The following is a 52,714-nucleotide window of genomic DNA, read 5'->3' as shown; positions in this document are numbered from 1 at the left end:
TATATATATTTAAATATCACAATCTTCAATCTTCAACTTTTCTTATTAAATTCATTTTTCTAATTTAATTTAATTTAATTCTTTCTTAATCAAAATTATACATATATTTTTTTTTAAAAAATCTCATATATTAACAAAACATGTTATTAAAAATATATTAAACAAATTAAAAGAGTAATAATAATAATAATTTATATATATATATATATATATATATATATATATATATATATATATATATATATATATATTTATTTAATATCTCAATCTTCAAATTTTCTTATTAATTCATCTTTTCTAATTTAATTTAATTATTTCTTAACCAAAATTATATACATCTTTTTCTAATTTTCTGTTTAAAAAAACACATATATTAACCAAATATGTTATTAAAAAATACATTAAACAAATAAAAAAAATAATAGTAATTGAAAGAAGTTGAAACGTACTCTAAAAATAATAATAACAATAAATTTGCAATTCAAAATTATCCATTAAGTTTTTAAATTTAATTTGTAATCGAACCAATTCTTGTTTTTTTCCTTTTACCATAAACATGAATTTCTTTTTATTCAATTATCAATGTGTGTGGCTTCAAGTGTTATTATTATTATTTTTTTTAGTAATTTTAACTTATCTCAATTATTATTATTACTCTTTTAATTTGTTTAATATATTTTTAATAACATGTTTTGTTAATATATGAGATTTTTTTAAAAAAATTGAAAATTGGAAAAAAAATATATGTATAATTTTGATTAAGAAAGAATTAAATTAAATTAGAAAAATGAATTTAATAAGAAAAATTGAAGATTGAAGATTGTGATATTTAAATATATATAAAGAAAAAAATAAAAAAAATAAATTAATTTAATAAAGAAAGATATTTTTAGAATTTGAATGTATAATATATATATTATATTATATGTGAGTATGTATATATAAATAATGAGAAAAAGTGAAGTGTGTGGGACCCACGTATATAAATAATGAGAAAATTAAAAAATGTGGGGCCCAATGTAATATAAATATAAAAATAAGGAAAAAATAGAGTATGTGGGGTCCACTGCATGGAAGTCGTGTACCCGTACACGACTTCACCTCAAAACACCTATTTTTGAAAATAGTTTTGCATCTACCCTATTTTTGAAATATGTTTCAAATTTTACATTATTTTTTAAAAAAAATCCCAAAATGTGGAATTTGTATGAATAGCTTAATATGAATTTTGTTTAAATAAAAAAATTACCTAAAAGGAAAAAGGAAAAATGTGAGAATGTTAAGATTTTTGTATTTGAGAGGTTGTAATTAATATAAAATTTCAAGCTACTAATATAGTGTTTGGATTACATTTTTAAGTGTTTAATTTAGACAATGAGTTATTTTGAAAAAAAACTAAACTATTTAGAAGTCACTCAAAATAATTTTTAGGTGTATTTTAAACAACTTTTAGGAAAATGAGTTTAAACAAAAATGAGTCTTTGAAAAGCATTTTTTTATGTTAATCCAAACTGATCCTAAATCCTCAAACTAAGTGAAGACAAATTGTAGAAAATACAGTGAATAATACTCATTTTATAGTAACAAAAACGATATTGCAAAACAACTAAAATTCTACAAGTTTTTGAAACCAATGATAATGAAGCTAAAGTAAATTATAGAGTGATTTTTTTTAGAAATAAATAAATAAAGACATTTCATATTTTATATTACTATTAGATTTAATGATAATTAATAACTAAAAATTATTTTTATTAATTAGCAATATTTCACTTGATTTAATAAATGACAAAACTATCTATCAAATGAATTTTAAACATGGTTATAAAAGAAGGGTAAAATAGGAAGAAAAAGTTGCACCATCCACGAGCTTTTATATATAGTATAGATAATAATTGATAGTGAAAATATTTATAAATATATATAAAAAAATTACTGTATAGTAAGAGTGAGAATGATAGACAAACTCAATCGACTAACCAAATCGAACTCGATCAATTGAAAAACAGGAAGGACCAAACCGAAATTGGTCAATCGAAAAACAAGAAGATTCAGTCACAGTTGGTTTCGAAAAGTTTCAAATCGAGAATTTTTCAAAAATTATTTTTAAATGTTAAACTGATGCGACTAATCGACAAGAATCGACCGACCTTTACTTATCGATGCCAAGGTTGGTTTGACACCTTACAAAGCCGACTATGGTTGATTTTGGGTCGGTTTTGTAAAGAAAAAATAGATGACCAATGAATACCCCTAAGTGATGGAGAATAACAGACATCCATTAGTATCTATTGACAACATGATGTTGATAGTTTGTTATATTTATAAATATTTTTTGTTTATTTTGTCGAAAATAATCCTAATAATAAAAAATATATATATATACCAACTCTAGCTCTAAATGGGTAAAATGTTGTTTTAAATTATAGTAGTTTCATCTTGGGTTGATCACATTCGAAGAAATTGAAAATGGTTTCACTACAAGAAATAGGGTGTTCTTCGGCGCAGTCCAACGTCGACCAAAACCATAAATAACGTCGAAAAAGTTTCTCCGACGTCGACGTCAACAGGTACGTCGAAAAAAGCACGTCAGAGATACTTTCTCTGATGTAGATGACGTCGACAACGGGAAAATGTTCGTCGGCACACGCGGAAAGGCATCCCGACGTGACGTCGCGGAAGGGTTTCCCCAACGTCACATTGCGAAGGGCTTCCCCGATGTGACAAATGTGCATCGTGGAAGGCTTTAAATATTTTTTGTTTAATTAATTATTTTATTTTATTTCTTTTATCTTTATTGTTTTAGTTAATTTACCTAAACCCGGGCGTGACAAAATTTGTAGTAAATTATGAAAATAAAAATATTTTAATTAATTACAAATAATATACATGAAATATGTTCAATGCAAAAATAATTACATAATTTAATATAATTACATTAACAAAAAAGAAAACCGAAAGCTAATGCTCTAGTCCTCTAGTTACGGACGCCAAACCTAATGACATAAAAGTAGAGTTAGAATATCACATATGCAAAATTAAACAAATTAAATATTGAAAAGTACGCACCCCAAGTGATCACGTCCCTTTCTGTACCTGACTCATCTCCTCGATCTTCTTCATCTCCTCCATTTGTCGTGCATGGTCCGCCATTTGTCAATCTCGCTCCTCCTTCCTCAGGCGTTGTTCTACAATCATGCAGTTAACGCATTCAAGGCTCACATTTAGTTCGCTAACCCCTGTCATTTGTGCTTGGTGGGGTCATGCATATTAGAAGAAGAAGATGAAGCGACATTCATTCTAGACTTGGACTTTGGGCCCCAACCAAGACTTTTTTAGTAGCTCGTCGTCTATCCAAAACTATCTCGCATATCTCGTCCTCAGTTAGTGGTTGAGAACCCTTTGGGACGAGCACAAACTGAAGTTCCACCATTTGATTCTGCACAATAGAGTTGCCGCCACGTGCCCGAGACGACGCAAAGCGGCCAACGTCCTCAAAAGAGTTAGTTTTAAAAGAAAATAGGAGTCGCCACCAATCTTTTTTACGGTGTGATTGGACACCGAAATAAAGTAAACAATTAAAAAAATGGTCCGCGAAAAACAAAGTTGAGTTCGGGAGTCATTTGTGTGTGGGGGAAAGTATTAGCACCTCACAGCACCCATTTAGAAAAAACAGTGGCCAAATTTTAAATCTTGAATTGATTTTTTTTATTTATTTTAAAACTAATGTCTTATTTCACTCCTAATTACTTCAATATTTGAAGCAATTGTCTCATAAAATAAGTGAAATAATATTCCATTAATTAGACTATATATCGAAGGAAACTTCTCACCATAAGAAAACGAGAAATTATTACAAATTCTCAAAATCTATCATAGACTAGTCTTGAAATAATTTAAAAAAACATCGATTAAATTCATTTTTTCTTATGATCACATCTTGGACTTCCAAAGATGTGATCCCCACCTTAAGAATTCTAGAAAATCGAACTCCCAAATTTCCTTGATTCCATCGTAGAATTTTATTTAAAGAAAATGGTTAAGTTATTAAAAAAGATTCATTTACGAAACTTTTTGAAATTATAGATTAAATTTTGAAAGTTTAAAAACATACAAAAAAAAATTATAACATTATAGATAAAATTTGCTAAATGATTAACAAATAGTTTTTTTTTTTAAAAAAAACAAAGAGACTTTTAAATTGGAATAATTTTAAAACATTGAAAAATTAAAATACAAAAAAAAAATTACATTTTAAATGTATATAACAATAATTATTATAATAATAACCTGAATAAGTAAAAGAAAGAAAAACATAATCAAGTAAATAAAATAAAGATAGAAAAAAAAAGTAGTGATACAAATAAATAAATATAAAGTAATAATAATAAGATAATTAATAAAGAATAAATAGTAATATAAAAAGAATATCAACAACAAAACCCTGATAAATATAAATATGAGTACAATAACAATAATAATAATATATATATATATATATATATATATATATATATATATATATATATATATAATAATGACATAATTCTCTATTGATTTTTCATTTTCTTCACATTTTTCAAGAGAAGAAAATGAAGATCAAGAGTGAAAAAAGAAGTTATACATTTTTTTTCCCTATTCTTGAGGAAGAAGAAAAAGACTAACGTTTTTTTAAAAATAAAAATAAAAATAAAAGTAAAAGAAAGCCAAAAAAAATTTTAAAAAAATCTTATACAATTTTTTCTTTCTCTCTATCTTTAGAGAAAAAAAGATAAAAAAAAAAAATCAAATCTCAAAGAAAATTACTCCCCGATGAGGTGCGGATCCTTGGAAGTAAAACTCTAGCACATGCAACCTCTAACAAAGTATATTTCAACACAAGATTTGATTCGGTAAAAAGAAATAAAAAAATACCTAAACAAAAAAAAAGTAAAGATACTAACGTAATCAAATGAATAAATAAAAATACCTTTTGCATAAGCTTTTCTTCCAATTGGCAGACATTCTCACAACAAAATTTCTCTCTAAAAATTTCTTTTTGTAAGAACTTTTTCTTTCCCCAAAGAATTCTTTGTTTAAGAAATTAACCTCCCTTTTTTCCAAATGACAACAATCCCTATTTATAGACACAGTGTACCAAAAATTAGAAAAGAATAATAATAATAAAATCAGAATTTGATATTATATTAATAAATTAAATTTCATTTTCCTAAAATAAATAAATTAAATTCAATGAGATATCTTGAGATTTTGTAAAAAATTAATTAATAAACTAAATGGATATTAAAAGATTTTTTTTTGTTAAAATTTGATTTTTCTCTTTTTTCCTAAAATAATAAAAGTGATATTATAAGATTTTATTTAAAACAAATTCATTTCTTTTTTCCTAAAATAGTATAAATGTGATATTAAAATATTTTGGAAGGATAAATTGATTTATTTTTATTTCATAAAATGATCAAAATGAAATATTATAAGATATTATGATATTACTAATTTTTTTATCTTTTTAAAATAAATAAATAATTTAGCAATTATTAACAATATTAGTATTTTAAAAAAGATATATGTGTAGGATAAAAATAGGTGGCTACATAAGCTTGTAAGTTTGAGAGATGATCAAACTTAAAAACATAATTGAAAGTATAGCAAAACATAAAGTTTTCTTAAACTTACAAAAGCGACCTCTAGTGTTGGTGAAACGAACTCGCCAGTACTAGTAGCGTGCGTTTCTCTGATAACTTGATACGGTTCACCGAATGATCGTGTAATTTCAGTGAGCTCTGTTTGTATTTGAAGGAACGACTTTATATCATTCTTGTGGTTGTAAGATTGTTATGTCCTAACACTCTTTGCACATATTTGATTGCTTCTACATTCCAAAAATGGCGATGATCAAAACGTATACTTTCAAACAAATTAAATAAATAAATGTTAATTGATTTCAACGTAAAATTATATAAATCACCTAAAATGATCGAGTGATGTAGTGGTCACAGAGAAAGTTTCAATCTTATACCTGATTGGTCAATCTTAGGGGCGAGTTTGCCCATACATGTTTAAGGTCGCTAAACTTCTTAAAATATCGATGGTTACTTGCCCTGAATTCCTTCCACACAGTGAACATTTGTTGTTCAACAATCCAATTAAGTGTTAGATCGTTTAGATCGAATATGAAAAATTGCTACAAAAGAAATAGGTTTCAAGTTAGTATAGCTTTTATAAGTAATTGAAACATATGTAAGTGTTTATGAATTTACAGAGTTATCGCTAGGCCGCCCTTGATGACCTCATTGCACTCTTGTGCTACATCTTTCCACTTTAGGGCTTGAATAGGAAACAATGTCAACACACCGATTGTGCAACTAAAACGAGGGACGTGTGTCGAGACAGGTCTGTCCTCTCCAGAGGAGATTGAAATGGGATTCTCCCATTTTCGCTGTATGTACTGCTCGACATCTATATTTTGAGAATGTTGTCGTACTCTCCTCGTAGTAGAAGTGGGAGCCGGTTGAGAGGGGTCTACTAAAAATGCTCGTTATTAGAACAATAAGCATAACTAAAGACAGTTGAGAGGAATTGTACTGAAAAATGCTTGTTATTACGAACCTGAAGTGTCGCCCACTGAAGACGAACCATTCACGTTATCTAACACGTCTAAATTAAGGAAATAGTCTTCCTCATGCGCTTTGCTAGGAAAGTTAGACATAATTTCTACCAACATAAAAATCAGCAAACGTTAAACAAATGTGAGTATCGCAACGTAATTAATGTATAGAAAAATGACTAAATGTGTATACGTCAAAAAAACATTGTTATTCATCTCGCTTGACCCGCTTTTAAATATATATATAGCAAAATATCACTTCTAAATACTTTTAGAGATAGACTATAAAATCTTTGTTAAATTTATAAATGTCCAAAGAAATTTGGACATTGAAGATTATTTTTTAATTTAAAGTTTAAAACATAAGAATATTGTAAAAGTGTAAAATATGATATATTTGTTTTTAAATTGAAGGGAGTGGATGAGAGGAGATCTAACATCAAATCCTAACCTCTAGGAATTGATGGCATATTAGCTATAAAAATCATTACCAATTATTATATCAAAGTTTCCTCTCCATTCAAAAAAGATTTAGCTGTCTAAAAAATACCAAATTCAGTCCATAAAAACATCACATCCTCCAATAATAATAATAACATAAAAAAAAAGTCTCTCCAATTGATTCTAAACTTTTACCATTAAAATATTAAACAAATAATGCTGTCAATTTACATTTTAATTTAGGTTTATTACAATTTATACGTTATTTTATTATATTTTGCCTGAATAAAGATGGTAGGAGACTTCGTAACCTTTTCTATTGATAGTACCTTTAAACATTGATAAATGAATCGATCCGAACTTTCAATTAGTATTCTCTTTTAAATCTTCGTTACATCAATTTTAATAGTTTATTTTATCAATTCGAAATTTACATTCATATAAAGTTGGATACATGAATGTTTGTCGAATAGAATCTTATAAGAAAAAAATGTTAAACGATCTTGCTTAGAACTTGAATTTAATTCATTATAATTTTTATTTAATATTTTTTAAACTATTCTAAAAGTAATGTAAACTATTAAAGTAAGCAGATCAATTATTAGGTGGGTTTTAATCGGTATAATCTCTAAATCTAGAGTATAAATTGATATTATTTCAATTAAATTATTAGGTAAGACAATTTACCTAAATAAGAATTTATTAAATGGACCCAAAATTATTTGTTCTTCATTATCCAAAGATTTAGATGAAATTATTCAAATGTTGAATTACAGATATCTATAACATATTGCTTTCAAATGTCACATCTACCAAATTATTGTACAATCAATTTAGTAAATAGCATATTAGCCAAATTATTGATTTCAAAAACAAGAAAACAGATCTTTTTAAACCATTAGTTTCCAAAATTGTTTTGAATTTCAAAAACAGTTTTTATAAATAACAATAGAGAAATATCTTAATGAAACAACTGTATTAATTTTTCATTTGGTTCACAATAAACAGGTTCAATTACTAACACATAACGCATCCAACCACGTTCAAATCCATACACATGCACACACATACAATTTATCTTAAAAGCGATACATACTTTCTTTTTGTAATATAAAAAAATCATAAACAACTTAGTATAAAAGAAAATTTAGTTCTTAAACTATATAGTCGATAACAATTTAATTCGTGTACTACTAATGTTTAGCAATGTGGATCATTGACATAATCCAAAATTTTGATATATTTTACCAATACTAATTTTTATTATTATTTTTAAATCTAAAATATTTTTAGACCAGTATAAAATAATAAATATAGAGTAAAAGTACTTCTAACAAAATATACATATGGATTAAAAGTAGTCAGTCACGTGTTCTATTTTTTGAAATCTATTATGAAATATGAACCAAATACAACTTTTTTTAATTTTCAAAAGAGCCAAAAACATGGGGGGAAAAAAACGCAGATGGAGTTTAACTTTTACACGACAGAAAATAAAAACCAACCATAAAGTGAAACAAAGAGATGATTATCCAGTAAAAATCTAAAAAATCAACCCAATATTTTTTCTATGATTAAAAATCTAACTTGGAAACACCAAAAAAAAAAAAAAAAAGAAAAACCCAAAAAGATGAACAAAAAAATAGGAAGATAAAGTTGGATAAATGTGTAGGTCAAATTGGAAATTGACTCTATGGCGTAAAATGATAAAATGGTGAAATGGTGAAATGGTGAAATGGTAAAATAAAAAGGGCAATTAATTAGCAGAGAAGCAATCAAAGTTGGACACGTGATGAGTAATTAAGAGTAAACAAACAGCCTAAAGCTTCTAATTCTCAACTGAGACCCACACTAATTTTGTTTTAAACTTTCAGCCCACTTGCTCATTTAGATAAGAATTCCATAGTTATCCATATAATATCATTATATATAAAAATCCACTATTTTTTTAAAGTTATTTTTAAAAGAGATATTTTTAAAAATGATAAAAGAAATTAAAATATTTAAAAGCTATAACAAATCTTGGATTCTATCAATGGTAGAAATTGATAGACTTATATCAGTGTCTATCAATGTCTATTATTGATAGAATCTGAAATTTTTTGTTATATGTTATAAATATTTTGTTAAATTTGTTATTTTTAACAATTTCTCATTTTAAAATGGATTGAGCCAAAGTTGTTCCTCTAAAATACAAAAACCAACAAAAAAAAAAAAGTATTTGAATGAAGTTGTATAAACAATTTGAAAACTAGATCTCTAAGTTGTCAAAACATGATTATTGATATTTATCTTATAAGATTTCTATAGCAATTTTGATACAGAAACTTTTGACATTTTGATCTAGTTAACTAACTAATGGTTTATAATTTATTTTTTTAATGTTTCATATGGTTTAACTTAGTATATCAGTTAATTTTAATAAAAATTACATTTTGTAGTATAGACGACGCATATTTATCATATTTTTTTAAGTGTTTGAGTGTAAGTTGTTAACTTTAAAATTTTCAAATTTAATTAAATTGAAAAGTTGTCGTTTATAGAATTAAAGGGTATGACATGTGTGATAAAATATGATTAAAGAATAAGATAAAAGTTTGTCATAGAATGAAGTACGATTAACGACAATAAAAAGATAGATATAACCTATAATGTGCATATATAAACAAATATATATAAGATTTACTGTGCATATTATTTTAAAAGTGATTGCATATTATTTTAAAAGTGATCTTCGAAATCGAAGACAAGTATCATCTTACTAATCACCATTAGCCAAATGGTAACAAACATTGGTAACTTATTAAATTAGGTCTACAGCAATTAAATAATTTATTTTGAAATTACATATAATTTATTTTAAAAGTACAATGGCAAAGCCATTATTTCAAAAGTTACAACAACCACAAACTCTCATCTAATTGATGGATTGATTGATGTTATTTGGTGTGCAAATATATATATATTGCTTTATTTATTTGTCACTTAAGAGTTCATATTTGTTATTACATAATTAATTAAAAAGTTGGTTTTGATTAGGAAAGAAAGCATGAGGCCATGTTTATTTTGAGTGCTAAAGAGAACAAATCAATTAATGGCCATGTGGAAAGAAAAGGAAAGGAAAAGCATTATGTTATGTAATTGTAAGAAATTAAATGAAAAACAAAAACAACAACAAATTAAATTATCAAGAAAAAGGCAATATAAATCAATTAAATTAAACTAAGATGTGTGTAATAATATAGTAAAAGAAGGGACAAAATTAAATTAGGGTTAAAGAATGGACCACCTAAATGCATTATTTATTATTATGATATGACCACAGAAGGATGGACAGATATAAGGTTTGAAGCAATTATGCTTTATTTATATTTGGAAATGTAAATCTTAATATAGTTCCCACAATGGAGTGGGGCCTTTTTTTTTTTATTATTATTATTATTAGAAAAAATATTGTTATTATTATCCCTTTTTTTTTTTTTTTTTAATTTTCAAGATATAGAAAATCATTCAACACATTACATGTTAAATAAAGTACTTTGTTGTTAATATTTTTTTTTTTTCTAATGTTAAATAGAGTAAGACATGATAAAAACATCATTCATAATTATATTCAAATGCTTTACTTTAAAGGCCTTTTTTTCTTCAAATTATATTGTTTTAGTTTTTTTTTAATATTAAAATGTAACCTTTAATAAAGGACTCAATTTGAACAAAGAAACATTGATGAAATAAACCAACTATTCAAAATATGGTTTAGTTAATAAAGTTATTTTTGTTTAATTTTACACTTTTAAGAAAATATTTTATCAAACTTATAACTATTACATGTACAATGATTCAACGAGTATGAGAATAATGTTTCTCATAACATTCTTTAGAAAAAGTAAAAAGATCATGGCCAAGAAAAAGTGGAGGCTACATATTTTGTTGTTATTTAGTAACCATTTGATTCTAGAGTTCTTAGTTTTTTAAAATTAGTCTATATACACTTTTTTTACTTCTAAATTTCATACTTTAACTATCTACTTTCTCAACACAGTATTTTCAAAAACCAAATCATGTTTTGAAAACTTAAAAAAGTAAATTTTGTTTTTAAAATTACTTAAGATTTAACATTTTTCCTTAAGATATATATAGAACATTGTAGAGAATTATTGAAAAAAGTGCTAAACTTTTTAAAATAAAAAATGAAGAACCAAATGATTATCAAAGTGAAATTCATCATTGTCACATTCAAAAGAGATGCTTTGGTCAATAATAAAACTGTATATGTGTGTGTATATAACATTGTGTTTGGGTTATTTTGAAAGGTTTTATCACTTTGTACAAAAGATTTAAAAAAAAAAATCCATGATACTTGTTCATCAACTTCTACTTTTGTGGTCTAACATATCATAGTATTGAGTACACACTTCCACTCGGTAAAGCTTTGCCTATATGAATTATGAGTGTGTTTATCTAATTATTTAGAGAAGAAAAAAGTGGGGGGAAATCAATGGGGTCAACTAGTTAGTTAGCAATCCCTTTTAAAAAGAAACTAAGACACTTCAAATATGATCATGAGTAAAAAAGAAAAGTTGTCAAAATTTTAAGTCTCTAATTCTCTCTCTTTCTAGCTTATAAGGCCAAAGAAGAAGAGAAAAAAAATACATCAAAATAAGTTTATTGTTTATAAATATAGCATAATTTTATGGTTTATGGAACGTTTGTTAGTGATATTACAAACATTTGTTAGTAATAGATGTCCATTAAAACTCCTACTTTTCCAAAAAAAAAAAAAAAAAAAAACCCTATTAATGTCCACCACTACTAAATGATATTTTGTTGTATTTTAAATATTTTTAATAATTTTACTATATAAAAATAGTTACTATAAAAATTAGATTACCCACTTTAACTAAACATTGATGGGAGAGTGTTATAAGAAGGGAATTTTTTTATTGAAGTAGTCAAAAACCCACTTTGATGATTGATGATCGATGATTCCTTCCCACTATAAAAATAACTTTTATTTTTAGCTCTCTTTATTCCACCCCAAATGAGGAAGCCTTCTATATTTTTACAAGACATTTCAAAGACTAGAGAATGCTAGTGCTTGTTCTTTTTTATTTATTTTATTTTTTTCAAATGGGGTATCAAAATTTAAAAATTAAAATTAAAAAAAGAAGAAGAAGAAAAAGGGCTATCCCATCCCATCCCCTAAAACAAACTCATCATTAGTACAAAACAAAAGCGCTTTTAAATACTTCTCCCCTTTTGTTTCAAAATCAAACCAACAAAAAGAAACCCAATATTACACAACCATCATGAAAAAGAGTCTTCTTCTAAATATTAGTGGAGAATCTTTCAAATTTTTATTCTTAAGTACATAGTTCTTTTTCATAAGGGTAAACTCTAACACCATTATTGAGTTGTTAAAAATACTAAATATTTTTCTCTCTCAAATATGATTGAGGATTGAAGTAACTCTTTTCTAATGGAATTCAAAGGGTGACCTTTTAGTTTAGATATTAATGTATTTTGTATTTCTTTCCACCCAAATCTTATAACAAGTCCCACATCCCAAATAAATCGATTACCATGGATGTTTGATATAAAATATGTTCTCGTAAAGAAAAAATTTAAATGTTGGAATTTTCAACCTTAGATCTTGTTTTTTAAAATATTTTAAAGTAAAGTCTTTTTGTTTTTCTTTATAAAAAAAATTATAGATCTATTATAAATTAAAAATTTGTATTTTATATACCTACCTATTAATTTTTTAAAATTTAGAAATGGTTAGTGAACTAATATAAAGGAGAGAAATTTTTCAAAAAACTTAAAAACTAAAGTTGTGAATTGTGATTTAGGCATTTTTCAAAATTAAAATATACTAATTTGGTTTATGAATGAATAGAATGTAGAGTTTTGAAATATGATGATTATAAGAAAGGGTGTTGATTATTCTGTTCTGACTCATTGTGCCTTTTCCTCAACTCATTTCATCTTCTTCTACTTCCTGAAGTTCTGAGTAATTTTGTGTGCATGCCAAAACATTTATGATTAATTTTTTGGACAATGACTTTTTATCAAAGGAATGATTTGCCGTATCCTCCTTCCTAGAACCCCCTAATACCCAAATACTACTAGTCCCCCCCCGCCCCCTCTCTTACCAAATATCTTATTTTTATTTACTTCAAACACAAAACCCATCTCTGTTTTATCATTTAACTGTGTTCCATTAATCATAGGCCTTACACAAACCCACATCCTTTCTTTTCCATAACTCTCAACTTTGCCCACTACCTGTTCGACGAAATTCCTCAAAGAAATATTTCAGTCAAGAGCTGGTTCAAAAAACTCTGTGAGCAATTGGATCTCAGTGTTCCAACTTCATTACAACAAGTGCTTTTGGTGAATTTGACAAGTGATTAATGGGTCATGGAGCAGAGAAAAAGCAGGGAGTGGAATGAGTAGAATGAATGATAGACCGTACGAAAGAAAAAAGTGGGGATGTGTTAAGTTTGAAGATGGAAGAAAGGGGAATTAATTAAGTATTTTGGTTTTTGTGTGTTTTAGGGGTTGGGTGGGTGTGTTTGTAGGGCCAAACTATGAACAGGAGAGGGTGGTGAGAAAAGAAAAAAGGGCTTGTGTGCTTGTGAATTATGATATTAAAATTTTAAATTTTAAAAGTGATTTTGGGGATGGGGATTTGAAGAGAGTTGTTGTAGGGTCAGAGCCGCAAGCAATCATAGTTTATGTGTTGGATGGCTGCGGCTCAGAGGCGTTTCTCTGTTCTGTTCTGTGTCTAATGCTAGTGGGGAAGAGAAGAAGATTAAAAAAAATATACTAATAATAATAAATTAAATTAAAATTAATAATAATTTTAATAATAGTTTTCATAAACTTATAGGCTGATTTTTAGTTTCTTTAAATACAACTTAACTAAACGCAATTGACCGCGCAGCAATTGCTTAACTTTGAAAATAAAGTGAAAAAGAAGAAAATGTCAGAGAAGAAGGAAAAACTAAAATAAAATGAAACCAGAGTAAACGCCATATCTTATTTGGATGGTTTATTTCGAATAATATAAATATATTTAAATAATATATACATGAGTCGTAAATAAATTAGTATAAGTCAAGTTTGTAATGAGTTTCTAAGTGTAAAGTACATTCAGCAAAGTTGATTTTGCTAAATATTTCAAATTGGTGTTGTTTGAAAGAAGGGATTGTGAATTCAATTTCTTGTTTGAATTAAGGAGTTTGTAAACTAACAACTAAAAAGCACCATTTATATGTTTTAGGTATGGAAGTTTATAGTTAGTTTTTTTACTTTGAACATTTTTTTTCTACAGAAATGATGGAATGATTGAAACGAAAGTTTGATGGTGTAATTGTAGTAATAGTGAGAATTGATATGAAAGTTGAAGTTAAATTAGAGAGTAAAAAGACAGTGAAAGGACAATTTGTGGGAGATAAAAGAATGGCGTGCTGGGTGGTTGGATGTGAGTGATGGGGCAATGGATGGATATTAGTATTGCTAGTTGGCTTTGCCCTTTGCTTTGTTTTCTCTTCTTTTCTTTTTATTTGTCCCTTTAAATTAATGGAAGGAAAATGTAAGGTTCAACATTGAAGTGAAAGAAAAATAAAGAATGTCGGTGTGTGTTAGTTGGTATGTTATGTGAGGTTATATATCATAGTGAGTTGAGTGGTGTGAAATGATAGTGTTATTAAAAAATTTAAAATATCTTAACAAATATTATAATTAAATTCAGGTATGTAATAATATTTTTAAAAATTATATATATAACAAATTTTATCAAAATTTACAGATCAAGTAAGCTATGGAGTTGGTTAAATATGTAATTTTTTAAAAATATTTATATACATAATTAAATCTATTATGATTATCTAAGTAAAAGATCATAAGATTGTGGGGTTTTTTTTTGGCCTCTATGTCTGCAAAAAAATCAAATCTCACAAATCCCAACAACAGTTCTTTTGTTTTTCTACTTTAACCCTAAAGCCCAAAATGTCAGATAACTTTTATTGTTTTTAGTTAATTAATTTTTTTTTTCTTTTGTCATTTAAGCGGCGGCCGGATTAGGCTGCGCCGCTGCCATCCGCCACACAAAGCGTAGCCCACCGCCCTCTTCTCCAATCATCATTACTATTACGCTCTTCTCTCCAAAGGTGATTTGTTCGTAAATGCTTTTGTGGATAAAGTGAAAATTTAGTTATAAAATGTTAATACAGGATAAAATAGTTAAAATGATTTAAATTTTGTATTACAACTTTAAAATTTTAATTACTTATATAAATATCAACCATTAAATTCTTAAACTTTTATAATAGTAGAAATTGTGACTAATTTATGTGTTCAATTTTCATCATCATTGTAAATTTAAATTTAAGAGTTCAATTTTTTAACCACTATAGATGCAATTAAAATTACATTTGAAAATAAATTTTTAATAATCTTTCTAGTTTAAATTATAATTTTCATCTTTCATTTGAATTTTTAGGTGATTTTAATTCTCTGGAAAATTTCAAAGTATTGAATTTTTTATAATTATTTTTATCTTCTATTTAAGTTTAATTTTAAAACATATCATATAAGTTAAAGCTTAAAGCTTAGTAGACATAAAATTACACAATCGAACTTAAAGTCTTGTTACGTATTTTCCTTTTTTCGTAGATATATTAAACATATGAAATAAAAAAGTTATGATGCCTAAATTTGTAATTTCATTATATAAATATAGTCACATATTTTTCTATTTAAAAAAGAATCTCATTTAAAATATTTTTTTGAAAACTTTTATTTGAATTTTTTGTTTCCACGAGTTGATTCGTTTTCAATTATGGATCTTAGGATTGAGCCTACTATGAGCCTAATTAGTAGTATTTCAAACGTGAAAGAGAAGCTTTCACCAATCGTATCGTGGTCTCCTCGAGTGAATAAATAAAAGGGATAGTTGCAAATTTAGCAATTAGATTCAAAATAATTAAGAATATAGCAATATTTTAAAAAGTTTACAAATATAACAAAATTTGTCAAATTCTACCAATGATAAAGTCTATCACCGATAGACTATATTGTAAATATTGGTATATCAATAATAGATCATACAAGTCTATCAACGATACAACTCTTTCAACGATAGTTTTGCTATATTTGTAAAAAATTTTAAATGTTGTTATATTTTTAATTATTACTTTTTAAATGGTCATCAATTACAACTACCTTAAATAAAAAAGTGATTTTCATTCAACAAAATAAGCTTAAACCACACTTCAATTATGTTTCTTTAAAAAAAAAAAAGAAAAAAAAAAGAGGGATTGTTTGAAACTTTGACATTGTTGTAAAAAAAAAAAAGACTATTTTTCTCTCGTTAGAATAATAGATGAGAAATGATATGATTGAAAGTATATGCAAGATTATTTTCAATGTGATTAATGTATATGGCAGCTAACAGATAAAAAATGATATGCCAATGATATTAGTGTGTTTTCAATTTAAATCAGTATAAAGTTAAATTGACTTAAACATTATGATATTTATGCACTAATGTCATGTATATTATTCAATTCAAACCGAGTACTTTCAAGAAAAATCTAAAATTATAATAAAAACTTAACTCCAAAGTTTGAAGAATATTTGGTATAATTTGAGTTTAGAAAATCTTATAAAGAATGTGGCAAGGCATGCTCGAATAATTATGAAATAATTGAATAAATCAACTGGGAGATGAGTGCAGCATAGCATGTTTTCAAAAGTTGGACAATTCTCTTGTCCAATTCTGCATTATTCAATTCAGCAAAATCAATAGAATATTTCTAAAGTAGTTAACACATCCACAAGCTTACCATAATATAATCTTCTAATTTGATACAATATTATTGAATCAAACCAAAATTGGCGTGTTATGTTCTGAGTCCTTCAAAGATTTTGTAATCATTTTTCCTGATCATTGATGTCCATTAACCGTAATAGATTCTATGAGTTTTTTTATAAAAAAAAAATACAAATTCCAACTCTAAGAAACACACAAACCCATTTCTAAATGAAGCATTTTCCCGTTTATAATGAAGAACAATCTCATTCAGTCACCTATCAGGTATTACATCTACAACAGTTTTTCATTCAGTATAAAAGAAAATTTTGTAGTTATGGAAAAATGTTAACCAAGGGCCTATCGTATCCTTTGCTCTTCTCAAAGACAACTATGAGACCCAGAAAATCTATTTTTTGTAAGTCCCAACACACATGTAAAGCTATGTATTCAGTGTAAAAAGAAAAGGCATTTACCTGTTGGTCTGTGTGTGTATGGTTTGTAACTTCTGAAGGTATCTACTATTATGAACATATGAGACCACACAAGTCGTTTATCCGCGATTGGGAGATATCAGAGAAAGGGTATACCTTGAAGTTGCCAGTAGTCAAGCATGTCAATGTCAGTTCTTGATCGCTTACCATCGCCTGCATTCAAATGCAGTTCCGTTTGAGATATGGAGATTCGAAGCATATGAATCTGGCAATGCAGCTAGCAGATTGCATAAGATTTAGTGGAAATGCTAAGTCTGATTCAACATGTTTGTTTTTGTTTTCATTCTAGCTTCTATGCTCTCAAAATGAAGAATAATGTATAGTCTAGGTTATTTTTCTACTAAGAAATGTAAAGAGTGATTAATACTTCTTACCTTGCTGATCTTAATGGAAAACTTACGATATATAATAAGCTAGGTAAGTGGTCACTGTGGTTTAATTTATAATTCATGACATGAATGACATCTAATGTAGAGCATACTTCCACAACTAGAACATTTATTGGTGGTTGGTTGCTTTCTTCTCAGATGATTTGCAATTAGAATAGCTGAGGGCGTGGTTATCAAATCTTCTCTGTTTTATATCAGTTTTCAAGTGTAGTCTAAAAACAGAGATTAAATATGATATGAAATGATGCATACCGCACAAGAAAATGCCACATCCTTGCAGTGCCATTTCATGAATGGAACACAGTCGATATAGCGACACCATATGCAATACTGGTTCAAGTCAAATTCAAAAGCAACTCCAATTAGAGATCCGCAGAATCTGCAAATGTAGAAAGCTACACGTTAGATTAGATATCAGGTCAGGTCAGGTCAAAATGACAAGAAAAATTAACATCCCCATCCCCCAGAGTCACAAAACTGGTCTCAGAGAACTCACAAAAGAGCGAAGAGAAAAAGAGATGTGCATCTCAGGATCGGTTTATCCAGCTTCTGTTTCATTTCCAAATTGAAATAATTCTTGAAACCATAACTCAAAGAGTATCCTTTAGTTTGAGCCTTCTCTTGTCTATCCTGCAGAGTGAACAAAATAATGAAACCGAGAAGTACTCCTGCCACCAAGCCTCCAACATTCGCAAAATTGTCTATGTAAGGTAGCAGGCCAAGTCCGAAATTGATAGCGAAGACAGCAAGAACTGATCCCAGAGCTAAAAACTGCGATAAAATAAAGTATAAAATAAGTAACTCTACAATCAGGTTACCTAGAAAGTATAAAGATCAGAACAGGATACAGTTTGAGTGATATACTCTATCAGTGTAAAGTTTCCAGTTCCTTATTATCCCAGAAATCATAGCTCCAAGTAAACCAAATAGAGCTCCAGATGAACCAACCGATGGGCTGTTTTGAGCAAAAAGTGCAGCCACCAAGGTGCCAGTATAAGCAGAGAGTAGATAGATAATCCCAGTCCTTACTGGTCAAAACAAGAAAGAGGAAAAGCCTAAAAACATTGTCCAAGTCCAACAGCTTCCAACTTCAGAAAACATGAAAAACACAAGAAGGCTCACCTGGTCCATACTCAAGTTCTAATTGAATCCCTACAAAGATAACGCTGCCAAGATTAATCACAAGGTGAATGAGTCCAGCATGCATACAAGGAAATGTAAACAGACGCCAAATTTGTCGATATTCGGTCAAGCTCTTTCGCTGAAGACCTCCCATTTTCTCTAACCTGTAGCAGGATACGGAAAATATAAATGTAGCTTACCAGTAAACAAACTTAAACAAATTGCTGTTATAAATCAAAGCTTTTCCACTTAATTTGTTATCACATCAAACACTTCGTCTCAGAACAAAGCAGTTTTTGGTTTATAGAAAGCATCAATTCAGTAAACTGTGAAGGTAACTTCTTCCAGGTATGGATTTAGCAATTCTTCTCGTTGAGATTGGTTACAAACGTTGATTGAATTGCTTATGTCTTAAATTTCAACATTGTAACCATTAAATTGGACATTTCTCAAGAAATTCAAATTTAAATAGCCTACTTCCGTGAGGACAAAAACTAGCAGTCCTACAATAATTATTGAAGAGTCCAGAATAAACAAAAACAACTATGAATCCTTTTCAAGCATCATAAAAGCAGACATCGAACGAAGAACTGCATTAGTATATTCCGAGACTAAACGTCAGAAACATTGATCTTCAGGAGGAAAGAATGAAGCACAGAAACGTTATTCTCTTCTCGATTATTCATATCAGCAAATCGACAGTAAAAGAATGTAATTATAGCATTAGCAATATATCAAATCCGAAAGCTAGGTCAATATTCGTTTACTTTCGTTCTGATTAACTCAAACTCCGGTGAAAAAGAAATGTAAAGATTAGAAAAACAAGCTCACGTGGAAGCGGAAGGGCCAAGAAGAGGATTCTCTGCAAGTGGCTGAAACGACATCCTTCCGAGCACTCCAAACGCGCAATCTTGATGAGAATTAGACCAGCAGTCATTAACTAACATCATGGCAATGAACGCCACAATATGGAGAAGCACGAAGACGGAGACAACACAGGTATCACCTCTTGGCCTCCGAGAGCTCGATTTGAAGAACGGAATCTTTAATTCGTCCAAGTTTTCTGAAATCTCAGTGGAGAAAGGCAGGAGGGGAGGAGGTGGTGGTGGTGGTGGTGGTGGCGGCGGCGGTAGCGGGGGCTTACTTGGTATGTGCATCTTGAAATCAGAAGCTCCCGACGCCATTTTCGAGCGTGTGGAATTGAGTTGCTAGAGAGCAACTTTGAGGAGTGTAGAATAGAGGGGAAATTTTAGGGTTACATTTAGAGTTGAAGGAGATTTGTTGGAGAAGAGAAGAGAAGAGGGAGATAAACAGTTGAGAATGGCGGGAAATCTGTTTTGCTCAAACTACTCTCTACTCTCAACCCACAAACTTCAGGTTCACATATTTTGTTGTTTTCTTTATTGCTCTTCCCCTCTACGTTTGAATTCCTACTCAATTTTTTCAAAAAATATAAAAATGTTTACATTTTAATTTTAAGAACTTGAGTTTGATTTTTGAGAGTATTAGTAGAATCAAGATATCAAAACACAGAAGTTTTTGCACAAACACAAATTTTCAAATCCAAAAAATAAAATAAACTAAAAGTAATAGTACTTATATACTATAGTTTGAGGAAAAACTATAGCAATCATTTTGTTCAAACTGAAGGTACTTTTAATTTAACAAAGTATTTGTTTGATTTTCCATTGGTTTGTAGTTCCTTTGTTAACGAACAAGATTTTGATTCACAAGTATGTTGCAAAAATCTTAGATGGAAAGGAAGATAATAAAGTTGGGGTCATCTGGAAAGGAAACTAACACTCAGATGCTACATTCTAACATCATCTCACATAAGAAAGTTTTTGTTGACATTATGAATCATTATATGTGTGACAGAGTTCTCACTTACCATGTTTGGTGTTTATATCTTTGTTTGTTTTCTAATGACATTGATATATGGTGCTTTAGTTTTTAGAGTAAACGATTAAATTGCAATAACTAATTACAAGCAATGTGGAATTTGTGAGAGAAGTTTACAAAGGAATTGAATTATATCTTCTGATTTATGAAATGTTTATCCTTTAGGAATATATATATTGATTATCGTTTCGGTATGAAATGAATAGTTGCAAATATAGTAATTAGATTCAAAATAATTAAGTAAATAACAATATTTAAAAAAAAAAATTGCAAATGCAACAAAATTTGATAAACTATAAAAAAGTTTATACACGATAGAAGTCTATCACAAGTAGACTTTGCTATATTTACATTAAAAAAAGAGTTGGTAAATGCATAATTATCAAAAAAAAAAAAAAAAAAAACTAATGGCTTTATGCAGCTTACCATACAGAGATGTGATATCTAAGAAACTCTCATGAAATTTGATGTAAGAAGATCAAATTAGAAACAGTGTCCTCGGAAAGGGAAAAGATACATGAGATAGGGGATTTACTTCAAGGCTCGTCAAAACATAACTTAAGGGATGTTCGGCCCACCAATTTTGTATGTTGGTGGTTAAACAACTCAAGCTTCAATAGGAGAAACTCTATCTTTTTCTCTTTCTTTATTTTACGCCTATCCAGGAACTCCACACCCCAACCACAACTTTTCTAACTTCAATAAATTAACTTTAAATTTCATAATTCAAGTGAGTGACTCAAAGACTCAAATTTTTCTAGGTTTCTTCCAAAAGGTAAGGCATCTATGTGGTTATTGTAGTGCTTTCTTCAGAGAACTGAAGTTTTTCATTATATTTGTTTCTTTTATTTATTTTAATTAGGAGCAGTTTCGAATATTAAAATAGAAAAATAATAAATATTTATAAAATATAGTAAAACTCATTTGGCTCATTTTTTCTCTCTATATTTTTGTAAATAATTTTATTTTTTTCGTTAATAACAATAGATAGGATTTTTTTAATAATAATGTAAAATTTGAAACATATATCAAAAATAGGGTGGATGCAAAACTATTTTTAAAAATAGGTGATTTGAGGTGAAGTGTGTACCGGGTACACCACTTCCATTCAGTGGACTCCACATATTCTATTTTTTTCTTATTTTTATATTTATACTACATTGGGCCCCACATTTTTTATTTTCTCATTATTTATATACGTAGGTCCCACACACTTCACTTTTTCTCATTATTTATATATACATACTCACATATAATATAATATATATATTATATATTCAAATTCTAAAAATATCTTTCTTTATTAAATTATTTTATTTTTTATTTTTTCTTTATATATATTTAAATATCACAATCTTCAATCTTCAATTTTTCTTATTAAATTCATTTTTCTACTTTAATTTAAATTTTTCTTAATCAAAATTACAAATATCTTCTTTTCCAATTTTTAATTTTTTTAAAAAACTCATATATTAACAAATATGTTATTAAAAATATATTAAACAAATAAAAATAGAAATAATAATAATAATTTTTATTTATATATATATATATTTATTTAATATCTCAATCTTCAATTTTTCTTATTAATTCATCTTTTCTAATTTAATTTAATTATTTCTTAACCAAAATTATATATATCTTTTTCTAATTTTCTGTTTAAAAAAACACATATATTAACCAAATATGTTATTAAAAAATACATTAAACAAATAAAAATAATAATAGTAATTGAAAGAAGTTGAAAAGTACTTTAAAAATAACAATAACAATAAATTTGCAATTGAAAATTATCCGTTAAATTTTTAAATTTAATTTGTAATCGAACCAATTCTTGTTTTTTTCCTTTTGCCATAAACATGAATTTCTTTTTATTCAATTATCAATGTGTGTGGCTTCAAGTATTATTATTATTATTTTTTTAGTAATTTTAACTTATCTCAATTATTATTATTACTTTTTTAATTTTTTTAATATATTTTTAATAACATGTTTTGTTAATATATGAGATTTTTTAAAAAATTGAAAATTAGAAAAAAAAAATATATGTATAATTTTGATTAAGAAAGAATTAAATTAAATTAGAAAAATGAATTTAATAATAAAAATTGAAGATTGAAGATTGTTATATTTAAATATATATAAAGAAAAAATAAAAAAATAAATTAATTTAATAAAAAAAGATATTTTTAGAATTTGAATGTATAATATATATATTATATTATATGTGAGTATGTATATATAAATAATCAGAAAAAATGAAGTGTGTGGGACCCACGTATATAAATAATGAGAAAATAAAAAAATGACAACTTCACCTCAAATCACCTATTTTTAAAAATAGTTTTGCATCTACCCTATTTTTTATATATGTTTCAAATTTTACATTATTTTTAAAAAAAATCTCAATATATATATATATATATATATAATTATCATAATGGAATAGTTTGCACAAACAACAAAAATAGAGAAGAGAGAAGGCATCATGGCTAGCAAGACCAAGCTTTCATAAATTATATCCTCAATAAGTTTGTGTAGGAAAGAAAATAGATTGCTATTGACTTGCTGGTAAAGAAAAAAAATGGTTTATGACTCAACTCTTGAAATGGTAAGAATCAAAAACCTAGTTGAAAAAGAAAGTTTGGGAGAGACATTTACATCATGGTGCTGTAAGAAGACGATGAATCCATTTTTTTGAGATGAACCAAAAATGGTGTGAATGATCAGTGTTCATCTACTACAGCAGCAGCTGCAGGTTGTTGCTCGCCGTCGACTGTGCGAGAGCTCTTCCTACCGGGACCCTTTGAAACCTTTACTCTTGCTGGTCTTAGAAGTCGTTCACCGAGCAGAAACCCGCGTCTTAATTCTTGAATAATGATCCCTTCCTTTATCTCCTGCGACTCCTCTCGTGCTACAGCTTCATGTAACTGCAACCAAAGAAAAAAATCCCCCCACCCATCAGACATTATCAATTTCAAATTAATGATACACTTAACATGAATCAGTTGCAAAGAACTTCGAGTGAAAACAGTAAGAAAATAAACATTCATTCTATTCTAATCCATCTGGTAATAGTAAGAAAAATAAGCAAGCATGAGATAATGAATCAAACAGAAAAGTTTTTACATTGAAATGAAGGTAATTTTAGTCATAAGATTGAACTTACTGAGGGATCAAATGGTCTTCCTACTGTGGCAACGGCCGAGACACGCCAGCTCCTCAACGTCTCCACAAATTGCTTGTATATTCCCTGGTAACTTATGTCAATCTTCTTCTCCTTGTCAGTTTGAGGAACAATTTGTTGTCTAGCTTTATCAAAATGGTCAATCATTGGTAATAGGCTCTCAAGAACCTCCTTTTGAGCATTATTCTTCACAGTATGTTGTTCTTTTTCTGATCTTTTCCTAAAATTATCAAAGTCAGCTTGTAAGCGTATATATTTCTCTTTTCCAGACGTCATCTCCGTCGATATATTCATCAATTTCCGGGACAACTCATCTTTCTCCCTCCCAATTATTTTTATTCTTGCCTCGACTTCAGAAACAGTCTTTTGATCTCCATCGAGAAAAGCTTCTCGGTACACCTCGATGAGGGTCTGCAAACCAGATCCATCAAACTTATATCCATCTTTTTCCATAGCTTTTCCATCATCCTCTTCGTTGTTTACCTTTGTTCATTGGAGGAACCAACAACTACATTGAATAAGCATATAAAGAAAAAGATAAAGTAGCTAACTTAAGCAACTAGTAATGAAACAAATATCTAAAAAGGGATCCTTAGGTATATTGTAAAACCTAAAATGATGAAACTAAACACATTGAAAATTTTCAATTCAGTCAGAGTGCTAACAAATTGAAACATATAGTTGTTGTAACTTCTAACCCTGATGAGAAAATTCATCCAAAAACTTCCTCAAACTATCTCCATGACTTTCTTGATTCAATATCACAGAGACAGAAAACCCAAGTTCCAGAAAATGGATTTAAGAATCCGTCTCAAACATTAATTCAAAAACAGCAAAACATCCACAATAAAAAAGACAAAAATAACAATAAAACGGAGGGAGGGAAATGAAGGAGAGCAAAAACTTCATCGATAAATGATAAAAACAAGAACTCTAAGCAACCACAGCAACAGATAAATGGAGAGATTAACGTACATTGGCAACAGAATTATGAGCAGAAAGACAGGATGCGAAAGGACGTGTAAGTGGAGAAGAAGAGGAGGTGGGGGAGAAACTAAATAATGGGTCATAGAGACGAGAGCGATGGCGAGGATTATGAAGAAGAGGAAGAGGTTGGTGAAAAGAGGATGAGGAATCTAGGGTTTTAGAGGAAGAAGAAAGGAATGGAGAAGAAGGACGAGGAGAAAAGAGAGTGTAATTGGAGAGAGCAAAAGCTGCCATTGATAAGAATTACAAATTGGAATTGAGCAAACGAATTGGAACTCTTCTTCTTCGTCTACCTTCTTTGAGTTTCTGGTAATTTCGTTTTAGTGAAGCCCTAGGTCTCTGAGTTCCGACCCGACCCGACTTTGTTTCTTTTGGAAGAAATTAGTCGAGGCAAAAATAAGTATACGTATAATTTCAAATATTAAAATTGATATTTTTGTACCGCTAAAGTTTAAAGAAAATTGTAAAAAATATAACATTTGACCACATATTTAACCTTCTAATAAATTTTATCGATTGTGAATAACCTATCATTTTTTTTAAACCTCTAAATTTAATTTTATAACTATTAAAAATAAAAAATAAAGTTAACAATTTGTAGAATATCTTCAAATTTTGGGCCTTTTTCTAAAAATATAATTAGAGTATTCTGACTCTGTTGTTCATGAGCAAAATAATAAGAAGAGAAAAACTATATTTTCTTACTTCCAAAGTATGTGCTTTTAGTTCCTTAGTTTTAAAAATAGACATTTTCAGTTCTAAGTTTATAACAACATACACATTTAGTGGATTATCAAATTTTCAAAATGTATCTTTTTAGTGTTTTTGTTTTGAAAAATAAGTTTATAAGGTCTCAAAGTATGTTATTTTTTTAAAAATAAATGTATCTTTTTAGTGTTTCTATTTTGAAAAATAAATCTACAAGGTGTTCAACATTTATGTTATTTTTTAAAAATGTTTAAAAATAAATTTAGTGAGAATATAATTTTTAACAATTATTTTTTAATTTAAAATCTCATATAATTATTTAAAATGAAAGTATAAAATTATTTAAGAAGTATTCTAATCTATTTTTAAAAATGTAAGAACTAAGAAGATAGTTTTTGAATAACTAAATGAGTATTTTTATAAACATAAAAACTAAAGAGGTTTACTTTTAAAACTTATGGACTAAACTGACATATTTATGACTAAAATTGTAACTTTGTCTAATAATAATTTTGATTTTTACACTTAAAATTTTAAATAGATCTAATGGATAACAATTTGATTTTTAGCATTCTATTTTTAAATTTTATGATATTTTCCCCTCCTAAAGGTATGAAATGAGGGCAAGGAATAAGAACTCCAACCATGTAAACATCTTAATTTGTCAATTCTACCAATTCATTCTTTGTATGAAAATTTTGTTTTTTTCAAGTATGATTAGTTAAGGTTGATTTGAATATTTAGCCATTTGATTGATTACTATAAAGAAAAATTGAATCGAATGACAAAAACATTTACGAAAAAAACATATCTTTTTTATATATTGTGAATATGACAAATATAACAAGTAATTTGTGATATCATACTGCTATCAAAGGGTTATCGACTTTTAAATTTATTACTTTTGCAATTTAAAAAATGTAGTAACATCCTATTATCATAATTCTTTTTTGCTACACATATAAAATCAACATATCATAAAGATTTTTAATATATAAAATTTTGTCCATATAAAAATCTTAATTAAGAGATATTTAGAGAAATCCCCCGTCAATTTTGAAGGCAAGTAAATTTTTTTCACATTTCATCCCAACACAATGAGAGAAATCACCTTCAACTAATTTGTTCATATATATGATCTCAAGTTTTATATTTTTCATATACCTACGTAATGTACTATAATTTTTCATTATATATTATATAATTTTTCACATACCCTAAGTTGTTGATCAAAAACTCCATAATATTCTATATATTTTACGCTAAAAAAATTTCAAAGCATGAACTATATATTTTTCCTATACTCTGAATATTTTCCAAAGTATGAACTACATATATATATATATATTCGAACGAAAAAATTTGAAGGAGATAAACGGAATAAGAAAGAATAGACGAAGAGAAAGATCGGCAGAGTAAAGAATTTTTTAACAAAATCACCAAAAAAAAATAATTATAGGTTAATTTTAATTATAATATTACCATAATATAATTAATCACATATCATATTTACATAGTATGTCTAATAAATGCAAATCTTGGTTCACTTTTCTTATTTCACTTTTCTATTTTTTTAATTATATTATTAATAAAGATTGGTAGTTCGATCTTTTGAGCAGTACATTTATGTAAAATTGAAGCTCGTCAAAACACTTATAAAAAAAATTAACATTAGATTAAACTTGTAGTAAGGTACCTTAGTTAAAACCTCTTATTTTAAACCTTCTGCCCATCTCAACTTACCTAAAATCATTAGACATTAATTTTCTTTTTAATGTAATGCATTTAAGTGGGGATAATTAGAAGAACAGTTAGGCCACGTTTACGGTTTACATACTCCTAATAACAATCTTATTCAATTGTTATGGAAGTTAGTTCGTAATGTATTTTTCTTTGTGCTGTTAACTAGAAATTAGATGCAAGTGAGATTTTCAAAACAAAAAACAAAATCAGAATCCTATGATGGTCACATAATCGTTTCTTTGCTTACCTTCAAATATTGTGTATAATTTTAAAAAATTATAATCGAATTGGAAAATATTGTAGGCTACCGTATATCTAAATGTCTTGATGGTGAGTATTGTGGTAGCTATTTCTGAGTTTCAATATCACAATTATTGAAAATAACACTTTAGTTCATGTTAGTTTTTGTGCCTTCAAAATTATCATTTTGATCCATCTAAAAAAAATTTCCATCTAGTTTTTGTACATTTTAAAAGTGACCATTTGAATCCCAATTTTATTTTGGCCTCATATTGACGTAAACTACCAATGTGAACTCAACTTATTAATACTGGCATAGTCTTTCATCCTAAAAGCAAAAAGTTCAGAAAAAGTACAACAAATAACTATTACATAACAAAGACTTCATTTAGTAACTATTGTACATTAAAAATTAATCTTATAAATATCAATTCCATCCTTTTTTAAAAAAAAATTTGTTTAGCTACTTCAGAAAAAAAATTCGAAAACTGTTTTCCAAATGTAGGTAACGTATTAATTACTTAAAAACAAATAGGGTTTAGAATTTATCTTTGGAAAATGATAGAATTCAAATGTTTTCTCAAACACATTTAAGACGGTCATATTATTCTAAAAACCAACATCAGCATACCATAGCATAGCATTAATAATAAAGACAAATGTACCTCAATGATGTCATATTCAAACAAGAAAAGAAAAAGAGTCCAAAAGGGATACATGACATTTTTCAACAATGTAACAAACTATTTCATCACCAACTCACATAAATTTAAATCCTACATCTTTTACTCTATTTTTAGAGTAAAAAACACACCATCCCATTAAAACCACATTTTTCATAAACATAAAAAATGAATTAAAAAAAAATACACACACGCAATCAAAATCAAGAACAAATCATGTCTCAAAGTTCTGAAGTTTCAACCATCCAATTCCACACTAGAAAAAACATTAAAACGGTTCAACAATATCCAAAGCAGTGTCATGTCAACATGAAAAAAGCAAACAAGAACGTCAATAAAAATTCAAAGAGTTTAAACTTTTTTGAGGTCAGACTAAACAAACTACCATAAGATAAAAGTAAAACAATCAGTAACGGATGATCATACTGTAGTCAGCTTCCTGCCTAGCTCAAGTACCTGCATACAGCAAGAGAACCAAAAACAACAGTCAACGGTCTTCAACACAAATTGTCTTCTCATGCAGATCAAACATGATATAAATTTTACAAAGACTTGGATTATTATATTAACCAGAAAAATCCAAACGGGGCAAGATCCTCCTTGATCTCAGAAAGAACGGAGACGAGATTACAAGTAACTAAGAGTTCAACTAGTGTATGTGAGAAATGGGGGAATGGTGGTTACAAAGAAAAAAGTGATTAACCCTTCTTCAGAGGGCACTACTAAAAATTGCCTAAACATTCATCATATTCAAACCTCTTCTTTTTTGTATATTATTAGAAGAAATATCCTTCTCTAAGTAATTTGACTGGATAAAAATAACTATAATCAGTCACTCATAGACTTTGGCATCCATTTGACGCATTATCATCGCAGTAAGTAACAAAGAATGAAGTTTGAGAACACAATTATATAACTTAACTTATCCATGAAGTACCTTCTAAACTTATCCACATTTCATTATCAACATGCCAAAGTATAAAGGATAGGAAGACATACGTACCTGTACAGCTGCTTCTACGCAAGACAAAGATGTAACTACTATTTACTAAAAGAAAACATTTGACTCCCGAGGCTCCCATTCTAGCACACAACAAGAAGAATTGTACTGATCAAAGATCAATTGACCGTTTACGCTTCTTGTCACCATCATCACTGTCAGCACCATTGTCAAGTTCATTTTCGGCAGGAGGACTCGTATAGATGATTTGACCAAACAATTGAAATGAATTTACTCCAGCTTTAGTTGAGTTGCAGCTCTGGTTCTCAGCTGTTCCTGTGGCAAAGGAAAGAACACTAGCCTGACTATCAGGCGATAAGGTATCCGATTGCACACTACCAATATGGAGATCAGTGGACACCGTTTGTGTATTTGGAGCTGTGTTCAGCTTCAACATGGAATTTTCATCAGATGTTGGTGGAGAAATTTCATTATGTGGATTGGATGACCCAGATTCACGGAAAAAGATTTGCCTGGCTCCCTGCATGCCAGCAGGAAAAGAGTTAAAATTCATCAATGATCGATTGAATTGCCCCATTGTTGAATCACCGAATCTCATCATAGGTGAAAACAGATCAGCTTCAGCATTCACCATCCCAGATTTCTGGGGAATTCTATATTTCTTTGCTGAGTGAAGAGGAGGGGGTATGGGAGGAGAGGGCGAAGCAAGTTCAACTTCCCAAGGGCTCACAAACTTAGCACTCTGCAGAGCATCAGTTTCTTCCCATGTAACCTAAGGAAAAAAGAAATTACATGAAAAAAACAAAAATAATGATAATAAATAGTGATAAAGAACTTCTAAGAACCGCATGAAATGTAAATCCCTAACTGACATAAGGGAAAAGAGACACCCCCCATTTTAAGCAACACCCAGATTCATTAGATTAAATCAACAGCTCCCAAAATTCATGTTTCGCACTTACAAAAAAGACGTCCTATTTGAATTCTCCTATGTTGGCTTGTTATCTGGTATGTTTATATAACAAAAGTACTCAAGTGTCATCCAACTAAATCAATTGTTTAAGAACTGTCTCAACCACCAAAGCCGTAATATATAACCCAACAGAGCTACACATTTACTTACAAGCACATTTTATCAGATCAACCAACCTGATAAGTGATAACACACCTAGCAACCAAACCCCACATTATCCAACACCAAATAATCCAGACAGACACTATACACGATGCATGTTCAACAATGAGAGGGTAATTGAAAACGTAAGAAGCTACAGATAAAGCTAAATACAAAGAAAACGATTGAGAGACTCAAGCAATCAAACGAAGCAAAATTCAACTAAGAAAGGAAAGATAATAGAAATGATTCAAAAGTAGACATGATAGCTAGCTCCGAGATATAGGTTAACAAAGGAAAGTTTTACCTCAAGCATACGCCATGGAGAACCCTTCCAAGGACCTTGGATAGGAACAGATGCTGAGGTTACAGTCCCTTGATACCATTGCGTCTTCAAAGAATCCTCCGTCTCCACAGGCATTTTCACTCTAATCCCAGGATACCACTGATAATTCAACGAATTGTTCACTTTCTCAGCTGGTATAACAAATTCAGATGTACCAATCCTAGGATAATAAACCACCTCGAATGGCTTAAATTCGGCGGCCAACTCCGCAGCAGTAGCAACTGTCTCGGCTGGCACCTTCCCAATATTAGTTCGGGTGAAAACGTCAGTACTTCTATCTCCAGAACGTTTCTCCTCCACATTGCACCTTCCTCCTCCACCAACCTGGCTATTCCATTTACTGCAATCACCGCCTCCACTGCTCTTAGAGCTTCGGCGAATGCCAACAAAAATATCCCTGCTAGAATCCCTGGCGAAAATGACAGCATCACCAGCAATCAACTTCTTATTATTCACGAACTTACTCCACCCAGTAGTAAGCAAATGCCGCCTCGGCGTCCCACGGTAAATGTGACGAAAATTCCAAACAACTCCATGAACATCAGTAATCGCCAAAGTCTGTACTGGCGGTTCAACCTGATAATTCAACGGAGGAAAAATAGAATCGGCACAAAAACGCGGCACAGAAAATCCACCGCCATTATTAGCATCAGAAGACGTAAGAACCTTAGCAAACTTCTCGATTCTATTCCTCTGCCCATTACCATCATCACAACTACTAAATGGATGAACCACTTGAGACACACTCTGACCAGGAGGAATTGGATTAAGATTGAGCTTAAGACAGACCTCATCAGAAAGTGGATCCGCAGTGTAATCAGCAGCAGAAACGATACATTTAGTAATAGGGTTAGAAAGAACTGACCGAGAAAGTGTCGGGACGTAAGTAGCTTGTTCAAGATGTCCTTGAACGAAATAGTAAACTTCAGAACCGACAGTGTGGATGTGAGCAGAATTGCCAGAAAAGGCACGCCAAAGATTCGGGTCCATCATGCCGGAACTGAACCGGCGGTGATCGAACAATGAACAATGCAAAATTGTGTAATTGTTAGGGCAAAGCAAACAAAATTAAGAAAGAGAGTTTGAGATGATGAAATTGTGTGTTAGGGTTTTTGTTGTTATATAGAAAATTTAGGGATGGTGAGAGAGATATTTGGGAAAGAACTGTGACTATGTCTTCATCTTCTTCTTCATGTTCATCCCTCTCTCTCTCTCTACAAAAGATATGTAAACATTTTGAAGAAAGAGAGAAAGAGAGAAAGAGAGAATGGCGTATTGGGTCAGAGAAACAGGAATCGGCAACGGGAGAAGAACAGACTTACGTAACGGAAAGCCTTTAAATTGGGACTGATTTTACGGTTTTACCCCCGACAGACTAACTAAAATTCTGATCTTTTTGTTAAACTCTTTTGCTCTATTTTTCTTTTCCTTTTTTCTCTTCCCTTTAATTACTACTTTTTTATTTTTTTCTTTAAATCATTATTTCCTACACCTTGATTATCTTTTATTTTTTAATAAAGATTCTGAGATATATTCTCCGGATGTAATTATAAACAATTGACTACAAATATATTAGAACTATAATATTATTTTAATCTTAATTTCTTTAAAATTTTATTGATTTATAATTGAAATTAAAAACAAATCTTATTAGAAGCCATTCAAATTTTAGATTCCCTCGTGGATTTAAATTTTTTAATAATAGATATTCATTTATGATAACATGTTGGTTTTTTAAATAATAAAATATAATTCAATTTACTTTTTCTGACAGAATAATAAGAAGAAACAAAAAAAAATATGTTAAAAATTATTTTGGTTCTTTAATTTCCTTGATAATAAAAATTTAATGTATTTTATATAATTTATCAGGTGAGAGAATGAAATCTCTAATTTTGAAGTATATAGTTTATACAGTTCAATTATACTCAATTAAACAATAGTAATAATTTACTCTATACTTACTGTTCGGTAACTAATAGTTTAATTAAATAAATTAAAATAATTAGATGAATTTAAAACTACCTTTTTATTTGAGATCTAAATTGTCTACTTTTGTATAAAAACTAAGATATTAAGTAATAAAAATTCACATGTAACTTTTTTTTTTTTTTAATTTTCTATAATAATTAATAAAAGATTTTTATAAATAGAATAATTGACAAAGTATTTATAGTCTATATGTTACAAATGTTAAGGTATAGAGATTAAATGGTTAGGTATTTAAATATTCCAAATTAAGTAAATAAACTATAACAACTCCCCATCTAAGTTTCATAAAATTAATTAAATCTACAAAGAATAAATTATGTTAGAATAGTAAGAATTTTTGCTTTATTTGAAATTTCAATGCATGAATCAAACAAAACTATATTTACAATATAATCACATTTGTTAGTGATAATGTAATCGTTTTTATTAAGATAATTGGTATTTGTAATTTTAAAAAACGGACAATACGTATTTAAACAACATGATGTACATATTTAAAACTGTTAAATATTACTATTGATACCAGATTAGATATTTGAAAACAAATCAAAATTTAAAAATATATTTTTTATTTTATTTTTAATTAAGCTTTCATCTTTAAAATTTTTATTTTATTATATAATTTTAACCAATATTGAAAAAATTAAAAATTAAAAGAATTTTTAATATTTTTTAATTTCATTGTTGAATTATTAAACATGACCAATGTTGATTGTATTAAAAATAATAAGATTAAAAATATCATTTTAGTCTCCCGATGTTAACGTTTGTTCAATTCTCGTTTTAATGTTTTTAAATATTCATCTTACCTTATATATTTTTAATAAATTTTAAATTGTTTTTTTTTTCAAAATAGAAAAAAAATCACTTTTTTTTTTTAAAAAATTACCCTCTCAATTTTAATTTTTATCAAAATTAATTAAACAATAATAATAATTTTCCTAAAGAAAGTGAACTTAATGTTTATTGAAAGAACCAAACTGTTTAAAATACGAATTGGCTTTGATTAATATTTCATTTCTTAAAAAGAATTATTCAAAGCTATGGTTAATATTTTGGAGGGGCCGTTTGGGGAAGGAAAGGAACAATAGAAAACAAATTATAAAAAGGAAAGAATTATTATAACCATGGTTTGAGAAGGAAATAAATGAAGAGGATTATGATAATTATTGTTTGAGGGAGGGATTATGTGAGAAAGATGATGAGAAAGTTTTTTTTTTAATTCGTACTGTTGATTTTTTTTTTCTTTTTAAAAAATTCGTATTATAAATTCAATACACAAATATTAGTATTTTTAATTTACCAAAATTTGAAACTTTTGTTGAAAAACATTTTTCATTAATTTTCGTAAATACAATGTCAATTTTGAACGTTTTATACGCAAGTTTTTCATGTCAATAAATTAATTGACGTGTTAGATGCGAAATAAATTATGCATATATATTAAATTGATGTTGTAAGTGCAATATCGGAGAATTGTGTTATCTATCATTAACAATCAATTTAACACAAACGACGATGAACATAATAGCATTGAAACAAAATGAAATATGAAGAAAAAAAAATATTTGGAATGCAATTAAACAGCGAACGTTAATTACATCATACATCAAGATAATGCAAAAACAATCAAAACCAATACAAAAGCAGACTCACGTGGGATGGACAAATCATGGAATATTTTATTTATAATTTATAGTTTTATGAAATTAAAATTAATTAAATATTTGGAAGTTGAATATTTAATTAATGATTTAATTTGGATTTTTAGTGCCGTTGGATTTATATTTTGGGGCACTTTTAAAAATAGCAAAATAAATCAAAATATTTACTAGTTATAACAAAATCTTGGATTATATCACTATACCATATCAATGACTATCGGTGATAGAATTTATTATAGACTATAAATATTTGGTAAAACCTACTCTTTTTAAAAAGTTCCCTTTATATTTTTTTGTTTTTGTTTAATTAAATTGAAGAGTTGAATTTTGTTAGAAATTTGACAATTATATTTATACGTGGATATATATAAAATAGTTGTGGAAAAATGAAAAGATAATTATATTTTGAAAAAAGAAAAAATTTTGATGCGACTGAAAAAATTATGGCCCATTTGGTATCGTTTTCATTTCTGGTTTCTTATTCCATATTCCTTGTTTCTTCTTTTTTTAGAACAAGAAACATAAATGTGTTTGATAACTGTTTATGCTTCTTGTTTCTTGGAAAAAAAAAACATAAACATAAAATGAGTTTGATAACTGTTTATTGTTTCCTTATTTTCTTATAAATTTATTTTTTATTTTTCTAATGTTATTTTATTAATATCTAATTCAATTAAACATTACATCACTCACTTTATCAAACCTAGATAAAAAAAAAACCTTCTGGTAATCTTATGGAGATCAAGATGAAGATTGAGATCTGAAGGACAGAGCCAGCGAGAAGAAAGATGAAAACCCACGATGAAGAGTATGATTAAAATCCATGATGAAGAGGAAAACGTCATGTAGAGGAAGATGAATGATAAGTGATGAGGAAGATGATGAAGATAATGAGAGGAAAAGGAAGACGATGGAGATAAGATGAGAAGAAAAACGAAGCTACGTGGAGAATGGTTATTTGAGGAAGAAGATGGAAATAAGAGGATGAAAAAAGAGATCGTGTGAGAAAATGGAAAAGGAAATAGAAAAACAATTAAAAAAAAAGAAAAACCAATAAAAATAATTGAAAAAATGGAAAGGGAAACGAAGGAAAATAATTGAAAAAAAAAAGGAAAAGAAAACCAATAAAAATAATTGAAAAAAGAAAAGAAAATCAATAAAAATAATTGAAAAAAGAAAAAAAACCGATAAAAATATTTGAAAAAAAAAGAAAATGAAATCAATAAAAATAATTGAGAAACGGAACACGAGAAACTAGTTTATTTTGTTTCCAATAATTCTTTATAAAATGAAAAACGTATCTATTTATTTTAGAACGAGAAATAGAAAACGTTACTAAACATCTTTGTTTCGTAAAAGATGAAAACATAAACAAAAAAACAAAAACGTTACCAAACAAATACTTATTTAGTGAAGGAAGAGAAGATTAGGAAGGAAATAAGGGAGATTAAGCTTATTAATTTCCCAAAAGTGGATAGGACTTTCTTTACTTCCCAAACAGCCCTATCATTAGAAATAGAGATCAAAACCTCTTTCAAAATAGAAATGGTCTAATTCTATGTTTTCTATATGGTTTTTTTTAAAAAAAATATAAAATACAAGAATCTATCAATTACACTTGATTTATTGATTTCTTGATGACATATAAATATTTTCTCAAATTTACCTTTCGCAGAAAGAAATTAGAATAAAATAAAACTTGTGGAATATAAAGCTTAGGATACCCATACAACTTCTAAGCTAAATGGTGTTTTTTTCTTTTAATAATCTTATCGATAATTCTTTTGTATTATTATAAAAAAGATTATAACTTGGGAAGCTCTAAGGGAAAAAAAAAAACAATAACAAACAAACGATGGTCAATTAGGCCATACTTGGAAGCTAACTAAATACTTAATTAGTTATTATATTTACTTTATGCATTGTTACATAAATGTAAAAAAAAATCAAAATATATATGTTAGTACCATAAACAGGACAAAATAAAATAATCACATATGGTGTACAAAAATTAATAAAAGAATAAAAAAACTCACGTTCAACTCACCATTTCCCATACACATTTTCGATTTTTACCATTTTGGATACACATTTTCGATTTTTTCAAATTGAAAACTATCAGTGATACACTATTAACGAATCTTGGTGATAATTTTAAAATAAAAAAGTATGCTATCAATTGTTATTAATAATTTACTACCGATGATAGTTAATAAAAACGTTTAAAAATTAGTTGAAAACCGAACCAATAGATAAATCAAACTGAAATCCAATGCATGCAGTTTGATTCAGTTTGTATTAAATTAAAACTGATTTTTATACGATTCGATTCGGTTTAGTATATTAAATCGATTTTTAAACCAAACCAAACTGTTTTATTTAAAAAATTAAACATATGTATATAAATAATTAAATATACAAGTATAACTTAGGATAGGGTATAAGTATAACTTTATAGAAATTATTTTGATTAACTTTGGAAGTTCGATGTATGTTTTGTACTTAATTACAAAATTAATTTAATTTATGTTTTTAACTTTGTAGGACTCTTATTTATGTATAATGTTTACCCAGGATTTCAATTATAATATTTAGACAAAAGAGATTTGGTTTCGATTTGGTTTGACACAAATGTGCGGCACAATTTGATTTTATATGAGATTTTTTTTTGTATTTTTTATATGAGATTTTGTATTAAAGAAAGAAAATACAAACTGCTATTAGCTATTGTTTCCTTTTAATTAATCGGACTCCAAAAGGAGGACAAAAACACATTACAAATAGAGAGTAAACTTCTTAATAAAGCTTACTGGGACAACAAATTCTTTTAGTCTTCAAAAAGTAAACTTCTTCTCTCTCTCTCTCTCTCTCTTTTGATATCCTAAGCTTTATTAAAGTATGACTTTTGTGGTGAAAGAACATCAGATAGATATTCTAGGATCACCTTTAAATTTCCCATTTTATTACCACTCATAAATGCTTTAGTTTATGAAACACAGATACGAGATTCCATATCAGAAATCCATCTCTATCTGATACATTCAAATATAATTACTAACAACCATAATAAAAATGAAAAAGTAAAAACAAATTAATTATCTCTTCGTGTATAAATTGTAGGAACTTAACTTTTTCCAAATCATTTGGCATCATATCCCTACGTCCCAAAACAAATATCATTATCAAAAAGTTGTTTTAACAATAAGTTTCAATTATATTTGATATATACAAATTTGTTTGTCAATTATATTTGATATATACAAATTTGTTTGTCAATAAGTTAAATGAAAGTTGAAAGTCCAATTAACGGTAAGATTAGATTGATAGAGTTTAAAGAATATGAAAAGTCCAATTAACAAAATGTTAAAAGTTAGTTTATGAAGTAAAATAATAAGGTTATTGAAATTAAACAGCAGATCTAAAGAAACAAGAAATAGCAATACCATTTTTCAATAAAAACTAAACAGCAGTTCTAAAGAAGTGCTTTTATAAGAGACACGCTACTAGTTGAAGAAAAAACAAATACAATACCATTGTTCAAAGACAAGGTTCATATAAACCCAAAGACACCCAAATTGAACACGTAGACATGAGAACACAACACGATCATCCCTTATTCCAGAAATGCTAAACGAAAAACTATGACAGTAAAATTTAAAACCCAACGCATAGGCAGAGAGATAGCATAACGAAAAGGCATGCAGTAATATTATTCTTACTCTTCTTCCGTCTCCGACTCAGCATTTTGGAGCCATTCGATGAATGGCTTTACGTATTTCCAGATTTGAGAGCTTTTGTTTGCACCAGCCACACCCTGCTGGTACCACTCTAGTACGAATTCCTCCTCTATTACATCGCCATCGTATAGTGATTTCAGGACAAGGGCAACCTCCTTACCCGCCTCTGGACTTGTGTTGAGACAGAAAGATTCAATGGCACGTAAAAGAATTATCTGTGATCCTTCCACAGCAGCAACTACAGCCAGGAACTTCTTCTTCTTCACTACTTCCTTAGAGAAGCCTTTGCCAACACCATCAAATAGAGCTTCGACTAAGGCGTTCACAATCTCTTGGCGAGTTCCAGCGAGTGATTCCAAGAATGATTTGAGATCGGTTGTGGATGCACCTTTCTTCAAATAATCTTTGATTTCTTGAATGAGGGCACCATGTGTAGAAACTCCATTTCCATTCTTGTTACCATTGGCTGCAGACTTCTCATGCTCAGATGACTTCTTTGACGACTTGTTCTCTTCAGTAGTTGAGAGCATGACCATATCTGCAGTGACAGCACTCAACTGCTCCTGAATACGCTGCTTGGCTGCCTCTAAAGAAGTATCCGTTTGCCACTGCACGTCATCATCATCTTCGTCATCAGCTGCTCGGTCATTATCATCAGCATGGCTACGAGTTGGAGAATGATCTTCATCTGAGCCATTATTCTTTTTCTTGCTTGGAACTTTGGTTACAGCATCCTTTGTAGTAGTGCTTTTCTTTTTTAGAACATCCTTTTTTATTTTCTTCTGCTCCTCATCGGCAGCCTCTCCCTCCTTAAGCCGTTCCTTCTCAGCCCTCCTCATTGCTTTCTTGTCTTTTGATCCCTTCTTCTGTTCAGGTGGGTTCTTGAGAATAAATGTTGTGAGTTTATCTCTCATGTCAACATCAGATATGAATCCACAGGCAGCACATTTCATAGTGATCATCTGCGTCTTCGTGATGATTATCTCAGTCTCAGGGTTACCACATCCATAGCATTGAACATATTTCTTGATGAAGTTTTCAAGAAGACCAGCCAGCTTTGCTGTCTCGTGTGCACCATTTACAAGAGAAGTTCCAGTTTTCTCATCGAACTTGGATTGTGCACCAAGTTCACATCCAAAGTACTTGGTAGTGTAAGAGGCAGGTCTGCCCAAGGCCTTTGCAATTTCCACCATGTTAACTACATTAGTCTTGATGCCATTGCCTCTACCTTCAATTTTAGTAACCATCTTAGGCATTTTATACCTATAGAAGGCATCATCGCGGTTTGAGGCACCAATATTCTGCAACGCCATGTTAAAAAACAGAAATACTGCAAGTTCTAGTTAGAAAAGATAGGTAGAAGTGGCAGTATCTTCAAAAAGTCCTGATGCTCTTTGAGCAGCTGGGAAAGACCGCATAAAATGGAAACCAAGACCTCGTGCTTTTCTATGAGCTCCTAGCAACTCAAGATGCATGCAGCCAATGGTCTCAGCACAGCTGATCTTTTTCCTAGACGTAGGACAATACTCTCCAAGCAATCCAATCGATGACAAAAAGAGAGAGGCCCGTTCAGACATAAAAGGAGTTTCAAACGTAACGCCCTCCACTTTGAACTACAGAACAGCAGACCAAATGGCCAACTTCCTGAGAATTAAGAACAAATAATACGCAAGATTACCTTATGACTAAGGTTGAACAGAACCATATTACAAGAAAATAGAAAAAAAAAACCATTGGGAAATAAAGATCTAGAACAAACATTACTTCAGAATGAATAATCAGAACTTAAAACACGTTCACGGTCAACATAAATACCATCATTCAAGTGCAAATGATCGCGCACAAATATGTTATTCGTAATCTCAATTGACTAATTCTAAATTCCAGCTAAAACCAGTGAAAATATTGACCGGCAGTTCAAATCAAATCGAGCAAGTTCTAGAAGACGAAAATGATCTTACAGTCATACCCAAAATGAAAGACATTCTAGCTTGAAGCTCCATTCTTGATTTAACACACATCTTACTAGATAAACGCAGACTCTATCATTTACAACTAGAAAATAAAAAATCGAGAAAATTTTAAGTGATGAAGAGATACGAAATGCAATACACAATTAAACACAAACGGATACAACGAATATCCCAAACCTAAATGAAATCCTAGATAGAAAGAATAATAAAAATCGAATTCACAGATAAGATTCAATAATCGCTCTCATCAGCTTTACATAAACAAACACCAATCTACAACGCCGATTACAATTTTTTCATTCCGATCAAAGATGCAATTTAGAAAAAACATACCAAACAAAGAAGTAAATCAACAGATCTGAACAATACGGCAGGAAACTCACAAAAATCCATAAAAAATCTATAATCGGAATACCGATCGTGAAGATTTCATTAAATCAAAGACGTTAGAGACAAAACAATCATCAGTAACTTATAATCGATTCAAACAATAACAAAAACAACAAATCAAGTACGATAAATCAACAAGAAACGGTGATGAAGTTAGATCAAACAAGAAAAACAAAGAAAAATTCTTGCCTTACAGTGATGAATGGTCGTGATAGGAGGAAAAAAAAACTGATCCTTAAAGGCTTTGGCTCTTGTTTTCGCGGTGACGAAGAAGCCGATGGGGATTTTGATGGGGAGAAGGAAAGGGCTTATATACACGCTCGAAGGAATGGTAGAAAGAAAACCCTACACGTCACCAATTAGGGCAAACTTTTGTAAAAATAAAATTTAAATTAAATATATATAAATATAAATATTTACGTTTAGAGCTTAACCGAAATGAGGGGCAAAATTGCCCAAAAGTTGTGTTTTATTTACGAAATTGTCCTCGGTAGTCGCTATTGCTATCGACGTTTCTCGATTCTTGAATATTTTGAGTCACGACAGAAATTTGAAGAATATGTTTTTGTCCATTATGGTAATTGTCATAAAAATCTGAGGGTAGAAATGGAAATGTGAAGATATCGGCGCGCATTGTTGTTATTGTAATTAAGGTATGACTTAAAGGAAAAGGCGAAGCAACCATTCTTCAGAAGTTACCTCACAAATTTTCAAGGTTAAATTTTAATTTTTTTTCTCCTACATTTTAATACATAGTCTAAATATTTTGTTAAATGTTCTTTTTATATATAATTTCTCTTTAATTAATTCTTATAGTTTTTTATTTTTAGAGATATAGTCCATAAATTTTTAATTTCTAAAAATAGTCCATAAATTTTTAATTTTTCTAATTATTTAGTTTTGAATTTTGATTTTTATAAAAATTTAATTACTGTCATTTCAATTTAGTTTATATATTTTAAAATTCGTAACCTATGATTCTTAAATGTGGAATTAGGAGGCCAATAAACTAAGAACTTAATATATCTATAAACTACCGTGTCTAACATGTTAAACAATAAATTTTGATTTAACTTTGAGGCGCTCGTAAAATTAGCAACAAAATTTATGGTAGTAAGACACATGGTAGTACATTTTTTAAATTGCAAATTATTTTAGTATTTTTTTTTTGTGAGGGTCAAAGTTAAAATTTAATCAATAACACAATAAATAATAAATTACTAAGCAACCAAATTTAATATGAGTATGACTAAATTTGACTCTAGTGTTTTATAGTATTGATTTTAAGTTAGAGGTTTCAGTTACCGTGCAAAAAAAAAACAATTTCAATATAAACTTATCTGAAAAATATTCATCATTAATTAGTTAAATTTAAACATTTTAAACCACATAAAATTTATTTTCAAAACAAAAGATTGAATTATCATTTTGTCCATGTAGTTTGAGAATTGTTCGACCTTACTATTTATAGTTTCAAAAGTTAAATTTTATATTATTTACTTTTAGTAAATCTTAAATTTAGTCTTTGCTAGTTTTTTTTAGAATAAGACTTGTTATTACTTCGTAGTAACTTTACTCCTTTTTTTTTATAAAGATATTCACTTAATTTGTGTTTAGTCTCCCTCAAGTGGTTCACAATTGTCAATGGATTCATGTTCCAAATCGATGTACCAGTCGAAGGCATTTCCTTTGAGAGTTCGAACAAACTGTTTTACCAACAAATCTTCTCGTGTACTAGCAGTTTCACATGTTTCAATGAAGTGAGCAACGTGTTTTTTTGGGTTGCCCTTTCCATCAAACTGTTGGAACTTGAGTGGCTCCTTTTTTTTTTTAAAGATATTCACTTAATTTGTGTTTAGTCTCCCTCGAGTGGTTCACAATTGTCAATGGATTCATGTTCCAAATCGATGTACCAGTCGAAGGCATTTTCTTTTAGAGTTCGAACAAACTGTTTTACCAACAAATCTCCTCGTGTACTAGCAGTTTCACATGTTTCAATGAAGTGAGCAACGTGTTGTTTTGGGTTGCCATTTCCATCAAACTGTTGGAACTTGAGTGGTTGGTATCCATTCGACATACTGAGATTGTCGATCTTCTTCGTATATGGTTTGGAATACAAAGAGAGAGTTTGAACAGGTCCATCATGTTGAGTTTTGATAGAGTTTGCAATCATCTCCTGCAACTGCTGAACAGACAGCGATGCAATTGAGGTCGAATTTTATGGATGACTTTCTTGCATAATTGTCTTCTCTTTGTCAGTATTCTTGACAGTATGTGTGTGGCTTGATTCAACGGCATCACGACGCTCGATGTGATTCTTGAGAGATGCAATATCATTATCTCTTTCTTCAACGGCTTTCATGAGCATGTTGATCTTCTTTTCAAGCTCAGTCATTGTGTCTTCACTTGTATCCACGTCAATCATCATAACAGACATGGTATTTGGATGAGGCATCTCCATATTTGAGCGCTCACAGAAGAAAATATGTTCGTCAATCACAAAAATTTCTTTGATTATAATTCCACCTTTTAGTGGCTTGGACAGTTGTTCCCAAATGTTCTTTGCGTCCTCAAAGAATGACACTTCTTCGTATGATTAAGTCTCCCTTGAGCGGTTGTGAGTATTTGGCTGCTTGTTGATGTCACTTGGAGCTTTGGAAGTATTGCCTTGAGATGTCATAATTTCTTTAGATGTTCTTCAAAAGAGAAAGAGATGTAAGGTAAAGATTGTCCCACTGGGCGTACCAAAATGTTCACACGATATTTCGAAATAAATATATTTTGTGGAATTGAGCTTTGTATATTGATGAATATTGCGAATACAATCTCCAATATTTACTCATTTGATGCTTTCTCTCGAATACAAGTTAAATCTTATAACTTCTTGATCTTCGTCGGTCTTCAGAAGGTTGTAGTTGCAAGTCGATTTGAACATCGATCTTCTGAAATTCAAGAAAAGTTTAATCTTCCAAGTCTTCAATCTTTTAGAAGTTGTTGATCTTTAGGTTGATACGAACTTGCACGTCTTGAGAGCTTGTATAAGTTTGAATATTCAATTCTTCAAAGTTTCAACTTTTTCTTCAACCAAAGATCTCATTAAATGAGTGACAAATGTCTCTATTTATATAGAAACTTCATGGGATTTAGGTGGGCTTGGACCCATTTGTCTATTGGGCTTAGGTTCATTTGCTTGTTGGATTTGGACTTGGACCCATTTGTCTGTTGGGTTTGGGCTTAAACTTGGGCCCATTTATTGGTGGGCTCAGATTCTCTTGTTTGGCCCGATTTTTCATCAAGAACTGTATTGGATTGGATATGAGAAAACTTGACTACCCAAAATGCAATAAAATTATAATTACCACCATTTTGTTGTGATGACACGTCAAAATTTAATTGACCAAAATTTCTTGCTATCAATATAAATTTATTTAAAAAATATTAATCATTAATTAGTTAAATTTAAACATTTTAAATCACATAAATTTTATTTTTTTTAAAAAAATATTGAATTATCTTTTTGTCCAAATACTTTGAGAATCATTGGACATTACTATTTATTGTTTCAAATGTTAAATTTTATATTATTTGCTTTTAGTAAATCTTAAATTTATTCTTTGTGTGGGTTGAGGTTTTTTTAGAATAAGACTTGTTATTAGTCGGTTGTAACTTTACTTTATTTTTTTCTTTTAAGATATTCACTTATTGTATTTATTGCATAAAATATTATTGTGGTTATCCTTATTTAACCAATTTTGATAAATATAACTTCAATGGACTAGATTTCAAATGTATACAAATATATAAACTGAACATCCTGAAACTAGATAGATGATATAAAATTGAAATAATTTTAGAGTAGTAATAGAATCAAGGCACACTAGTCAAAGGATAATATTTTATAAATAAAAGTACGTGAGACACATTTTCTCAATTTTTATTCTTTCAAAATTGGTCAAAAATAGCAAATTAGACACAATATTTAACTTACATCTCAAAAAAGTAAATCAAATGTAATAAATTTTATTTGTAGTTTTTTTAAGGTAAATAAATTGATTTTATAGTTATTATTTTTGAAAAAAATTATTCACTTTCCACTTTGTTTTTAATCTCTACTTCCCAATATCAAATAAATAACCCAAATCAAGTGAAATAACAATATTTTTTAAAAAATAAAGAATACAATTATAATAAATATTGTCAAGCATCATCATACACTTGGTTAGAATGGAGGGAAGTTTGCAAAAATAGATAAAAAAAAATGATAATAGAGGAAAGTTTACAAAAAATAGTAAAAAAAATTAATAATAGAGTGTATGTCAGTTAGATTTTTAAAATTGTAAAAATATCAAATTTAAAAATAAATTACCGTTATATTACGATGTGATTACAGTCATATTTGTCAAACTTGCGATATACAAAAAAATAGGTGTTATAAACTGTTTTTTCTAAAAAAAATTTGTCATCTAATATAATTTTTCTAAAATTGACACTCATTCTAATTATTCAATTAATTACCTCTAATTATATACCATTCTAATTATCCAGTTAATTACATCTAATTATATATATATATATATTTAGATTTCAATCATCTTTATCTAACTTAAGAAAAGCCAGTGGCATCATGAACAATATAACCCTAAACATATTACACATAAAATATGTAATTGTTTCCTAAATAATGAAAAAAAAAAGTGCATAACTACCGTTGCAACCAAGCTACAAATTGTTTTTAAAATTCTTAAATCATTTTATTAAATAGGACATTATTGCACCAAATGCACACCCAAGTTACAGATTTTAAATGGTTTTCAATATATTATTGTTAACATTTTATATGATACCAAACCATTTTTAAAAGCATCCAATTAAATAAGCCATTATTGCACCAAACTCAAATTAAATTTTATGATGTTTAATAAATTATTTCCAAAATTTTAATAAATACGAGTACTTTTTTTTACAAAATCGTTCAAAGCTAGGTAATCGTAATTGCAACTCTCGAAGATTTCTAAATTGGACCGAAGAAAAAAAAAAAAGACACAAAATAAATTATAATAATTAAGTTCATACCATACACATTTTATTATTTGTGAAAATGATAAAAACGAAACTCAGTCTACACATCAAGAGGTAAAATATCACAAATGTCCTTGTTACTAATATATGTTTGATACACTTAATACACCTCTTGATATTTCTTGATACATCCAATACATTTGATTGATAACACTTGATGCACATGATACTCTTTGATACACTTAATACCGAAAACATTACTAATATATGTTTGATACCACTAGTACAAAAGTGGTTTACGACGATAGTTATTTACTGTCATAAACGAAATTCATGACAATTATTTTTCAGTCATAGAAGCGGGAGTCATGGAAAGTCCTTCGATGACAGTTTTATGACATGAAATAAATGTCGTTAATCAGAATTCAACGACGTCAAATAACTGTCATATTTTATTTTATTACAACAAATAACTATCATCATTTGTGTATTAACGACGGTTAAATAAATGTCACGAATTCATTTATTGTGACATTTTTTAATTGTCATGAATATGCTAATTGCGATAGTTTTTTTGTATAAAAATGTCATTGTTTTGCTATTGACGACATTTTTTTCCTGTCACATATAGGGCAATCGTGACAATTTATTTTATTAAACAACTGTCATCGCTTTCGGATTGGCAACAATTAATAACTGTCACAAATTCATTTATTACGTCATTTATTTTCTGTTGCAAATTTCTCAATTTACTACAGTTTTTTCCTGTTCTCCTTGCCGCTCCACCATTACACGAACCATTTGAATGACAATAATGTAGCTGAGAATGACAATTTTGAATTTATAATATTGACACCCATATAGAAAAAAGCAGCCAACACTTCAATATATATACGATATAATACAATTTATAATATTCGTACATTTCCAATCAAGTGTCAACAATTTACAAGTATGGAATCCCAACCCTTAATCAAAAAATATTTTAAATAACATTAGAATACATCTAACAAGATTTTCTGCAGAAGCATAAACGACCAACCGAGAATGTTCGTCTCTGAAAATGTTCTTTGAAAGAAAACTCATGAAGTTGTCGACTCTGGTTGAACCTACAAAGACAACATGAATATAAGCATCCATAACACATACATTTGTAAACCAACATTACCACAACAAAGAAGAAAATTGAGGACTACCATGTAATAATGTGAATGTAAAAGAAACATTATATATATTATGAATCTTATTTCTAATCAAGAACTTATTTCCTAACCATGTACTTGATGAGCGTTTGTAGAATTTAATATTAGCAACCAAAATCTATAAACTAATTCAAGATAGAGCGAGCTTATGTTGTAAAAGAACACCTTAGAATAAATATAATAGAGGAACGCATGAATTTCAGCACACATGACAAAGTAAACTTTTTGAAGGTAAGAATCCTATATAAAATTTCCTAAACCTTGGAGTCGTCTCCCAATTTCTTTTTTAAGTTTCCAAAGCCAAAACAATGCAGTTTAAAATGTTTGAAGAGAATTATTGGTGATGTAAACGAATAAATATAAGTGATATAAGCATTTTTAGGGATATAAGCATTTAAGAATACCTCCATCTCCATTTTTTATGAAGTTAATCTTGCCACAACAACTGCAGCAGCCTCTTGATCCAAACCCTTGCACCAATTCCTGAAATCAATGCCTCAAATATTTAGCTTTTCCCCAACATCGAGATAGAGAAAGAGAACCAAACAGAGAATTCATCTGTTTGTATTGGCTTCTCATTATTCATGGAGACAAAAGAGACAAATACAGAGAGTTCAAGTGTGTGTGTATGTGTGCATAAAGCACTAGATAGTTGAAAAAGCAAGAAGTGAGATGAGATCGAAGCTTCAAGTATAAGAATGCAAAGCACTCTCTCCCTGTTTCTTGCAATAAAACTCTCAAAATTAAATATAGTAACAAACATTAGCTATTCTTTGGTTAACTCTTATCCGATGAAATTTAGTTTATTATCCCATTGTAAATACTAGCTCTGAGAATCTGTACATACTCTACTCTTAAGTTAAAACCTATTACATTGAAAAATGTGAGACCGGCCAAAGAAGAAGTTTCCTCCTCCCTAGGCTTACTGCACTGTTGTCCATGATAAGAAAGGTACTTCAAAAAGAAAATGTCCAAGGTATGCAAATTTCATCAATGAAAAGTTCACAATGTTTAAAGTAAAGCAAAATAACCATTTGTAGTCCTTAAAATTGGGTCGTTCCTAGTCCTTACAACAAAAACACTACAATAATACATGTATGACAATTTGTAGTCCTTAAAGTTGAACAGTTTGACATATCCTTGAGGGACCAAAGAAACGTAGTTAGAAAAACTTAATAAGAATGAGAATAAATACAAGTAAGGAGGGTGGTATTGTCCCAAATTTCCACAACTCTTCTCAAACCTTCAAAATTCTATGGAAACTCATCAATAAACAATAGAGCTTTAGGTAAACTTTTGAAATTGGAAACTTACCATGGCTCTATTCGGTGCAAGTCCACATACTTTACTTTTTTTTACCTTTGAGTTAAACAAACAATAGAGCTTTAGGTGGACTTTTGAAATTGGAAACTCATCAACCTAGCCATATAAAGATCAAATTTGCTTTAACAAAACGTACGTCGAAGTCCTTCCAACCCGATTAAAAAAAAAACAGATAAGTCTAACACTTTAACAAATTTCTAGTGCATATTATGCATCTCAATTCACTACTACAAAAACAGGCTCTCTTGACGTTTTTAAACTGTCAAGAGAAGGCTTTCTTGACGGTTTTAAAACCGTCGTTGAAGCCAGCGTCAAGAAAGGCAAAGTTTTTGACGGTTGATTAAACGTCAAGAATAGTGAACGTTGACGTTTAAGTATACTTATGTTCATGACGTTTTAGAACCGTCAAGAATGGTATTATTTATGACATTTTAAAACCGTCAAGGATGAACTGATTTATGACATTTTAAAACCGTCAAGAATTTTAATATTCATGACATTTTAAAACTGTCAAGAATGTAATTGTTCTTGACATTTGTAAACCATCAAAAATGCAATTGTTCATGATAGTTTAAAACCGTCAAGCTTGCAATTGTTCATGACATTTTAAAATCGTCAAGCATTTTTTTATTTTTTTTTTAAAAATAATTTGTAATTGAATTATGCTGTAATGGAACGATGATTGTCATGTAATTGTCCTGTAATTGTCCAGAAACAGTTTCATAGATATTTGATAAACAGTTTCATATTATGCATCTCAATTTGATCACAACAAAATAAGATTGAACATAAATACCCATAAGCAATACCTTTTCAATGTTGATCATTAAACAAACTTCATTTTAATAATAAAAAAAAAATACGATGAGATACCAAATAGCAAAAATGAATGAAATGAGATTCATTATTCACTTAGTTTAACTTGAAGAAGTAAAATACAGGGGAAGAAAAATCAACAATCTCCTCAAATATGCCAATAGATTAGGGTAGACTTGATACTACAAATTAGGATTAATCAATAAACAAACGACACAACAAAACGCAGAAGCTCCAATTTCAAAACATGTTATTAACATAATTGATCAAAGTGGTACACTACAAGAACAATGTGGGATAAACAAACCATTGTGTTTTTTTGTTTTTTTGGTGACTCTCATAAAATCCATAGATATTCACAACAAACCAATTTCAACAAACCCTAAAGAGAACTATGTACATAAAAGACATGTCTCTAGAAACAAAAGCTAACAAGAAACTACTGTTCAACTTACTTTCCATGGTTTATAAACTTTAAGAAAGATATAACAAGATATATATATATACACACCTTATATAGGACATTATGTAATGGGACAATGAAAAATAAGTTCAATAAATTTTAATGTACCCCAATCTACCATAAACTTGAGTTCACTCAAAACCTTTAAGAAAATGGACAAATAAAAATATAATCAAGCAAACATAATCATTTTGTTAGGTACACGCAAGATAAACTATTCCACACCAACATATATAATCAGTATACAAATGAAATCTTTGAGTTTCACAAGCTAAACTCAATTTAAACTTTGAACTAACAAGTCCAAACAATTTTCATTGTAATTCAATAGTTAAAAACGTACCTTGAAGCCCTTCCAACCCTATCAAAAAAACATATAAGTCACTTTAACAAATTTCTAGTGCATATTATGCATCTCAATTGATCACAACAAAATAAGATTGAACATAAATACTCATAAGTAATACCTTTTCAATGTTGCATTTTCATAAAAATTCAACAAGCATTGTCACTCTCTCGAGGATTCTTCAAGCCCTAAGTATGAAAAAATGTTCAATGATTAAATCGTACTCCATTTACATGACAATTTGACAAAGTTGAGTTGATAACTCTCATAAAGCCCTTAATCCCCCCTCCCCCAATTTCCAACACTATTGTTGGAAAGGAACAACAAGATCTTTCAAAGTAAGGAAAAAACTACTATGGAGATTTTGGATGATATTAATTCAAGCAAACGTTGATATATTACTAATATACCATACTAATTAGACTAAAACACTTTCAACGAGACTAGAATTATACAAAATATACTTTAAACCACAATAGTTGAATATGTATTTTGGTAGGGAGGTAGACACTACTTACTTGAACAAATAACGACAACGTCCTTGAAGTAAGAGAACTTTATGCTAATCCTCAATTCAATCAATTATTCAAAATGTCATAAGGTAGTCATAGGAAGAAAATATAGTTTAAAAACGTTGATAAAAAGTAGAGGTAAAAAAAGTGTATAGGCTTAAGTTTCAAAAACTTAAAGCCAAAAACCAAATAGATAACATATAGAAATTCTCTTGGAAAGTGTATAGGCTTAAGTTTCAACATACACATTCATATCTTTCCAATGTGTATAACATACATCGCGGTTTATGTTTCAAGTAGAGGGTGTATTTCGACATTTTCAAATTTACTCCTCTTGGAAAGATCTAGCATGGTAAGTGGCAAATAAAATTCTACCATACAAAATAAATCTTAATTCGCCATCATTTTTTTTGTTTTTCCTTTCAATATAGAACATGTAGTAATTTTTGTTGCTACTATCCTTATTGAAAGAAAGGGAGAGAGAACATACCTATAATTATCAATAATCACTTCCCTCTATCCTTCAATCAAAGCAACTCAATAGCAAGAATAAACAAAATATCAATAGAAAAATCAAAAGTACTAAAATTCACTTGGAAAATGCATAGACAAACAAAAAGACCCTACACACCATCAAAGTTTAAAATCTCACATTTCATTTTTCATTCTCTTTTTCTCAAAGCTTCAGCCCATAGCCATGACATCTCCCTTGGCCTTGATTTCCTAATTCGAACGAACAAATATCAATCAAAAATCAACCAAATGCTTCATTGAGGCATTTCATCAAACACATTGTAAGCTACCCAAATGCTTCATTGAGGTATTTCATCAAACACATTGTAAGCTACCAAAATGCTTCATTGAGACATTTCATCAAACACATTGTAAGCTACCAAAATGTTTCATCACATAGCCAACTATAAAGAAAAAATGTAGATTCAAATTAGAAAAATGATTGTAAACAACAATATTGAATAGGATGGTAGACAAAACAAACACATATCTCATATAAAAGCAAAACTATGAGGGATGCTTTTCATAAAAAAAACCATCAATATATCACATTGTGGGTAAAATGAAAGCATTTGAAGTTAATATACTGTATAAATACAAACAATAGAAATAATGGTTGAGATTCACCAGTGAGTTCAGCGGTGCAAGGGGTGTTGGGTGGTTGCGTCGGCTGAAGGAGAGAAAGAGAGGGATTTCGCGCGTTGTTGACCGAAAGTCTAGTCTTTTCCGGCCCGTGCGTGAGAGAGGGAGAGAGATGGTTAGCAGAAGGGAGGAAAAATCGAAGAGGGGCGACGTGTGGATCTTCCACAGAGAAGAAGAAGAAGAGAAGAAGAAGAGGAGGAGGTAGAGAAAGAGTTTGGGAGATGTTTTATTTTAATAAATAAATTATTTAATGTTTTTAGAATTAGGAAAAAATCTGATTTTAATAAATTTTTTATTTAAAATAAATTTTATTTTAATAAATTAAATAAAATATTTTTTGTATCTTTTATGACACCAAATAACTGTCGCGAAAAGTAAAATTCGAAAAATTCCGTCTTTTCCTGCCAAAAACGCGGTTTTTTAGCTTTTGTGACAGTTTTTTCTTTTCTCCTTTCAATTTGGGATGTATACAACTGTCATAGTAGACCACTTTTCTACTAGTGTACACCTGATACAGTGCAGATATATTTAGTATTCTTCACTTATACGGTCGATTGATTAAATGCACTTGATATGCTTGAAGTTTTACCTATACACTTGATATACTATTGATATACACTTGTAAACTTGATTCATATACTTGATAATGATTCATTTTACTGATATGCTTTAACAATATATTGTTGATATACTTGATAATGATATATTGAGTTACATCATTCATATACTTAATAATACTCTAATGAACTGCATAAAACTTGAAAAAACGAAAATCAGGTAATAAGTATATTAACCAACTAATACATATAATATAAGTATATCACAACACATATATACGGAACTGAGACAAAGTAAAACAAAAAAACTAATGTATAAAAATAAAAAAAATAATTTGGAATCAAATTCAAATGATTATGGCCTTAAAAAGTGGGAGCATAAATAAATAATGCATAGGGCATTAAAAAGAAGAAGAAAAATGAGTTATTGAAGGGTAGTTTAGGAATAATATCAAATTTAAGATGGAGAAGTGAAAATTTTGTCATATTTGCAAAATTAATGACAAAATTTTAAAACAATGTGTTATAATTGCTATATCATATTCTCAAAATGCTATCCTATGCAAATTTCTAAAAAAAAATCTATATACATCACAAACAAAAATAAAAATATAAAAGACAACCCGCGTTTCACAAATTATTGAATTTGAAACTAATTATAATTGGTTTTATACTGTAAATTAAAATTAAAGACAAGATATTTGATGGACCCTAAACAATGTCATGTGTTTATAGGACTTCTAACATTGAAAGACTACCATTATTATGTATGTTCATGCTATAACTTATCTTTACAAATATTAGTAGACTTCACACTAATG

The 52,714-nt window shown here is 28.9% G+C and overlaps 4 protein-coding genes and 1 long non-coding RNA gene across 11 annotated transcripts; all 5 read right to left on the bottom strand.

Moving 5' to 3' along the window:
- Positions 1-16,980: 16,980 nt before the first annotated feature.
- LOC101216357 (RHOMBOID-like protein 8) lies at positions 16,981-20,426 on the bottom strand. Of its 2 annotated transcripts, none has more exons than XM_031882311.1 (6): positions 19,705-20,426; positions 18,874-19,037; positions 18,616-18,779; positions 18,248-18,522; positions 18,004-18,130; positions 16,981-17,567 (listed from the first exon to the last, which is right to left on the bottom strand). In XM_031882311.1, the coding sequence occupies exons 1-6, from the start codon at positions 20,055-20,057 to the stop codon at positions 17,442-17,444; spliced, it is 1,209 nt and encodes a 402-aa protein (XP_031738171.1). In that variant the 5' UTR covers positions 20,058-20,426; the 3' UTR covers positions 16,981-17,441. The 2 variants fall into 2 exon arrangements, with proteins under 2 accessions (XP_031738171.1, XP_031738174.1); XM_031882314.1 differs by having other exon boundaries at positions 16,981-17,515; positions 19,705-20,373.
- Positions 20,427-23,261: 2,835 nt separating this feature from the next.
- Positions 23,262-25,291, bottom strand: LOC101215875 (protein GrpE). The gene is made up of 3 exons (XM_004150891.3): positions 24,938-25,291; positions 23,945-24,445; positions 23,262-23,705 (listed from the first exon to the last, which is right to left on the bottom strand). Exons 1-3 carry the CDS (start codon positions 25,181-25,183, stop codon positions 23,502-23,504), a joined length of 951 nt encoding a protein of 316 aa, XP_004150939.1. The 5' UTR covers positions 25,184-25,291; the 3' UTR covers positions 23,262-23,501.
- A 3,231-nt stretch (positions 25,292-28,522) lies between these two features.
- Positions 28,523-32,056, bottom strand: LOC101216118 (auxin response factor 17). Its single transcript, XM_004150892.3, has 3 exons — positions 30,706-32,056; positions 29,327-30,056; positions 28,523-28,779 (listed from the first exon to the last, which is right to left on the bottom strand). The coding sequence occupies exons 1-2, from the start codon at positions 31,735-31,737 to the stop codon at positions 29,436-29,438; spliced, it is 1,653 nt and encodes a 550-aa protein (XP_004150940.1). The 5' UTR covers positions 31,738-32,056; the 3' UTR covers positions 28,523-28,779; positions 29,327-29,435.
- A 5,763-nt stretch (positions 32,057-37,819) lies between these two features.
- Positions 37,820-40,843, bottom strand: LOC101210873 (eukaryotic translation initiation factor 5). Of its 2 annotated transcripts, none has more exons than XM_004150647.3 (2): positions 40,690-40,843; positions 37,820-39,781 (listed from the first exon to the last, which is right to left on the bottom strand). In XM_004150647.3, the coding sequence occupies exon 2, from the start codon at positions 39,448-39,450 to the stop codon at positions 38,116-38,118; it is 1,335 nt and encodes a 444-aa protein (XP_004150695.1). In that variant the 5' UTR covers positions 39,451-39,781; positions 40,690-40,843; the 3' UTR covers positions 37,820-38,115. The 2 variants fall into 2 exon arrangements, with proteins under 2 accessions (XP_004150695.1, XP_011649412.1); XM_011651110.2 differs by having other exon boundaries at positions 40,695-40,842.
- Positions 40,844-47,185: 6,342 nt separating this feature from the next.
- LOC116402920 lies at positions 47,186-51,424 on the bottom strand. 5 transcript variants are annotated; one of them, XR_004215608.1, is made up of 4 exons: positions 50,834-51,040; positions 50,672-50,717; positions 49,791-49,857; positions 47,186-47,204 (listed from the first exon to the last, which is right to left on the bottom strand). It is a non-coding gene; the product is annotated as an uncharacterized LOC116402920 (long non-coding RNA). The 5 variants fall into 5 exon arrangements; XR_004215604.1 differs by lacking the exon at positions 47,186-47,204 and adding an exon at positions 48,115-48,140; XR_004215607.1 differs by lacking the exon at positions 47,186-47,204 and adding an exon at positions 49,408-49,684.
- Between the last annotated feature and the right edge of the window lie 1,290 nt (positions 51,425-52,714).

Source organism: Cucumis sativus, chromosome 1 (assembly GCF_000004075.3).
Source record: "Cucumis sativus cultivar 9930 chromosome 1, Cucumber_9930_V3, whole genome shotgun sequence".
NCBI classification, from domain to species: domain Eukaryota; kingdom Viridiplantae; phylum Streptophyta; class Magnoliopsida; order Cucurbitales; family Cucurbitaceae; genus Cucumis; species Cucumis sativus.
The sequence above is the reverse complement of the archived record's forward strand: the minus strand, read 5'-3'. Positions and strand labels throughout refer to the sequence as shown.

Bases quoted from the DNA above. Each gene is read 5' to 3' on its own strand.
- LOC101216357 (XM_031882311.1), bottom strand. From the start codon at position 20,057: ATGGCGTCGGGAGCTTCTGATTTCAAGATGCACATACCAAGTAAGCCC. The intron at 18,523-18,615 runs GTATATCACTCA...ATTTTATCGCAG, and splicing joins GGAAACTTTACACTGATAGA to TTTTTAGCTCTGGGATCAGT. The intron at 17,568-18,003 runs GTATGCATCATT...CTGCATTGCCAG, and splicing joins ATGTGGCATTTTCTTGTGCG to ATTCATATGCTTCGAATCTC.
- LOC101215875 (XM_004150891.3), bottom strand. From the start codon at position 25,183: ATGGCAGCTTTTGCTCTCTCCAATTACACTCTCTTTTCTCCTCGTCCT. The intron at 24,446-24,937 runs GTACGTTAATCT...CAATGAACAAAG, and splicing joins CTCATAATTCTGTTGCCAAT to GTAAACAACGAAGAGGATGA. The intron at 23,706-23,944 runs GTAAGTTCAATC...CTTTGGTTGCAG, and splicing joins GAAGACCATTTGATCCCTCA to TTACATGAAGCTGTAGCACG.
- LOC101216118 (XM_004150892.3), bottom strand. From the start codon at position 31,737: ATGATGGACCCGAATCTTTGGCGTGCCTTTTCTGGCAATTCTGCTCAC. The intron at 30,057-30,705 runs GTAAAACTTTCC...TTTTTTCCTTAG, and splicing joins CTCCATGGCGTATGCTTGAG to GTTACATGGGAAGAAACTGA.
- LOC101210873 (XM_004150647.3), bottom strand. From the start codon at position 39,450: ATGGCGTTGCAGAATATTGGTGCCTCAAACCGCGATGATGCCTTCTAT.